The sequence below is a fragment of the Phaseolus vulgaris genome, chromosome 4, assembly GCF_000499845.2.
Source record: "Phaseolus vulgaris cultivar G19833 chromosome 4, P. vulgaris v2.0, whole genome shotgun sequence".
Taxonomy (NCBI): domain Eukaryota; kingdom Viridiplantae; phylum Streptophyta; class Magnoliopsida; order Fabales; family Fabaceae; genus Phaseolus; species Phaseolus vulgaris.
The window spans coordinates 15828211-15900299 of record NC_023756.2 but is presented as its reverse complement, the minus strand read 5'-3'; the positions used below and the strand labels follow the sequence as shown (position 1 = coordinate 15900299).

At 37.3% G+C, this 72089-nt stretch overlaps 5 protein-coding genes across 5 annotated transcripts; all 5 read left to right on the top strand.

The window, feature by feature from the left end:
* Positions 1–13057: 13057 nt before the first annotated feature.
* On the top strand, positions 13058–14686 carry LOC137838357 (uncharacterized). Its single transcript, XM_068647601.1, has 3 exons — positions 13058–14081; positions 14187–14241; positions 14419–14686. Exons 1-3 carry the CDS (start codon positions 13058–13060, stop codon positions 14684–14686), a joined length of 1347 nt encoding a protein of 448 aa, XP_068503702.1.
* Positions 14687–14834: 148 nt separating this feature from the next.
* On the top strand, positions 14835–16683 carry LOC137838356 (uncharacterized). Its single transcript, XM_068647600.1, has 4 exons — positions 14835–15322; positions 15405–15713; positions 15806–15911; positions 15991–16683. The coding sequence occupies exons 1-4, from the start codon at positions 14835–14837 to the stop codon at positions 16681–16683; spliced, it is 1596 nt and encodes a 531-aa protein (XP_068503701.1).
* Positions 16684–16714: 31 nt separating this feature from the next.
* On the top strand, positions 16715–18437 carry LOC137838355 (uncharacterized). The gene is made up of 7 exons (XM_068647599.1): positions 16715–16727; positions 16815–17312; positions 17400–17641; positions 17736–17998; positions 18042–18120; positions 18221–18322; positions 18411–18437. Exons 1-7 carry the CDS (start codon positions 16715–16717, stop codon positions 18435–18437), a joined length of 1224 nt encoding a protein of 407 aa, XP_068503700.1.
* A 706-nt stretch (positions 18438–19143) lies between these two features.
* Positions 19144–19788, top strand: LOC137836442 (uncharacterized). Its single transcript, XM_068645157.1, has 2 exons — positions 19144–19547; positions 19645–19788. The coding sequence occupies exons 1-2, from the start codon at positions 19206–19208 to the stop codon at positions 19717–19719; spliced, it is 417 nt and encodes a 138-aa protein (XP_068501258.1). The 5' UTR covers positions 19144–19205; the 3' UTR covers positions 19720–19788.
* A 31135-nt stretch (positions 19789–50923) lies between these two features.
* Positions 50924–52012, top strand: LOC137837360 (vacuolar iron transporter homolog 2-like). Its single transcript, XM_068646338.1, has one exon. It carries the CDS (start codon positions 51105–51107, stop codon positions 51777–51779), a length of 675 nt encoding a protein of 224 aa, XP_068502439.1. The 5' UTR covers positions 50924–51104; the 3' UTR covers positions 51780–52012.
* Positions 52013–72089: the final 20077 nt, after the last annotated feature.

Below are 72089 nucleotides of genomic sequence, written 5' to 3'. Positions count from 1 at the left end.
TTCTGGTGGACAGGTCGGACCTTTGGGTACATGGTGAGGCGGTGGCACGAGAAATCGGGGTCAATGCCAGGCATGTCTGAGGCTGACCATGCGAAAGCATCCATGTGTCGCGCTATGACCTCAGCGATCTGGTCCTGTTCTTCTTGGCCCAAAGATCTGCCAAGCTTGAACTTCTTACCCCCGGTATCCCTCTCTAGCACTTCCTCTGCAGGCTCAGGTTGTCACTTCCGGGCGATCTCGAGACAGGTGACCCCTTCTTCCCTTGGAGGTTGGGTGGTGACTGAGCACACTCCTCTCTTTGTCTTGAGGTTGTTCTCACAGCACCTCTTGGCCTCCTTTTGATCAGACTTCATGGTGATCACAGCTCCTTCAAGGGAAGGCAACTTCATCTTCATATGCCTCGACGAGGCTACTGCTCCAATCCTGTTCAAAGCAGGTATGCCTAAAAGAATGTTATAAGCTGAAGGAGCGTTAACGACAAGATACTTGATGTTGGAGTTGCTAACAGTTCAACCATTTGGAAAACAGTTTTCAATCTTTTCTTAAAACATCTAAGTATAAACAATCGGTTGTTTCGACAAAACAATCGGTTGTTTTAACTTAGTTTGAAAACATTTTACTTTCACAAAGATTGAGAATGACTATGATTTAGATTCGATCTAGGGGTGGATTACAACACTCAAACTACCCCAGAACTATACTAAACCAGCACAGCAACAACAAGCACAACCACGGCTTCAACATCCTTCAAAGGGTTTGGATTCTTCAAAGCTTGAACACCACTTGGTTCAACACTCATTGATTTCTATACAAATTATTTTATTTTAATCTCTTTAATTGCATCAATATTTTTTTAAGAAAGAATCAAAGACATTTTTTTTATAACCACTAAGATAAAACCGAAAAACTATATTTTCTCAATTAATCTAAACATAAAATTTTATTTTTAAACTTTTGAGCGAGTAATTTATAAGAAAAAAATAATCTATTAGAATTGATAATATCATAATCTGAAATAGAATTACTAAAGTAATGATAAGCTAACCTCATCTGCCATTTCAAATTTTTCTTTGAAAGCGGAATCCCTCGTTACCTTGCGTTCGCTGGTCTTTTAAAAGAAATATTCACTACAATAAAATTTGGTATTACATAAAACACAAATTTGTATGTAAGACAATAAATCTGTATGCAAAATATAGTTACATACGGACAAGAATTCGTATGTAAAATTTTCGTAGGTAACTGTTCCACACCGATTTTGGATTTGTATGTAATTACATACGGATATATCCATATGTAACTATACCGACCAGTCCTCGGACATCGTTGACTGCTAGTAAAGGTGGGCCACCTAAGTTGGGTCCCACAAGAAGCATGAGCCAGTGTCTCACAAGCGGCACGAGCCAGGGTACCGACTAGTGGTCGGGTGTCGATCACCAGAGTGAGGCCGATGTGTCCTCGACAATAGAGTGAGGTCGATGTGACATCGGGCATCGGCGATTCCACCAATTGAATTGGACCACAAAGGTGGGTCCCAGAAAACACCTAAGTTATTAGTAATACCATCTAGAGTTAAGGGGAAGTCCTAGGTCACAGAGAGTCCATGCGTGTGGTGTGAATAGCGGATTCAGGCGCAACACAAGTAAAGAACCACTGGAGGCGTTAAGGCCCATTAGGGTTGCGTTTTCCAGGGGCAGGCTGCATGCATGGCACGTGAACAACTAGGGCACCCTCAAGACGGATGGCCTCGAAGATTAGGTGCACAACCCAGGTGGCCATTCCGTTAGAGGTTGCACTCCAGTAAGGGAGATTTACGCTCTAGATTGCCCTAATATTGGGTGATAGCGGCGCTAAGGCATAGCCTTAAAAACCCTAAATGCGGGTAAGGGAAACTGCAGAAACCCTAGACTATATAAAGAGTAGTAAGAAAACCTACAAGGTACGCAATTCTTGAGACTAGAACGATTACACACTTTACTGTTTCTTTGCCCCAGTATTGACTTGAGCGACGGAGTGCAAACGGCCCCTAGGGCGCCCCTTTGTCTTCGCAGGTACAGAGTGTTTTGATCCAAGGAAGGCACGAACTAAGGCAGAGAGAATTGGGCGTGTGATCATCGTTAGAGGCACGAGGGCAATCGAGTCAACCAGCAAGAATAGTAACCGTGTGCAGGATTACATACAAATTTATCCGTATGTAAGTATGAGCAGGATCACATACAGATTTATCCGTATGTAACTGTGTTCAGATTTACATATGGATATATTCGTATGCAAGTATAATTTGTTTTTTTATATTTGAAAGCACTGGAATTCAGTTCCACACCTGCATATACTAAAAGTCATTCCAGTTTTCAATACAATTCATTCAAAGACAAATATTCATGAACATTCAAACCTGCCCATATATTGAAAAAGCGTGATAGAATACAATAGTATTTCCAAATATTCAAATGTATTTCATTCAAACAAAAAAAAAACATCTAATAAAAGGAAATTCAAGTTATTACAAAGTTTTTAAGAAGCTATTAAGTTTGTTTCTTCATCATGATTACTATCATGTTGCACTTCATCATTATCTTGCATTTGATTCTGTTGAGTATTTGGTTGCGGGGTATCTAGCTGCTGAAAAATATGTTGTGTTGCCGCTACTGCTTCAAGTGGTAGATATTGAATCATAAAATCTTGAAAGGATTGAAACCAAGAATTCATGTGTCGAATCTGCTCCTCACTTGTTGATAGTCCCTGCCTAAGTTCAACAATTTCTTCTAAATCAACTTTCTTACAAGAAGATGTTTGTGTTTCTTGTAGGTAGCGATCAACAAAATCATCCTGACGATCGACACGTCCAACCCCATACATTTGTCCCTTGTACCTTTCACCTACAACTTATAACCAACAACTGTTTCTTAATCTTTCCTCCTCATCAGGATCTAATGGAGTAGATATCAAGGTAGACACAGATTGTGATTGAGATTATGCTCGAGAGAATCTACTTTCAAAATCTTCCTATTAAAATGAAAAATATTTTTTATCATAGTAATTAATGTACATGAACATAAAAGTTGTAAAAGAGTTGAAAAAAAAAACTAACATGTGTCTGCCTCAATCTATCATCTACAAAATCCACAGTGCTCTTCTGTATATGTGTTTATTGAAACACTTCATCAAGATGGACCGAGTGGCCAAGATCCTCTTTCTATAAACAAAACATTTTATAAATTAAGGAGGTAATAATTAATCATAGATTAATACAAAATTTTATAGGGAAGTCATACAAAACGAATCGTGTGTTCATGCACGCTAATGGATCCTTTGGCGTGCAAACATCCACCTTTTTCGAAAAAACGATTCTTTTTAGTTGTATCTCATTTGGATCTATACACAGGCATGTTTCACTATTCCAGGAGGTTGTTCCAAACACTATTTTCAATCCATTCTGGTTGTTTACCTTCTTGACGAGCCATTTTAAACATTTGTGAAAGGGTGTGAGAAGCCTTCAAATGGAAATTTTTCTTAACTTTTTCCTCACCCTCAACCCTTCATCTGACCTTCCTCTGCAAAACAACAAGAATCATCAATCCAAATTGTAAAATATAAGCATTTTTTAAGGGAATAAAAAATAAGTACCTTAAAACGTTGAAAAAGTAGATCTCGATCAACCTTTGGGATTGTCCCCCATGTTAGCCATGACTCACTAAATTGTTGCTTAATGGTGGCAGTGATGGCCTTTGATGCAATTTTTTATGGATGAAACCTAAATACCAAAACAAAGTTAGTCAAAATTATAAGACAATAATAGTAAATTATATAAATTGAATTTTATTATATTCTTACCCTCCCCCAATAGGCTGAATCAGAGGGCGATCACCAGTTGAGAGAACCTCCTCCTTTATGTTTTTGGTTGCAGAAGCTGAATGCGTCTCTCCAAGATTTGTATATGGAGATGGTGTAATATTTAGGTTTTGGATTGATGCATTAGAACCAACACGTGGAGATGGTGTTGATGCAGTAGCATTTGCTACTGGTGGGGTGGATGTAGTAGCATCTGCTACTGATGGGGTAGATCAATAAGTTGAAGATAGAATAGGTGTAGTGAGTTGACTGGATGATGGATTTAGGTTGTTTAATCGTGATAACAATTTTTATCACATAATGTTTCTTTCCCTTTTTTTCTGTTGGCACTCGGTGATGGTTGATCATAACCTCCTGATGACATCTATATATATGGCATGAAATGATAATAAAGGTAATATAAGTTTATCAGGGGAGAAAAATATACAGCATATAGTTTATAGAAAATTTAAGATAAACATTCAAAAATTTCAACACCAAACATAAACCAAGAATATGACATCAGATTAACTAATGTAATAAAAAGTGTGTTAGCAACAACAATACAACACTAATTCCTACCATAGTTGCCTAAGTCTATTTAGAGCTAGAGATGTCAGAGTCATCTCCATATTCATCTTCATTTTCTCCCTCTTCATTGTATTCTCATTCATTTGTTTCTTCATCTATTTGATCTTCAAACGATGATACATTGTTTACGTCCACTTCTTCAAGCTCAGCCACTAAATCTTGTAATCCTAAAACTTGTTCAACTTCAATCACTTCATTAACATGTGACATTTCATAAACTTGATATGGCACTTCAACTTCTACATCATCAGAATCTATACGACCTCTAGGCTTCGTTTTGATTCCAACACACTAGCCACGTTTGTCTCTGTGTGATGTTGGATATGGTACATAATATACTTGTTGAACATTATGTGCAATGATAAAAGGATCAAATGGAACATATCTTCTATCCATTCAAATATCCACAATATCATATTTGGAATCCACTTGTGTACCTCTTGTTGATGGATCAAACCAATCACAGTAAAATAATACAACTTTCTTATCCAAGGTCAAAGAATTGTACTCCATCTCATACATGTATTCAATCACACCATTGAAATCATCCTTACCTCCTTCTGTAAGGCCCTTTACATGGACCCCACTATTTATTTTTTTCTTTCCCTCGGTCCATACATGAGCGTGGAATTTGTACTCATTCACAAAGAATGTGTGTCATTCTTTTACACACCTTAAAGGACCAAGTGATAAATCTCTTAGGTGTTGGTTTTTCACACTTAAAATGTCTTTATAAACCTATAAATATATCAATCTCATTAATTTTTTATGAAATGGTTCAAAAAGTCAATAAAAAGTAAATTATAGAATTTGTATATACATACTTGTGCCCTAAACCACAAAGGGAAATTTGCATGTATACAAGCCTAAACATGTTATTTATAAATTTCATTAGAATGTAAGAGTGGACAATATATAGGTGTCAATGCATTAGGTTAGCGATAACTTTATGAATGAACAACAATGTTTTATAAGAATATCTTGCACGAGGCTTACTAAAGCTATGTTTTTTATATATAAAAGTTTTCATGTTAGGCATCATTACACAACTTGACATCTCAGCTAGGCTGACACCTCAAGTAACAACAATCATTTACCATCACATGAAAAAAGTATTATTTAATAAAGAAAAAAAGAAAGAAAAAAAAAAAGAACATGGGGGGACTAGACCAAAACTCATATGTTAACAAAAACAATACATAGGTAAACTATACCTATTCATAAGGAATTCTAAGAACAAACTATATTGAAGCCGATTATACCAATGAAATGATTCTCTATGAATAAATCCTAAATTAGCCTATTATACTCAAGGTATGGTTTAAATTCATTACAGTTGATCAAAACATTAACATGAGTTGAGTTCAATTCTTCATCAGTTAACCAACGAGTGATTTCCCTCCCACAATGACATCCAGGTTGGTCAAAGACAGATAAGATTGATGGAATCCTTTCACTTTCAATGTCCACTTCATTTCTACTATGTTGTGGTCTTAACATGAAGTTGTTGGAATAGTGTGAACAAAAATGAGTTGTCTCACGATGCAAATAAGATGTGCAAATAGATCCTTCTACCCTAGCCTTATTCTTCACTGATCGTTTAACATATCCCATGAATCTAAAATCAAAGAACTATGTTATGATTGATAATTATACTTCACATTAAATAAAGACTAATAACTCTTATTATTATCTTTCAATTGGGTACATCTACCTATAATGAACAGGTCCACCAAGTCTGGCTTCATATGCTAGATGGACAGGGAGATGTTCCATAGAATAAAAAAATGTCGGGGAAATATTCTTTCCAACTTACAAAGAATTATTGGAATGTTTTGTTCCATCCTAGTAAGCTCATCCTCTTTTAGTGTCGAAGAACACAAATCTTTGAAAACATGACTTACCTCGATCATGGGATTTAGAACATGAGTTGGTAACGAACTAAATGCTATGAGAAGTAGGCATTCCCTGAATACATGACAATCATGGCTTTCATGTTAAGCACCCTTCCCTTGTTCACATCAGCACATCTAGCCAAGTTCGAAGAATATCCATCAAGCATCCTAAGATCTTTTAACCATTGACACACATGTTTAATTTCCTCTACAAGTGTGTAATTTTCTTTTGGCCTGAACATCTTTCCATTAGGATGGGACTTTAGTTCCAAGTCTCCTTGCCTACAATACAAACTTAAGTCCATTCGTGCTTTCTCATTGTCCTTTGTCTAACCATTTACATTCATGAAAATGTTAAAGATGTTATCGAAGATTTTTTTTTCCAATATACATAACATCAAGATTATGTCTTAATATATTGTCTTTCCAGTATGGAAGATCCTAAAAGATGCTTCATTTTCTCCAGTTATGCCACTCCCCATAACCATGTATTCTTTTCACACCACCTTTAGTTACTTTAGGATAAGTCTTGACTCTATTCCAAACTTGTCTAGGTGTGAACTTAGGTGGTGGAGGATCCATGTCAACTTCCCCCTTCTTGAACTCATTCATGTTCCTCCTAAATGTATGATCATTCGGTAAAAATCTACAATGCAAGTCAAACAAAGAATTCCCCTCCCCCCCCCATGATGTAATCTAAATTCCTTTGAATGCTCCATGTAATGTGGGCATGCTAATTTACCATGAGTTCCCCAGGCATACAACATATCGTAAGCAAGAAAATCATTACTAATCCACATTAACACTGCCCTCATCTTGAAGTTTTCTTTCATTGAAATATCGTATGTTGGGACACCACTCCACAATTTCTTCAAGTTGTCTATCAAGGACTGTAAAAATACATCAATACCAGCCTTTGGATTGAATGGGCCTGGTCTGAGACAACTCAAAAACATATAAGGTTTAGATATGCAGATTTTGGGAGGAAGATTATACGTGTCACAATTATTGGCCAACATGAATAGGGTGCATTTGATGCTTGCACATATGGATTAAAACCATGAGAGCATAAACCTAATCACATATTGCGTGCCTCCATAGAAAAATCGGGATATACTCAGTTTTAGTGTGGGTTTAATGTCTCTTTAGCCAACATTAAATTTTTTACATATTTTTTTTTTTGTAATATTAGTATCCACTTAGCCTACACTATTAGTGTCCATATTATGGCTCACTCATATTTATGGTAGCTAATCAATATTATTCTTATAGTGTTCACTAACTCAAAACTGTCATTTAACAAATTACTTATCAAGTTCCCAACCTCACAACAACGATAAGGGATTTAAAAGGGGATTTTGGGGAACAAGGTTAGGGATTTTGAGAGAGGAGCACGACTTGGAGAGCAGGAGCAGGAGCACGAGTTGTGGAGTTCTCTAGTGTGTGAGTAACTAATTTGAATAATTATGCCCCACAGAACTAGCTTTGTGAATGGAGTTTCAATTTCTGGCTTTCAATTTGCCTTTCAATTTCATAGTGGATTTGGTGAATTTGAGAGAGTAGGGGTTTGTGAATTTCAGAGAGCAGAGTTCATGTTTAACAAAACATGACATACTTTAAAAAAAAAAAACTTTATTTCTTTTAATTTTGTATGTAAAACTTTACATGCAAATATAACCCTTATGTAATTATTTTCGCCTTTTTTAAATCCATATGTAATTATTTTTTAATTAAATATGTAAAACCTTATATAAGGATAAAATCCATATATAACTATTTCTCTTTTTTTAATTAAATATGTAATACTTTATATACGGATAAAATCCGTATGTAACAATTTCTGCTTTTTTTTAATTAAAAATGTAATGTTGTTGTACCGACCCGTCCTCGGGCGTTGACTAAAGTCAACACATGGTGGGACCTGTCAAGGGCGCAATAAGGTGAACAAGGGAGTTGACCAGTCTTGGGCGTTGGCTGGGTTTGGACCAAGAATGTGCCTGTGCCTGAGCAGTGTCACCCCCGATACCCACGGGTAGGAACGACCGTGGAGGGGGCGGCACGGTAGGAGGCGACACAGTAGGAGGCGGCACGGTAGGGGCGTGGAGGCCTCGGGCCTCGGTACCCCAAACAGTGATAATAGACGAGAAAGGTGGTTTCCAAGCCACACCCCCAGTTCCAGCAGGGAGAGACCCAACTCATGAGGGATTTGTGCATGAGGCGTGGGGACGCGACAACACACGCCACCGTTAGAGACCCACTGGGACAGATACGACCCATGGGAGGGCCACGTCCCAGAGGGTGATCTGCATGCATGGTACGTGAGGAAGGTGAAAACACTCACAGGGCGAGTGACTAAGAGCTTGGGCGTATGAATTGGCACCCAAGCAGTCACCCCCCGCGCAAGATGCATTCCAAGAGGGGAACCTTACACGCTGGTATTCCCCTAAGTTTGGGCCACAGTGTCGTAAGGCTGCACCCACAGATAGGCTCAATGTTAGAGGAAGACACATGGCAGAAGCACATGAAAGGTATATAAGGTCTTGTTACTAACAGACTAAGGTACGTTTTTCACACTTTACACAGTTTTAGTGGTGTTTTGTGACGTAGGTGCAACAGTGTTTTCTACCACAACTGACTTGATCGTCGGAGTGCAAACGGCTGCGAGGGCGCCCATTTGTCTCTCTGTTTCAGGTATTCACGGCGGCGAAGGGTGAAGATTGGAACGAAAACAAAGGAGTCCTTGAAATGCAGCTCGTAGTTACGCACGAAGGTGATTGAGTCAACCGGCAGGAACAATTGTATATACAGATATAATCCGTATGTAACAAATTATATACGGGCATAATCTGTATGTAAATATTTCAATTTTTTAAATTAAATATGTAAAACCTTATAAACGGATAAAATTTGTATGTAATTATTTATCTTTTTTTAATTAATTATGTAATACTTGATATACTGATAAAATCCGTATGTAATGATTTCTACTTTTTATAATTAAAAATGTAATGTTGTAGATACATATATGATCTGTATGTAATTATTCCCGATTCATGGTGCCAAAATTACATACAGATTATGTTTGTATGTAATTAGTTTTGGTTTACATACGAAAAAAATCCATTTGTAATATGTATTTACATACTGAATTAAATCTGTATGTAAATATTTATATATAACACTCAATTTACACATGGATATGAATTCGTATGTAATAATTAGTATGTAAATGAATAATTTCTTGTAGTGGTTTAATGTAAAAAAACAAACTATAATTAATAAATAAATAATTTAAGTATAATTCTAATCTTTGGGATTCAATACTTCACACTACAAAAAAACTTGTATAATGCGGCGGTTTTAATATGGCGGTTATTAATAACCGCCACAATCTGCCGTATAATACGACATTTTAGTAACCGCCACAATGATCCTTTAGAATATGGCATTTTTAACCGCCATAATTATCCTCCAAAATAAAATTCCCGCTTTTGCTTTCCCTCCTATACCATTCCTCTTTATTTTCATTTAAAAAAAAAATTAAAAATTTGTTAAAAATTAATTTTGTTTTTGACCAGCCTTTGACCAGCCTTGTCTCCCACTCTTTGGACCAACCTTGTCTCCCACTTTGGAAACCAACTTCTTCTCCCTCGTGTCTTCAAGAAACCAGCAGCATTCTGTCTTCCTCTTCTTTGGAAACCAACATTGTCTCCCACTTTGGAAACCGTCTTGTAGTATCTTCATGAAACCTTCACCTTCTGTTCTCCTTCTCTGCTAACGCAACCTTCACGACCCACGAAACCCTCAGGCGAGCTTCACGAAACCCTCTGTCCGCCATTGCCGCTCCGCTCAAGGTTGTTCCTCTGACCTTCAAGAAACCCTGAGTCCGCCATTGTCGCCTTCACGCCAGGTTTTTCAGGTCTGTGCTCACGAAACCCTAAACCTCTGTCTTGGGAGTGTATTTTTTGAAATTGTTATAGGTTAAAATCGTTAGCAGATTTGGGATTCGTTGGTGGAAGGAATGCTCATTATCTCTCAATGAGATATTTTTCTTCTTTAGAAACCAATAACTTCGTTGGTTTGGATTTTGTGGTTCTGTTCAGCACAAGGATCTCTTAATTCACTTTGAGAGTTTCCATATCACTCATTTGAGAGTTAAACAGAGCAGGTGCTGGCTGAAGGTGCTGCTCCAAGGGTGATCGGGTTTGCTAGGTGGCTTCCAGGTAACTCTGATGCCAGACTTGGAGGTAGAAGCCGATTGGAGGTGTAAAAGGGAGGTTTGAAGTTGGTTGATGTTAGACAAAGAATGTTGGTGAGGTTTGTGCAGGTCAAGGTAGAGTGGCGGTAGCAGCATTTGGTTGATGTTAGACAAAGAATGCTGGTGTGGTTTGTGCAGGTCAAGGTAGAGTGGCGGTAGCAGCATTTGCAAGAAGCTTTAATTATGAGGTTTTGTGTGTGGAGCAGAGCAAGTGGTATGCACGATCACCTTGGGAGCTACATGGAGAAAGGATCTTGAATTTGGTTGCAGAAATTTTGTTTTAATCATTCAATTTGTTGGTGTGTATACGTTGGAATGTAGAAGTACACAAATCAAATTGTGGTCTGCTGCTGGAATGTAGAATATAGAAGAATGGAAACAGAATGGAAGTATGGTTGAAAGAATGGTAGCAAGGGTGTAGAGCGTTTGTGTTGGGTATGCAGATGAAATAAGGAATGGAACATTGTTAATGAACCCTGCAGGTGGCCATGTAAGGTATATTGGATGTCAACAACCGTTGCTGGTTCATGCAGGGTCATGGAAGATGAAGAATGTGAAGTCACTACATATCAGTAAACTAGAGTGTGGAAGGGAGGTTCAGCTTTGGATTCAAATTCTTAGACGTTGCCACCATCATTTTTATTATACTTGGTTTTACTGCACAAGTAACATAATGAGTGCTGAATTGTGGTATTGAGGGGACCTTAAACAATAGTTTCTTTACACCATATGTGTAGGTTATTGGGTTGGTAATGATCGGGGTAAAAGGAAGAGGCCCGTAATATTCCTGTGGAAGAATCAATCAGTTTTATGCTTTGATAAAAGTATATGCCCATCAAATGCTCCATCAAATAAATTTATGAATAAACTAGATGTAAACAACTTGGAAGCAATGACTTTTTTTCTGTGCATGTGATAAGTTGCTTCACGAGAATTTGCTTAAACAGTGACAGTGATCCATTGGTTTTTTTGTGTTGGGTTTGGTCCCAAAGCAGTATAGGAACATGAAGGGAACATGAATGTGAGTTATGGATTATTGATTGGATCCTTTAAGATAGAATTTGGGTGAAGAAAAGCTAAGAAAGTGAGAAAATACCAAGGTTGCTGCTAAAATTATGCAGAAAAAACCTGCACACAACGTTTTTGACAGCAGGCACAGGGTGATTGTGTGCTAGCACTTTTATTTCCCTGATCAAGGCTTTTCCTGTAAAAACCAGCATGCTCAAAAGATTATGACCACAAAAAAGAGAATAAACTTCCCATAAGTGTAGCTAGATATAACCACTAGTGATACTACTCCTGCCACCAACCCTTACCAAACTTACTCAACATTTCCACATAAGGATTAATCATCCACCAAGGGGAGAAATCTGCCAACAGAGAAGTCCAATGCTTAAAAAAGCAGCTGAAAACAAAAAACCACCCCATTAAGTACTAGTTATTACACTTGCTTCCTATTGTTTGAGCCTGAGCCGTAAGAGAACACCTCCCATTTATCCAATGCCCCTCATAACCATATGCACACCTCCAGGCCCTCCCACAACAGAAACCATTATAGCATTTGTTGTCTGCCATGCATAAGACCGGAAAAAAACTTACCAGGGCCCAGAGAAAAAACCCCTACCTGCAGATCCTCTTTGCCATTCACTACTTAAAAACCACACCCTTTGCTGCCTGTTGTAGCTTTAAGGAAGCAAAGAAACATCATCAAAAAAACTACTACCGTACCACCAAGAAAGCGAAACCTCAACCCCAGCTGTTTCAAATTATTCATAGCAGAAATTGTAGAGGCAGAATAGAAATTATTCATAGTATTTTATTTGGATCAATTGACACCATTGAACTCTATAAAATGAATTATCTCAACTTGTTCTTGTATGTCTGCATTGTTTAAAAATTATATCTTAAAGGTTATTTTTATGTATTTTCCAATGAGTAATGTGTTATTTTTTTTTGTTTTCTTGCAGGTCTATTTTATTTCTTACACCATACTGTTCCCGGATAATATTGCAAATTCAGGTTCAACCCCAGGAATTTATTACAGGTTTAGCCATTTATTTTTATTCTACTTAAGCATGAGTCGGTTTTTATATGAATGGTTAACTACAAAAAGCAAGGGTTCATGTCTTACTTCAACTTTTATTATATATTAGCCTTTACAGACTTAGTTTCATTAATTTGAAGATGACCTGCACGTACTTAAATTTTGATTGCATTGTGTTAGCTTATAGAATGATAATGGTTATTTGATAATGATTATTTATAGAATGATTAAGAAATTCATAGAGACAACAATTGATCCAAACCAACTTGCAAATTGGTTTTGAAGCGTATAGATTGGTTGTATAATTAAAATTTTGTTTGTGTGACCCATAAAATTTACCAAAAGCTAGTTTGGTAAATGTAGGTTCTGATTAACTATTTTATGTAGTTAACACATTTATGTAAGTAATTTTTTGTTATGGTGTTTTGTTTTGTAGTCATGCCAATTGATAAAAGTTGGATTTCTAAACCACGAAACACCATTGAATATGCAAATGGTTTGAATGAATTTTTGGAATTTGCATTTGGACATGCTAATGGTCTTGTCATAAAGTGTCCGTGTTCAAAGTGTGGTTTCAATAAGTGGCAAATAAGGGATGTAGTTCAAGAACACTTAACATGTAGCACTTTTCCTCAAAACTACCAAACTTGGTATATGCACGGTGAAGGACTAAGTGGAAATGAGTCTGTGGTTGTTCCAAGTGCGCATGTCATTGAAGATGTCATAGAATCTCATAATCCAATGGAAGACATGTTGAACGATGCATTTGGGTTTGTGGGGCACCACGATGATCACATTGATGAGGGTACTCAAGATGATGGTGTACAAGATGATATGTTGCATGGTGAAGGAAATACAAACTTTGATGCGTTGTTGAAGGACAATAATGAACCACTATATGAAGGTTGTACCAAGTATTCAAAGTTATCATTCATGTTGAAGTTGTATCATATAAAATGCATGTGTAGAATGAGTGATAAAGCAATGACCATGATTCTAAACTTGCTAAAGGACGCATTTGAACATGCTAAGTTTCCTAACTCATTTTATGAGGCCAAGAATGTGATTAACAAACTTGGTCTTAATTATGTCAAAATACCAGCTTGTCCAAAAGATTGCATGCTATATTGGGGTGAAGAGAATGAAAGCTTAGAAGAATGTAAACGGTGCAAAATGTCTAAGTGGAAAGATAAAGATAAGAAACAATATGCAAAGATCTTGCGTTACTTTCCATTGAAGTCAAGATTGCAACGATTGTTTATGAGTTCTAAGACAACTGAATCTATGACATGGCATGCATCAGAGGATAACCAGGATGGGTTGATGAGGCATCCTAGAGATTCCGAGGCTTGGAAAGCATTTGATGTATTACATCCAGAATTTGCAAATGATCCTCGAAATGTACGACTGGGCTTAGCTAGTGATGGCTTCAACCCTTTCGGAACCATGAGTACAAGCTATAGTATATGGCCAGTAGTCCTCATCCCATACAATCGTCCTCCTTGAGAGTGTATGAAGCAAACCTCTTTTATCCTATCCATGATAATTCCTGGAAAACAAATGACAGGAAACGACATTGATGTATACTTACAACCACTCATAAAAGAATTAAAGGAGCTCTGGTTCGATGGAGTGCAAACTTTTGATTATTCGAAAAAAGAAATGTTTACATTGTGAGCGGCTTTGTTGTGGACAATTAGTGACTTCCCTGGCCTAGGCAATTTATCTAGATGGAACACGCACACTGGTCTTGCTTGCCCAACTTGTAACTTTGACACTGAGTCTTCTTTGTTGTATAGGGGCAAATACAGCTTTATGGGACACCGTCGATTTTTACATAAAGAACATAGATTCAGATTGAGTCATTCTCTTTTTGACGGAAGAACTGAACTAAGGGAAGCACCAGAACATTTGTCAGGGTCAGACATATTTAAACAAGTTGAGGGTATCAATGTTACATTTGGAAAACCATTAGAACCTACTGATACAAGTAAAAGGGGTCGGGGAAAGAATGTTCTTGAAGTTGTTGGAGCAGAACAATGGAAAAAAGAGAAGTATATTTTTTGATCTTCCTTATTGGGAGACGAACTTGTTACACCATTGTCTAGATGTCATGCATATTGAAAAAAATGTTTGTGACAATGTTTTGTATACATTACTCAATGACCCTAAGAAATCAAAAGATAATTTAAAAGCCCGAAAGGTACTTAAAGAAATGGGTATAAGGAATGAACTTTGGCCAGATGAAAGAGGAAGATTTCGGCCAAGTGTGTTTTCATTGTCAAAACCAAAGAAAAAAACGTTTTTACAAACACTGAAAGATGTGAAAATGCCAGATGGATACTCGAGTAATATTTCAAGGTGTATTGATTTGAAAGCTGGAAAGATTTTTGGCCTTAAGAGTCATGATTGTCATATTCTTATGGAACATTTACTACCCATTGCCATACGTAATGTTTTACCAAACAATGTGACTACAGTGATAGTAGAACTATGTTCATTTTTTCGACAATTATGTGGCAAAAGTTTAAGCCAAACCGAACTTGATAAACTTCAGTCCCGCATCATTGAAACTCTTTTCCACATGGAAATGTTGTTCCCTCCTACCTTTTTTACAGTTATGGTGCACTTAACTTGTCACTTAGTTGGTGAGGCCAAACTTGGAGGCCCGGTTCATTATCGTTGGATGTATCCCATAGAAAGGTAAATGTTTTTGGCACACATAGATTTTGAAGTTTTTTTAAGCTTCATATCTGATTATCCTAATTGAAAAATTATTTTATAGGTATTTGGGACATTTAAAATCATATGTTCGAAACAAGGCACAACCTGAAGGTTCCATTGCCGAAGGATACCTAGCTGAAGAGGTTCTGACCTTTACCTCTGAATATATGGAAGGGGTTGAGACAAGAAGTAACAGGCCTTCACGTGTGGATGATTCTTGTAATACAAATATGCCACAATTGAGTACCATTTTCCCACCAATTGGTAGAGTAGTAAGTGCCTCTTCAACTTTTGAGTTGTCAACCATGCAAAGAACTCAAGCACATCGATATGTGTTATTTAATTGCCCTGAAGTTACCCCTTTCATTCAGTGAGTGTTAACACAACTATAAATTTAATTATATTCAAAATGTGTTCTTAATGGAATCATTAGTAACACATTGGTTATGATTATTTTCTTAGGGAATTTAAAAGTCATTTGCAAAGGAGGTTTAGAGGGAGAAGAATTTCAAATATAGAGATAGAAAGGATTGTTAATAAGGATTTCATGAATTGGTTTCCTCAAAGGGTACGTAGAAACTGTTTTTATATTTGTTTTTATTAAAGTTTGTAACATATGTTCACACATTTAATCCTTATTTTTGTAGATTAATAACCCAGACATTTCAAGTACAGTGTCAAATGATCTTAAGTATCTATCTCAAGGTTTGACTCCACATGCTAGAAGATTTTCTGCCTTCAATGTAAATGGATTCAAGTTTAGGACCGAAAGTCGAGAACATGGGTTAAAAACCCAAAATAGTGGAGTTTACTTAACTTCATCAACATCATGTGTTGCAAGTATGGCTGATCAAAACATTAGGGAAGCGGATTTGGCATACTATGGAAAATTAGAAGATATAATTGAGCTTAATTACTATGGTCGTTTTAAAGTGACATTGTTCAAATGTAAATGGGCTGACACCACAAGAGATAGGGGGCTTAGAAAGGATCCGTGGGGTTTTACTTCTATTAATTTTTCAAGATTAATTCACATGGGAGATCGTGAGGAGCATGATCCATATATTGAAGCTTCACAAGCTGAAATGGTATATTATGTTAATGATGAAGTTAACAAGGATTGGAAAATTGTCGTCCACTTGAAACCACGAGACTTGTATGATATGGGAGAAGGAGATAATGAAGTTTGTGAACTGGAACCATGTCCACAACAAGATTTAAACCATTTTTTCAGCGAGTCTGAACATTTGCCATTGTTTAGGGATGATGAAGATGATGAATTATTAAACGAGGACAACAATGATCACGAACTTCATGAAAATGACTCAATGTCAGAGTAATAATAAGCTTGGTCTGTTAATAAAACTGCACATGTATGGTTATTGTTAGTTGCACATCTATTTAATTATGTACTTTGATATGCATTGTTATATCTTGTTTTTGTATTTTATTCTTTCCTTTTTATGTGCAGATATGCCTAAACCTAAGAGGATTAAGAACTTGCTTAAGGCAATTGGTGGACATAGTTCAGACACATCTGTGAGGAACTATGTTCAACTTAATGACACGCCTCAAACTACACGTCAACAAATAACTAAATCTGGTCAACCACATATTGGATCTCCATTACCACAAGCATCTGGACATACACCACCACAAATCTCAAAATCTGCACAACCACGAGATTTACAACCTACTTTTGAATCAGCAGCGCTACCACAAACTGAGTCTACTCAACCACCAATCTCACAATCTGCACAACCTGAAGGCACATCTGAGTATGCACAACCACACACATCTGACTCTGCACTACCACATACATCTGAGTCTACACTGCCACATACATTCGAGTCTACACAACCACATACCCCTCAATCTGCACAACCGCATACATTAGAATCTGAAGCAGAAAGGGTGGCACCAAAAAAAGGCAGACATTCAAACCACTATTGGTTTGTTGATACTATAGGTAAACATATGTTAATTTTGTTGTTGTGTTTTTCTTTTTCATTTAATTACTTTCATTGCAGATACCTTAATGTATTATACTTTATAGATGAGCATGGAGTTACTCAGAAAACGAAGCTCAAGGTTAGGGATGCTCATAATTTGCCCATTGGAACACGTGTGGTTGTCAACTATGATGATAACTTTCAACCCATTGGAGAAGCATGTGGTTTGCTTGCTGGAGTTTGTGGACAGCTAGCAGCAAATCATATATTGTTGCCTATAAGTTTTGAAAGTTGGTCATCTGTGCCTGATACTTACAAGGATACTATATGGGAGAGTGCACTGAAGGTAATTGACCCTACATTCAATAAAACATTAAATATGTACATTCTTATTTCAGTTTTTGAATATATATGTGGACTAACAATTGTATTATTTGAAGAGTCGTTTTTGCTTCATGGTAAATGAAGATCTCGCTAAGAGAGATGTTATGTTCAAAATTGGCAAATTGTGGAGGGAGTATAGATGCAAGCTCTGGAATGAATTCTATGACCCAGTGTTAAGCAGAAATGACTTGATAAAGAATGTTCCAGATGGTCTTAACATGGAGCAGTGGGCTATATTTGTGGATTATCGTCTCAAGCCTTCCACAGTGGTACATACTTTTCATTTCATATATTTCTCACTCAACTTGATTTTAAATTTGCAAAAACTGATTTCATTTTATTGTGTAGAAACTGTGTAACAGGAATAGAGAGATAAGAAAGAAACAAACTATTCCTCACACTGGTGGAGCTATGGCATTGTCAAGAAGGAGGGATAATCTGGTATATTTACATATATGTAGCTTTGTGAATTTGGCATATATTTTGATTTATAATATATTATGTATTTTTGTAATTATATTATCCTTTTTGGAATGTATAGAAAATTGAGACTGGTAGGAACATTGGCCGAGCTGAGATGTGGAAGATCACACACAAGAGGAAGAATGACACGTATGTTAATGATGAAGCTATGGAGATTGGGGTAACTTCTAATTATATCAGTTTTGAACCTCTCATTTTCTTCTTTATGTTGAACAGAGTAATTGTTTTCTGTATATACTATTTTTTAGACATACTATTTTGGATTTGGATACTGATTTGGATATTGTTTTAGACTATTTTGGACTATTTTAGATACTGTCTTAGACTGTTTTGGGTTATTTTTGACACTGTCTTGGACTGTTTTAGGAACATATTGTCTCTACCATGGGTATATATTGTTTTGGACTGTTTTGGATTGTTTTGGGCTATTTTGGATACTGTCTTGAACTGTTTTGGGAACATATTGTGTCTGCCATGAGTATATACTATTTTGGACTGTTTTGAGCTATTTTGGATACTGTCTTGAATTGTTTTCGATTGTTTTGGGAACACTTTGTCTCTACCATGAGTATATATTGTTTTGGACTGTTTTGAATTGTTTTAGGCTATTTTGGATACTGTCTTGAACTATTTTGGATTGTTTTGGGAACATATTGTCTCTATTATGGCTATATATTGTTTTGGACTATTTTGGACTGTTTTGAGCTATTTTGGATACTGTCTTGAATTGTTTTCGATTGTTTTGGGAACACTTTGTCTCTACCATGAGTATATATTGTCTTGAACTGTTTTGGATTGTTTTGGGAACATATTGTCTCTATCATGGATATATATTGTTTTAGACTATTTTGGATTGTTTTGGCCTATTTTGGATACTTCCTTGGACTGTTTTGGGAACATATTGTCTCTACCATGGGTATATATTGTTTTGGACTGTTTTGGATTGTTTTGGGCTATTTTGGATACTGTCTTGGACTGTTTTGGGAAGACGAACATTAAAGTTGGTTGCTTCCATTTTTATGTAGGATAAAATTGATGAGTTAATGCTGGAAAATCCAGAAACTGCATCACATATATCTCCAAATGATCCTGTTGGTGTCATTTTTGGAAAGGAGCATCCAGGGAGGGTCAGAGGACTTTCATATGGAGCTTGTCCTACCCTTGCTTTCAAGAAATCCACAACAAGGGTAAGCAATATGAATAATGGTTCCTCTAGTGGTGGGTCTTCAACAAATGTTGAAGAAAAGGTAGAAAAGATGGCAACTGAACTTGCAGTTGTAAGGAGCCAAATGCATACTATGCTAGCCTACATTGCTTCTAGACCAGACGTGCCGGAACATTTTGCTGCAATGGCAGCAAATTTGGTACAAGCATCTATTAATGAGGTATAAATTACTATACTTAAAATTTTATTATAATATTGTTTTCATTTATTTTTTAAAAATTGTCAATTAATTTTAAACATATTTTAACTTATTCCAGGCACCGGATGTTGCTAGTGGTGCTCCATCACCAAACCAGAATATAAGATCAAGTGGAGGGAGTAAGACAAACTAGGATTGAGAATTTACTTGTAATATGTTTAGAAAATGAAACAATTTACATTTTGACAATTTAATTTACTTGTTGTTTGGATTAGTTTGACATTATCAACTTTGTTATTTCAATGAATGAATGAACTCATCTTTTGATTATTATATTTCTCAATTTTAAATATATTATGAAATTAGTTTATGTTATAACTTAATCATATATATTATGAAACATAATATCAAATTAATTAATATTATAAAATCAAATTATAAAATAGAATTAAATAAATTATTATAAGTATTAAAAATAAAATTAAAGTTTAATTATAATATCAAATTAAATAATATTATGAAATCAAATTATAAAATAGAATTAAATAAATTATTATAAATATTAAAAATAAAATTAAATATTTAATATTCGAATTATTACAGTTATAAAGTGGCGGTTAAAACTGCCACTATTTACGTAAGAATTGGTTTACCCAATTTTAAAATTACGACATTTATAACTGACGTCAATTGCACGCTTAAAACCGCCACATTATACAATGAATACTATGGCGTCTGCTACAACGGTTCTCATTTGACCGCCACATTAAACTTTGTGGCGGCAAGAATTCTGGCGGTACGCAATACCGCCACAGACGTATAATGCGGCGGTTAAAAACGCCAATTTTTACGAAAATAACCGCCGCATTATACACGTTTTTTTGTAGTGTCAACTTAAAAAATTCTTTTATTTATGAACTCGGTGTTGCTAAAAATTCATAAGAAAAGGACAGGATAATATATGTGTAGGTAATTACTCTCCTTTCTTATTGTTTTGTTATGCCTCCTCGTGCTAATATTTTATAGTTCAATAAAATTTGAAAAGAAGGTTATTAGAAATATAAAATAATAAAAAAAGGTTACTAGAAATGTGCTAATATTTTAAAGTTCTATAAAATTTGAAAACAAAGTTATTAGAAGTATAAAATAAAACAAAGTTACTATAAATATAAAATTTTCATAATGTATGAAATATTCAAGTATAGAAATGTGCTAATATTTTAAAGTTCTATAAAATTTGAAAACAAAGTTATTAGAAGTATAAAATAAAACAAAGTTACTATAAATATAAAATTTTCATAATGTATGAAATATTCAAGTATAGAAATGTGCATGAAAGAGTAAATGAGTTTTAAATTTAATTTAATTTTATAAAATTAGTTTATAAAATAAAGTTTCCATTTATTCATGTATTATTATCTCTAATTGAAATATAATATTTAAAATTTATGGTAAATCTGATTGAAGAAGGATTATTTTTTTTTCTTTTACCTTTTCCTCTGTATTATTTTGCTATTGATGTCCTCTTTTTAGCATATGTTAACTTTTCTTTTCTCTTTCTTTTATTTTTTTAGTTTGGTGATTGTAGATTTAGTTATAGTTAATTATATCTACATCAAAAGATCCGGATAAAGTATAACTTTATTTTCCAATCTTGCTATTAATATCACTTTCAATCATATTCTCGCCACTATTTTGGAGAAAGTATATATAGCTTTATTTTCTTTTTACTCGCTCTTTCTTTTTCGTGCCATTCAATAACCACTTTACACAACAACGCTTTTACGTTAAATGCATTAAATCCAATCATTCGTACGTAGAGGAGAATATCAGTACTTCCCCCGTTTATATTTATAAGAAATCATACTTTTTTTATTTTCAAATATAAATAATTATAATTATTTTTACTTTATTCAATATTTTTTTTAACATAGCTTAATTTTAATGAAATGTTGATGGCAGATGATTAACTTAAACATTTTATGATCTGTAATATATTAAATTCTCTTAACACTTTAATAGTTTGAACACTTTATATATATCAACACTTTCGTACTTTCTTATGCATAGTGATTTTGGGGATCTTTGCTAATGCATGCCTTACTCCTTAACTTATCTTAACCCACACCATATAGTGAGCTTTTGCTAGCTTTGAGTATCAAAATAATAACTTTCTTGCCTTATTGTAAATGCCTTTACACAACTATTATAATTACACATATGAATACCTCATTACTCATACTAATTCATCTCTACATCCTGGACATGAAGTAATAAGATAACGAAAATCTAACTTAGGCGAGGCTAAGTATGAAAAATCATAGAATTTCCACTTAACAGAGAACTAATCTTTCGATGAACCACAAACCCATAACTAAAATGGGCATATACTCAATCTGGACTTGCACAACTTTGCTTCACAAACTGGGCCAGAGGCTGCCTATCATGACTTTTATTAGCATTGTTGCGCAGAGCGCCTGCTCGGATAATCATACTTGCTCTAAGCTCAGCCGCCTTATTCACATATATAATCGAAGGATTCAACTACGTATCATTTAATCATTTCACAGAGCGCCTAAACTCAGGTGATCGTTCACACACCGAGTTAACCCGACTTACCATGTACCAAATCTAACAAACTCACCACTACAGGGCGTCTGCACGCAGACGACTTGACTTACTTCGAGCTAAGACGTCTTACCAGGTGTGAATGACTCTACTCATAACAAACCAAATCACAAAACGCCTATACTTGGGTAGTCGCTCTTACGCCGAGTTAGGTCGCCTTACCTTACATCGAATCAAACGATTTAGCCATAACAAATTAGTTTGCAGAGCGCTTGTACTCGGGTAGTCATTCTTACACCGAGTTAGGGTCTCTTACCTTGCCAAATACTTCCTTTACATCAATTTTACGCACATGGTGTCGATACTCGGGTATTTGTACTAACACTGAGCTAAGTTGTCTTACCTGACACTAGATAACCAATTTACGTGCAGGCACCCGTACTCAGGTAGTCGTACTGACATTGAGCTAGGTCATCTTACCTGACACTAGATAACCAATTTACACGCATGGCGCTTATACTCAGGTAGTTGTACTGACATCAAGCTAAGTCGTCTTACTTGACACTAGATAACCAATTTACGTGCAGGGCGCCTATACTCAGGTAGTCGTACTAACACCGAGCTAGGTTGTCTTACTTGAGACTTAGATCAAGGGAATCACTAGACAAACTAGTCTCATAGGGCGCTTATGCTCAGATAGTTGTACTGACACCGAGCTAGGGCGACATATCAGGTGCTAACTCAAATAAATCAACAGAACTAATGCACCATCTTTCAAGAACAAATTTATCACTGGATGACCTCATTAGAAAACCCCTTTAAGGGAAAAAAAAGCATCACCTTAATCATCACATTGTTAAAAAAGAAAGCATTAAAACAAAATATCTTAACTGAAGTAAAACTTGTAGTTTGCCACGATCCACGTTCGAGGAATGGCTCCCCCTCTAGGGTTTCCAGCCTATACGCTCCATTCCCGACCACCTCAACTATGCGAAATAGACCAATCCACTTTGGAGATAACTTGTTTTCTAACTAGTAGGGATGAGCCTTTCCCATCACCAAGTCGGCAACCTTGAATTGCCGAGGTCTCGTCTTGGTCTTTTGCCTCAGCTCCACCTTTCTCATTAAAGCCTCTGAGTTAATACGGGCATGTTCATGCACCTTGTTTAACAAGTCTAGGTTCACCTTCCTTCCTTTGTTAGATTCCTCAACAATGAAGCTTTGGAACCAAGGAGAGTTCTCTTGTATTTCTGCTGGTATCATGGCATCTGATCCATATACCAAACTGAAGGGTGTTTCTTTAGTTGTTGACTGAAGGGTGGTGTGATAGGCCCACAGAATTCTGGGAACTTCTTATGACCAAGTTCCCTTTGCCTTTTCTAGCCTCCTTTTCAACCCTCTCAGTAGGAATCTGTTAGTTGATTCAACCTGACCATTCGTCTGGGGGTGTTCTACCGAGACGTATATCTGCTTTATCCCGAGCTCCGAGCATAGCTTACCCAATTGTTGACTAGCAAATTGGGTTCCATTGTCGAACACTAGGTGCCTCGGAATCCCAAAAAGACACACAATGTTCTTCCACACAAAGTGTTGTACCTTGTGAGCAGTTATATGTGTCACTGGCTCAGCTTCAACCCACTTGGTGAAGTATTCAATGGCCACAATAAGATATTTCATCTGACGTATCGCCAAAGGGAAAGGACCTAAAATGTCTATTCCCCATGTATGGAAGGGTCATGGGCTATAAATGGACCGCAACTCCTCGGCTAACGCGTGGTGCGAATTAGTGTGCTTCTGAAATTGCTCGCAACGTTGTGCATATTTCACTCAATCCTCCTTCATGGTCGGCCAATAATACCCAGCTCGGATGGCCTTCAACGAGAGAGTTTGTCCTCCTATGTGACTACCGCAAATGCCCTCATGGAGCTCGACCATTATGCGGATCACTAATGTCCACTTACACATGTGAGGATTGGGTGGGTATAACCGTAACAGAAAAGATTTTCATCTATCAGGGTGTACCACCCTGCATTCCTCTTAACCATCTTGGCCTCCATAGACTCGACAGGAAATAACCCATCAGCAAGGTAACACTTGTAAGGTGTTATCCAAGTCTCTCTGGTGTCGACCTGCAAAACCTCAAGAAATTCATCCCCCAATAACCCGTAAGTTGTTATTCTTGGGACTTTCATGGTTTCCCGAGTCATCAACCGATGCCTTATCCCATTTCCTAAGTTGTCCCTAAGATCTCCACGTTGCCGACTTCGGTTAGTCCTCCTTCAACTCTCCTGGGCGACTTTGATGTCTCCTAGATTACTGACCTCCCTTCCCAGAACTAGCCAATTTAGACAGCAGGTCTGCTTAAGAGTTTTGCTCTCTGGGAACGTGAATGTAGAAAAGGCTGCTTTCAAGATCGTTACGTACCTGAGATATGAGGCTAGCTCGGATCATTGGCCTAATACTCACCCGTGACTTGCCCAGTGACAAGCTACAAGTCAATCTTCACCAACAAACTCTGAGCTCTCAATTCCTTGGCTGGCAACATTCCTGCTATCAAGGCCTCAAACTCAACTTTATTGTTGCTCGCCTTAAACGTGATCCTCAAGGTCTGCTCGATTAACAGCCCGTTTAGTCCCTCTAAAATGACCCCAGTTCCACTTCCCTCTTGGTTGGAGGATCCATTAACTGAAAGGACCCACATGAAGTCATTGGGATCAAACTGAGTGAGGTAAACCCATAAAGACTCCAAAAACAAGTCCAAAAGAAGATGACCAAGAATGCCAACTATGAAGGGTCATCTCAACAAGTAAAGGAAGACCTCATCAATAGGAGAAATGGACAAGGTCCAGAGCACTTGAAGTTCTTCCTATTAGCCTTCTTAAATATTTAGAAAATGTTGTAAATAAATTGGGCTCAAATGAGGGGTCCAAATGGTAGAAATAAGGTAGAAAAAAATTGGCTTGTTCCTACTCCATTTGGAGGCATTTTGACCTAGTTTCTAGAAGGATAAGCCTAGAATACAGGATTGACTTAGTCAAACCCTATGGCTGCCCACTTTTTTCCCTTATCCCATTTTACCCTCTTTTCTTCTTTTCCAAGTCTCCTAAATCTATAAATAGGGAGGCCTAACTCATGTATTCATATGTTGAATGTGTTGGGTCTATTAGTGTCTAAGTTCAAGAGGGGAGGGGTGAATTGAGCTTACAAAATTTTCGCAAGAACACACAATTTTCAGAATATCAGAGGCAAAAAGAACAGATTGTTTTTACATGAAATAGATTGATTCTTCAGAGCAGTCTAGCACAATTTGAATTTGTTCAAATTAAAATTGTGATCAACAGAGGGTTATAACAGAATCAAATTAGCTAGATATTATGAGTATGAAGGATACAACTATGTTTAGAAATCAAACAAATTCACTCAACACAAGGTTTTAAGGAGACTGACTCTTTCTCGGATTTTAATGAATAGATTGTTTGTTCACAGATCACTTACAACATCATATACAACTGCCTTGTTTGTGATTAGAGAGATTTAACAAATCAGGAAGAACAGCTTTTACTTAAACCCAGAATTAACAGATTCAATTTCAAAAGAACAGATTTAGTTCTTGACATAATTAAGTAAAACCAAAAATGAGCGCAGGGATGAGAAGAAAAAGCATACAAGTTTTTATACTGGTTCACTCATACAGAGCTACGTCCAGTTTCACCTTACCCCAAGGTGGAATCCACTAAAAACATTACCAATCACTTACAATCACAGCAGTTCTTGAACACTACAAGAACAATACAACCAATGCTGAAAAACCCTATTTCAGCACACCTTGCACTCCAAGAAACCCTATCAAGGAGTGACTAACACTTACAACTTTCCAAACCAGAATAAAGGAAAGATTACACCTGAAAAGAAGATGCAAGAACTCAAAACCAGTAGTTCAATTTCCTGCATAACTGCACCAGCACCTTCACCAAGATCAAAGGTTTCCTAGAAAAAGCACACTTGAAGATCGCTTTGGAAAACCTTTCAAAAATCCTTTTCAATCCTTCTTCTCACATAGAAAGTGTTTGATCTCTGTCAAAAACGTAATTGCTCAGCACCCTTTCATGTGAGAGAGGCTTTTCTTTTTATAGAAAACAGTTTCTAACTTCTTTTAAAAAAACAGTTGAAAAGCTGTTATGAAAACAACAGATTCAGTTTTGAACTTAACAGATTTATTTTGTGAAAACTGCCAACTCAGCTAACTAAAATAACTGTCTGAGTTGTACCTTTGGTGCCCTAACTAACTTGCAAAAAACCTTTCAGCTGACCAAAGAATAAACCTGTTCTTTCACAGAGAAACAGATTAAAAGATAACAAACAGGCCAACTCAGCTTAACTGAAATAACAAACTAAGCTTTACCTGTGATGTAACAGAATTTCAGAAAAGCCTTTTAACAGAGAAGAAATAAATCGATTCTTTCTCCATAAAACAGATTTATTTTTGTACTGATTTAAATCTTTTAAGAGCACTTTTAAAAGCTTTTCAAAAACCATTTGACCACATCATGTGCTTGATCTAGGCTTTGTTAGGCATCTAGGATAGATCATGTAGCAAAAGGCAACCTTTCACAATTACAAGCCTACATACAAGATCATCTAAACCTATTACAAACTTCAAAACAAACTAGCTATTTTCTACATCAAACACACACTAAAACTAGGTAGAGAAGAGGCTTCATCCATTTTCAACAATCTCCCCCTGTTTGATGGAGACAAATCCCCTTTGCACAACATAGTTTGATGATCACAATCTGTACTAGACTAATTGCCAAAACCTGCACAGAATTTTTAGACATAAAACCATAATAGAGTAGTTGTGACTTTTGTGCTACCTCCATGTACCATGTAGCATTCTCTGTGAGCTGTTCTTCTCCCCCTTTGGATTCATCAAACAGAAATAAACATGGGATAAAAACATACAAGCCATTCATCACAGTTCAAACTATAAATCCAGTATTAAGTACTATTACAAACCACAATAAAATCAACTAAAAAACAGTGCAGAATAAAGACAAACAAATTAAATTCAAATTGTCGTTGTAGTAAAGCTCAGCTAGCTGCCCTTGAACTCCTTCAAGTTGGTCATCCAAGTGTTGATACCTGGCGTAAGTCATTTCATAGTGTGCCTTCTGCTCATATGTGAGTGTGTCCAGCCTGCTTAGCACTTGTCTTTCAAACATAGACAGAGGTTCACCTCTGTACTCATGTGCCTCATATGCAACCATTGCATTTTGACTTGTAGCAGCAACATCTTCATGCCCAGCAGAGTGCACTGGTGATTCATCCATGTGTTGCACTCCATCAGCATTTTCTTCTTCTTCATTTGCTGGATCAGCTACCTCATTTTCAGCTCTGTTTGCAACATTCCTTCTAAATACCCAGCTGTCATCCTCCTTTTGAAAGCCCATCTTGAGGAGAGTGGAGTTGTCTATTTCACTTGCTGCCTTAATTGTGTCATTTCTCTCATTTGTAGTGTCAACTTCAAAGTAATCAATTAGCTTTGACACAAAAATAGCATATGGAAAACGATAGTCTGGTAACCTTGTGGATTTGAGCATATGCTCCACCATTGTACTCACCCAATTTACCTTGAGTTGGTTCATGATACAGTACAGCAGAATCAAGTCCTCTTCATGGAGAGTTGCATGATTGCTTCCTCTTGGAGTAAGCTGCCAAGCAATGATGTAAGCTAGGAGTCTTGGAATGATTGTGAGATTTCCAGCATGGAATCTAGCCACTGGTTCAGCAGGGTTTCTCACACAACTTCTGTAAAACTGCACCTTGTTGAATCCCTGAATTCCAACAGTGTTCCCTTTGCTAACCTTCATTCCTGAGTACTTGATTCCTCCCACATTGCTCCATATTTCCCTTGTAATCTTCAGTTTCACACCTTTCACATGGGAGACCAAATTTTTGCCATCTTGAACCAAGTTGTTGTAGAATACTTTCACCAAATCTGGATAGACATTTCCAGTCATCTGTAGGAAGTTCTTCAGCTTTTGATGCTTGAGCAAGGTTTTTGCTTCATTCAGATTTTCTTCTCTCAACCAAGAGAATTCCAGCACTTTGGGCGCATTGACTTGCTTCCTGCTTGTCTCATGGATGAACCTTGTCATTGCATCAGAATCTCCAGCAAACCATTTCTCCAAAATGCCTTGGTTGCTACTGGATTGCTCTTTGGATTTCTTCTTCCTGTGTGATGAGGATGCCATGCTCACTCTTTTTTTACCTGCACCAGTTTATTAATATCCAATTTCAGCTAGAGAAAAAAATTTGCAGTTCAGATTATCACTCAAAACAGAAACGAAACCTGAAGTGAAGCAAATGTGAATCTGGACAGCTTATAACACAGATGAGAAGGTGTGAGAGAAAAGCTGATTTGTGCTAGGTTTATATGGAGTTTTTAAACCAAATTTTGAAAATCACAAATTTTAAAGAAAGACAATTTGATCAGATTTCAAGAATTATGGGTTTTGAAGAAAAGTCAAATCTATTAGATATGCTACAGATTTTATTCCTATGGTGCAGCAGGTTCAGGTGTGGATTCACGTAAGAATATATTGGAACCAGATTTTGGCAAATCAAATCTGTTGCATCTACACAAAATCCAATCAGTTAGGATACCCACACATTAATTGGCATAGACCTGCTGGTCAATAACCGTAAAAGCAGTCAAAGATAAAGTGGGAGAGAGAAAAGTAAATCTTTCTCTTTCTTAGTCACAGCTGTGATTCTGAAACAGGGAAACAAAACATGTTAAAAAATAAAGAAACAGATTGAAATTTTTACTGCAGAGGACAATTTAAGCTAATGATACCCAATTCATTTAGAAGAAAATAAAACCTGTCTTTAGCAAGAGGTTTAGTGAATAGATCAGCCAATTGAAATTCAGTGCCAATGAATTTTATATCACACGTTCCATTAGCTATATGTTCTCTTAAAAAGTGATGTCTAATTTCAATGTGTTTAGTCCTTGAGTGCATGACAGGGTTCTTAGACAGATTTATGGCACTAGTATTATCACAATTTATAGGTATCTTGTTTAACAAAATTCCAAAATCACTTAGATGTTGTCTTAGCCATAAGGTTTGAGCACAACAACTTCCAGCAGCTATGTATTCTGCCTCTGCTGTGGAGAGAGCAACACAAGCTTGCTTCTTGCAATGCCAAGAGATTAGACTTGATCCAAGCATGTGACAAGTACCACTTGTGCTTTTCCTGTCAACCTTGCAACCTGCAAATTCAGAGTCTGAAAAACCGGTTAAGCTTAAAGATACATTGTTAGGATACCATAATCCAACATCCTTGGATCCTTGCAAGTATTTCAGAATTCTCTTTGTTGCATTGTAGTGTGATTCCTTTGGTGCAGATTGATATCTAGCACATAAGCACACAACAAACATAATGTCAGGCCTGCTGGCAGTTAAGTATAATAAGGAACCAATCAAACCCCTGTACTTAGTTTGATCCACTGATTTTCCTGCAGAATCTTGATCCAGCTGGCAGCTTGTTGAAATAGGAGTGTTGATTGCTTTGCATTGATCCATATCAAACCTCTTAAGCAACTCCTTGCAATACTTTGCTTGATTTATGAAGATTCCATCCTTGAGTTTTTTTACTTGTAGTCCAAGGAAGAAATTCATTTCCCCTAACATTGACATCTCAAATTCACTCTTCATTGCAGCAACAAAAGCTTCACACATTTCTTCATTTGTGGCCCCAAAGATGATATCATCCACATACACTTGTACAAGGATAATATCTTCTCTTTTCTTCTTTATGAATAGAGTTTTATCAGAATTGCCACGGTTATACCCTTGAGAGAGCAAAAACTCACTGAGTCTCTCATACCATTGCCTAGGTGCTTGCTTCAATCCATATAAGGCCTTCTTAAGCATGTACACATGTTCTGGATTTTTGTGATCTTCAAACCCTGGAGGCTAAGATACAAATACCTCTTCATTAATGTAACCATTTAGAAATGCACTCTTGACATCCATTTGAAACAGCTTGAACCCTTGTATGCTGGAAAATGCTAGAAGTAATCTGACAGCTTCAAGACGTGCTACTGGTGCATAAGTTTCACCAAAATCAATACCTTCTTCTTGGTTATAACCTTTAGCAACCAGCCTTGCTTTATTTCTAGTGATAGCTCCATGTTCATCCATCTTGTTCCTGTACACCCACTTGGTTCCTATGATATTCATCTCAAGCTTTCTTGGAACCAAGGTCCACACTTCATTGTATTCAAACTGGTCCAGCTCTTCCTGCATTGTTGTTATCCAATTGTTGTTTTGCAGTGCTTCTTCCATGCTTTTAGGCTCAATCTGTGACACAAAAGCCACTGTTCTGCAGAAGTTATTGAGTGAATTCCTTGTTGAGATTCCCTTCTCAATTTTACCAATTACATTGTCAAGAGTGAGATCCCTTGGAGTCTTCCATTCTTTAGGCAATCCTACATTCACAGTAGATTCTTTGATAGAATTTGAATTAGTTGCATCAAGCTCACTAGATTGATTCTTTTGCAGAATGGTTCTTAAATCATCCATACCAGATTCATCCAGAACAGATTTGGGCACAGAAAAATTTGTTTAATCAAACACAACATGTATAGATTCTTCAACTGCAAGCAACCTTTTGTTATACACTCTATAAGCATGACCATTTATAGCATAACCAATATGTATTCCTTCATCTGATTTAGGATCAAATTTCCCCAGATTATCTTTACCATTATTTAAAACAAAGCATTTGCAGCCAAATACCCTAAGATGACTAATGCTAGGCTTCCTTCCTTTATACAGTTCATAGGGAGTTTTCTTAAGAATTGGTTTAATCAATGTTCTGTTAAGCACATAAGAAGCAGTGTATACAGCATCAGCCCAAAAGTATTTAAGTAAACCATATTCATTTAGCATAGTCCTAGCTAACTCTTCTAGTGATCTATTCTTTCTTTCAACAACACCATTTTGTTGGGGTGTCTAGGAGCAGAATAATTATGTATGATCCCATGTTTTTCACAATATTTATCAAACTTTGCATTTTGAAATTCTCCTCCATGATCACTACGAATTTGTTTTATCCTATTTTCATTTTCATTATGCAGAACCTTAGCTAGTTTCTTAAAGGCTTTATATGCATCATTTTTAGAAGCAAGAAACAAGGTCCATGTATATCTTGAAAAGTCATCAACAATCACCAAAGCATAGTAATTTCCAGCTAAGCTAGCAGTCCTAGATGGTCCAAACAAGTCCATATGCAAAACATCCAAAGCTTTATTTGTAGAAACCATATCTTTTGATTTAAAGGTAGTTCTAATCTGTTTTCCCTTTACACAGGCATCACACAATCTGTTATTTTGAAATTTTATGTTTGGTAAACCAGAAACAAGTTCCTTAGATTTTAGCTTATTCAAGTGATTTGTGTGAATGTGAGCTAGCCTCCTATGCCACAGCCATGACTCATCATTTTTTGATAACAAACACTCATTTTCAGAACAACTCTTTATAATGTCTAGGAGATAGATGTTGTTTACCCTTTTTCCAGTGAACAACACCTTACCAGAAATTTCATTTGAAATTGTACAAGTGTTGGCTTCGAAATTGACCTTGTATCCCTTGTCACACAGCTGGCTAATGCTTAGAAGACTATGTTTTAGCCCTTCAACATACAATACATTCTCAATAGTGGTTGAGTCTTTGGTACCAACATCTCCTCTTCCAAGAATTTTTCCTCTATTGTTGTCCCCATATGTGACATGCCCTTCAGCTTTGAGTTTCAGATTTATGAACTGAGTCACATCACCAGTCATGTGCTTTGAGCAGCCACTGTCCAGGTACCACTAGTTTTTCCTGTTGTTTTTCTGCAACAAAACAGATTTAGCACATATGGTACCCCTTTAGTCTAGGGTCCAGCATGATTAATATCTTTCCTTAGGAAGCCATTTGGCCAATCCTTTAGGAACAAGGTACCTCCTAGCTTTACATGTTCTAGATACATGACCAGACTTCATACAATAAAAACATGTTGCAGTATGCATTGTTTTTGAATAACTAAAAGAGGAAAAACCTGTTTTGGAAGGAACAAAGAAACTAGATAACTTTTTCACATTACCTTTCATTTCAGGATTATATCCTAGACCATTTTTTATTGAAAATAGCATTCTGTGAACCTAATAAGGTTTCAAGATTTTCTCTTGCTTTAGTGAAATTTGAAAGTGTTTTTAACAAATATTCAACCTGTTTTTCCAGCTTCTTACAATTTTCACAAGTTTTAATTGATGCATGCAAACATGTTAATTCAAGGCTAACCAACTCAGTTTTAGCTTTGTGCAGTTCTTCTTCAAGAGCTTTGACCATAGGTTCAAGTACCCTATTTACTCTATTCAATCTGTTACACATTATAGCCAACCTGTTTGCTTCATCATGCGTTTCCTTAAAAGCTATTAACAGCTGATCATAGTTTTCAGAATCAGTGGAAAAATCACTTACTGAGTCAGAGTTGGACCCTTCATCATTCACCATGAAGCACATATTTGCTTCTTCACTTTCAGTTGAGGAATTACTATATGAGGATACATCATTTTCTTCCCATGAGATGTATGCTTTTCTACCTTTGCCTTTGTCACTCTTCTTGCTTGCTGATTTTTCTTTATTTTGATTGTTTGGACAATCAGCTTTTATGTGACCCGGTTTACCACATCCAAAGCACGTGTAATTAGAAGAATTTGAATCATTAGGTTGTTTGGAGTACCTCTTTCTTTGCTGAGTTCTGTCACGGTTTTTCTTTCTAAGAAACCTGCTGAATTTTCTGTTGAGCAGACTTACGGTCTCATCATGTTCAGGATCAACTTCTTCCTCACTTGTATCATGTTCCATGGTAGTTTTCAGAGCAATTCCTTTGGCCTTCTTCTCCACAGTTTCTTGTTCTTTCAATCTTTTCAGCTCTATTTCATGCTCTATCAGCTTTCCAAAAAGTGCAGCAGTGGACATCTTGGATAAATCTCTGGATTCTGAGATTGCTGTTACCTTAGGCTGCCAGCTCCTATCAAGACATTTTAGCACCTTTATGTTAAGCTCTTCCTTGTCTAAGACTTTACCAAGGCCAGTGAGGTGATTTACAATGTGTGTAAATCGTTTCTGCACATCTGCAATACTTTCTTCTGATTGCATTCTGAACAGCTCGTACTCCTGAATTAGTGAGTGCTTCCTTGCCCGTTTCACATCATCAGTCCCTTCATGAGTCACCTCTAGTACATCCCACATCTCTTTAGCTGAGTTACATTGAGAGACTCTAAAGAACTCATCCATGTTCAGTGCATAGGTGATGATATTCTTGGCTAAGGAGTCATATTGGGCCTTCTTCTTCTCGGTTTCTCACCATTCAGACCAAGGCTTCTTTATTGTTTCATTTTTCACAACCTGCATAGGTATAAAAGGTCCACTGACCACTGCATCCCAGATTCCCATGTCAATAGACTCCATAAAGATCTTCATCCTGATTTTCCAGAAAGCATAGTAAACACCACCAAACATAGGAGGTCTATTAATAGACGCACCTTCAGCAAAAGGCATTTTAAACTCAGACATCATGCACACACTTGAGCAAAATACAAGCCCTAGCTCTTGATACCAATTGTTGGGTCTATTAGTGTCTAAGTTCAAGAGGGGAGGGGTGAATTGAGCTTACAAAATTTTCGCAAGAACACACAATTTCCAGTATATCAGAGGCAAAAAGAACATATTGTTTTTACATGAAACAGATTGATTCTTCATAGCAGTCTAGCACAATTTGAATTTGTTCAAATTAAAATTGTGATCAACAGAGGGTTATAACATAATCAAATTAGCTGGATATTATGAGTATGAAGGATACAGCTATGTTTAGAAATCAAACAAATTCACTCAACACAAGGTTTCAAGGAGACTGACTCTTTCTCAAATTTTAATGAATAGACTGTTTGTTCACAGATCACTTACAAAATCATATACAACTGCCTTGTTTGTGATTAGAGAGATTTAACAAATCAGGAAGAACAGTTTTTACTTAAACCCAGAATTAACAGATTCAATTTCAAAAGAACAGATTTAGTTCTTGACAGAATTAAGTAAAACCATAAATGAGTGCAGGGATGAGAAGAAACAGCACACAAGTTTTTATACTGGTTCACTCATACAGAGCTACGTCCAGTTTCACCTTACCCCAAGGTGGAATCCACTAAAAACAGTACCAATCACTTACAATCACAACAGTTCTTGAACACTACAAGAACAATACAACCAATGCTGAAAAATCCTATTTCAGCACACATTGCACTCCAAGAAACCCTATCAAGGAGTGACTAACACTTACACCTTTCCAAACCAGAATAAAAGGAAAGATTACACCTGAAAAGAAGATGCAAGAACTCAAAACCAGTAGTTCAATTTGCTGCAGAACTGCACCAGCACCTTCACCAAGATCAAAGGTTTCCAAGAACAAGCACACTTGAAGATCCCTTTGGAAAACCTTTCAAAAATCCTTTTCAATCCTTCTTCTCACATAGAAAGTGTTTGATCTCTGTCAAAAACATAATTGCTCAGCACCCTTTCATGTGAGAGAGGCTTTTCTTTTTATAGAAAACAGTTTCTAACTTCTTTTCAAAAAACAGTTGAAAAGCTGTTATGAAAACAACAGATTCAGTTTTGAACTTAACAGATTTATTTTGTGAAAACTGCCAACTCAGCTAACTGAAATAACTGTCTGAGTTGTACCTTTGGTGCCCTAACTAACTTGCAAAAAACCTTTCAGCTAACCAAAGAAGAAACCTGTTCTTTCACAGAGAAACAGATTAAAAGATAACAAACAGGCCAACTCAGCTTAACTGAAATAACAAACTAAGCTTTACCTGTGATGTAACAGAATTTTAGAAAAGCCTTTTAACAGAGAAGAAATAAATCGATTCTTTCTCCATAAAACAGATTTATTTTTGTACTGATTTAAATCTTTTAAGAGCACTTTTAAAAGCTTTTCAAAAACCATTTGACCACATCATGTGCTTGTTCTAGGCTTGGTTAGGCATCTAGGATAGATCATGTAGCAAAAGGCAACCTTACACAATTACAAGCCTACATACAAGATCATCTAAACCTATTACAAACTTCAAAACAAACTAGCTATTTTCTACATCAAACACACACTAAAACTAGGTAGAGAAAAGGCTTCATCCATCTTCAACAGAATGAAGAGTAAAGTTACTATACACAAATTGTGTTAGAGTTTGTGAGCATTGTCTCTCTATACCTTGGTTTTATCTTGTGAGTGTTGTGAGCTTTCAAGTGGCGGCGTCTACACTTATCTTGGATTCAATTCACCATCCAAGTGGCATGCTCATTCACAATTCCCCCATCTCCTAAGTTTCCTTTCACTCATATTTTTCCATTCCTATTTTCAATTTCAAAAATGCCTTCTTATTGTTTTTGCTCTTTTTAATTTTCATGTTCTAGCACTTCTTGTGTTTGATTAAATTATGCACCTAGTTTGTCATTCATATTCACCTTTAATTGTGTTTTTCCTTTGGTCTTATGGAAATGAACCTTCACATCTACTTAACACTTGTTAAGTTAATGTTCAGTGGGAACCTTAGACTTATCACCTATAATTGTTCTAAAATCTAAATCTAAATAAAGTTTCATTAATCAAATGAACAATCCTAAAATCAACTCACATCATGTGGTATCAAGAGCTATGGTTGTGTTTGTCTTTTTGTGTTGATTTGGCACTTTACATTCAAGCAATTTACATTCTGACACCTTTAATTCTTGTCTTTAATTTCAAGTTCCTTTACTTTCTTGTTTTTAAATTCAAGTACCTTTACTTTCTTGTCATTATTTTCTTGCTATTAATTTTCCAGCACCTTAATTTCTTACAAAATTTTTTTTAAGCCTTTCTTATATTCTTAGCATTTTTCGTTTTTGAATATATTTTTGTGATGCCTTTTATTGATCTTACTTGTTACTTTGAGTCATATGTTCAATAGTGTTCTAGGTGTCCTTATTTTGATTCTTCTTACTTGCTTTTAATTGTGAAGTTTAAAAATTAATTAGAAACTTGTTTTAGTAGAGGTTGATTTAAAGTTCCAAACATATGATTTCAAGTGTTCAATAATATTGTGAAATTTTTTATCCTTTTGCTTTAGCACTTTTTTATTTACCAAGTTTCATAGTTAAAAGTCTAGTGAGTTTCTTAAAGTCTTCTTTTGTGCTTTTCTTGTTTGTCATCTTTTCAAAGTTTTGTCACATTCTTTTCCTTCAAATTTGATTTAGCCTTTTTCCTGTTTTAAGCTTTTCTTGTTTGTCTTTTCTTCTTTCCTCAAGTTTTGTGGTGAATTATCTTGACCAAATGTGGAGGCTTTGTCCTATTTCACTTAAGAGTTGTTCATACTACAAGAAAGACTTCGGTTAAGGGAAGAAACTTTTTCTTTGAGTGGTTGAGTGTTTTTACTTCATTTTTGCCACAAGCTTTATCTTGTTTTCTAACTTCTTTTCTTTAATTGTTTGTTACTTGTGTTTCTTGTTTGCTTGTTTGCTTGTTCTCATGGCTCCTTTTGCAAGTGATGCATCTTCCAAATTGCAATCTTTTCACAAAGCTCACATTTTAGGAGAACTTGTGGAGGTCAAGAAACAACTTGTCCACAAAGAGGAAAAACTTAGCCAATTTTCCAAAAGATTGCAAAGACTAGAAGAAGCTCAAGCAAGGCAAAATCAACAAGATGAGAACGAATGGAGTTTGCACAATTTCGCAAAAAGGCACCATCAACACCAACAACATTCTTTTAATTTTGTAAATTTACCTAATTTTAATGGGTCCAATGACCCTTCTTTGTATTTAGATTGGGAAGCTAAGGTTCAACATCTTTTTCATGTGTATAAGGTCACCGAGGACTAAAAGGTTAGGTTAGCTTCCTTAGTTTTCTTAGACTATGCCAACCAATGGTGGCACAAACTTGTAATGGACATTGGGTTAAACAAGAAGCCGATTGTGGTCTCTTGGTATGATTTAAAAGCATGTATGCGCGCGAGGTTTGTTCCTCCTCCTTATAGGAAGGAACACGTGTTGAAGTTCCAAAGGCTTCATCAAGGACATAGGACGGTAGATGAATACTTTAAAGATTTAGAAACAATCTTGGCTAGAATTAATATGCATGATAATGAAGAATCCAAGATAGCTAAGTTTGTAAGTGGTTTGAGAAGAGAAATTAAAGATTTTTTAGAATTACATGAGTATTCTTCTTTAAAGAAAGTGGTTCACCTAGCCATCAAGGTGGAATCACACCTTTTGAAAACAACAACTTTCAAACATACTCATGATGATGGTTTCTCCAACTCTTCTTGGAAGGACACACAGAAACCTTTTACAAAAACTTCTCTTTCCAATTTTTCAAACCTAACCACTTCTAAAACAAAAGTTTCTAAAAACAACCTTTCACCCTCTACCCCTAAGTCACCCACCAAAACTTCAAAAACAAAATGTTTTAAATGTTTAAGTTTTGGGCATATAGCTGCCAATTTCCAAAATAAAAGAACCATAATGTTACAAGTGATTAAACAAGACCAACTTAACATAAACAACAAAATAAAAAATGAAAGAGAAAAAGAAGGACAAGATACCATGGGTCTCATTCCTTCCCCTCCAAGGTGTTTTCCTTCCTTATCTTTTTCATTTCCTAAAATTTCTAAATACTTAATATTTTTGCTTAAGAAGTTTAGGGATGCTATTCCAAACCCTCCTAAAGATTCTCACCTTCTAAGAGGCTTTTTCACAAAACATTTCATCCCTAAAATTCTTTTTAAACATGTATTGTAACTAGAATTCCCACATGTCATCTCCCTAAAATTAATAACCATAAGTTTGCTTCACCCCTAACATATCCAACTCATGTGAACAAACTTACTGTGTTCTATGCAGGGTTACTAAATTTGTGGACGAATTCTTAAGCACCTGGGGAGCATGATGTAAACCCACAAAGACTCCAAAAAACAAGTCCAAAAGAAGATGACCAAGAATTCCAACTATGAAGGGTCATCTCAATAAGTAAAGGAAAACCTCATCAATACGAGGAATGGACAAGGTCCAACACACTTGAAGTTCTTCCTATTAGTCTTCTTAAATATTTAGAAAATGTTGTAAATAAATTGGGCTCAAATGAGGGGTCCAAATAGTAGAAATAAGGTAGAATAAAGTGTATTTAGCATAGTAGGATGTGTGGGTAGCATTCTAGCTTGTTCCTGGTCCATTTGGAGGCATTTTGACCTAGTTTCTAGAAGGATAAGCCTAGAATACGGGATTGACTTAGTCAAACCCTATGGCTGCCCACTTTTTTCCCTTTTCCCATTCTACCCTCTTTTCTTCTTTTCCAAGTCTCCTAAATCTATAAATAGGGAGGTCTACCTCATGTATTCATATGTTGAATGAATAATCAAATTGTGTTAGAGTTTGTGAGCATTGTCTCTCTAAACCTTGGTCTTATCTTGTGAGTGTTGTGAGCTTTCAAGTGGCGGCATCTACACTTATCTTGGATTCAATTCACCATCCAAGTGGCATGCTCATTCACAATTCCACCATCTCCTAAGTTTCCTTTCATTCATCTTTTTCCATTCCTATTTTCAATTCTAAAATATGTCTTGTTCTTGTTTTTGCTCTTTTTAATTTCAATTCGGTTCATGTTCTTGCACTCCTTGTGTTTGATTAAATTATGCACCTAGTTTGTCATTCATATTCACCTTTAATTGTGTTTTTCCTTTGGCCTTATGGAAATGAACATTCACATCTACTTAACACTTGTTAAGTTAATGTCCAGTGGGAATTTTCTTTAGGCTTCTCACCTATAATTGTTCTAAAATATAAATCTAAGTAAAGTGTCACTGATCAAATGAACAATCCTAAAATCATCTCACATCACTGAGGGTTCTCAAACGAAAGTTCTACCATGAAATCAGCATACACCTGACCCTTAATCGGCCCTTGAGGTTCATACTCTATGTCAAACTAGGATAACTCCACAGCCCAACGGACCATCCGACCTACTATATCGAGTTTTTGAAAGACATAAAAAAATGGGTAGATCGGTCATCACGATCACAGTGAATCTTTGAAAGTAGTGGCAAAGTCGCCAAGCTGTAAACACCACGGTTAAGTTGGCTTTCTCGATAGACTGGTACCGAGTTTCCGGTCCCTGTAGTACCTTACAAAGTATACTAGCTTCTTGATCTTGCAAAATGAACAAGATGATCTTCTAATATGTAATCACAAAATAAAGATGAATAGGGGTACCTGGGACTGGCTTACCAAGAACAAGGGAACTGGAAAAACACTATTTCAACTTGGTGAAGGCTTCCTCGCATTTATTGCTCCATACAAAATGCTTGTTCTTCTTAGGCATTGGAAATAAGGATACCCCTTATCGCCACTGGCTGACAGGTAACGAGACAGGGTGGCCATGCGCCCAGTTAACTTCTAGACCTCTTTCACATTGGCTAGGCTCCTCATTCCTATGATTGCAGCGCATTTGTCGGGGTTCACCTCTATGCCCCTTTCAGTTAGCAAGAAACCAAGGAATTTCCCTGCTTCTTCCCCAAACACACACTTATCTGGATTAACCTTCAAATTGTACTTTGCTTTTGTTATCAATAGCTCTTCAAATTTCCCTGCTCCTTCTTTTCTGACGTGACGACCATGTCGTCTACATACGCCTGTATGTTTTGCCCGAGCATTGGGGCGAGGATCCAGTCCATCAACCTTTGATAGGTGGCGCCAACATTCTTAAGGCCAAAGGGAATGACCTTGTAGCAGTAGCTGGTGAATCAACCATAAAGGTTGTCTTGCTTTTGTCCTTCCGATGCATACGAATCGACCATAAAGGACATGCCTTGTTTAGATCAGTGAAGTCGACACACATTCTCCACTTCTCGTTGGCCTTCTTCACCAACACAAGGTACACCAGACACTTAGGATATTTAATCTCCCTTTTGTGGACAACAACCAATAGCTTACGAGTCTCTTCTCGGATGATGAGGCATTTATCCTCATTGAACTTTCTTCTTCTCTGGGCGACGGGCTTGACCCTTTCATCCATGGTATGTCGATGACATAGAAAGTCAGGGTCTATTCCGAGCATCTCTGCGGATTACCATGTGAAAGCACCCTTGTTCTCCAATATCACATCAGTTATCTTATCTTTAAGCTCTTTTTCTAACGAGGTGTCGAGCTTAAACTTCTTCTCTTTTACCTCCCTTTCCCGAACCTCTCCAGCAAGTCCAGGTCGCCTTTCATTGATGGCTTCCACCTCCGCAATCCATCCTGGCTCTCCTGCCTGAATAGTGATTGCATAAGTCCCTCTTCTATTCTTCAGGCTACTCTTGTAGCATTTTCGTATCGTCTTCTGATCGGACTTTTTGGTAATCACTCCTCCCTCAGGAGAAGGCAACTTCATCTTCATATGGGTCGTTGAGGCTATCGCACCCAACCTATTCAGGGAAGGTCACCCCAAAAGCAAATTGTAAGAAGAGGACACGTTAACAACGATGTACCTGATGGTGATCGTCCTGGTCGTGATGTTGTTAGAGAAGGTCGTCCTTAGCTTAACGTACCCTCGTACTTCTACCTAATCTCTCGCAAAGCCGACCAAACATCCATTGTATGGTCTCAACTGGTCGGGAGACAACTGCAAATTGGTGAACGTTCCCCAAAACATTACGTCAGCCGAGCTCACTTGATCGATCAAGACTCTGTGCACCTTCCTTCCAACAGTGACGACATATATCACCATCGAATCATCCTCGTGGGGAACCATGTCTTCCAGGTCGGAACTCATGAAGCAAAGAGTGGGCTCCAGAGAGTGATCAGGTATCCTCATATCCAAGGACATCATCGCTCGTGCGTATCATTTACGTTTGGAAGCAGAGCTTCCTGCTTCGGAAAATTCTTCCGAGATGGTGTTCAACTCTCCATGGACTAGTGTCTCATGTGCATGGTCCCTGACAACAATCTCTCCCTTTGGCTCTTCCTGGTTTGCCTCAAGATACTTCTTCAGGAACCCTTCCTTCACCAGGCTAGTGAGATGGTAACCCAAGGTTATGCATCGTTTAAAATTGTGCCCAAATGCTTTGTGGAACTTGCACAAGGCATCTCTCCACGATCTCAAGTTCTGATCTGTCTTTTGGGAATGGTTTAGCTTGTCTACTACCCTTGGCATACTCAAGAGTTCTTTATAGGATACTCAGAACTTGGGCCGAGCTATTGACTCTTCCCTGGCCTTCATCTTGGGCTCATCATTCCTGACTACGTATTGTACATACCTCAAGTCTGTTCTCTTCTTGGAAGAGGTTTCATTGACCTGCAGGGGCCAAACTCGGTTCCTCTCCTTAGGCCTAGGTTTCCTTGTGTGTGAGTTGTCGTTCTTCCTAAGCACGACCTCTTATGCTTCAATGTGGGCGAAAACTCGCTCACGTACCTCAGAAAAGGTCTCTGCTAGATTCCTAATTAACAAATCAATAAACAATCCCGTCGCGATCTCCTACTCAAAAGCAATGATCATCATATATTCATCATGGGTTTGAACTCTTACCGCAATCGTGCATAACCTGTTTTGATAAATTTTCAACGACTTTCCCTCCCTTTGCTTCATGTTGAAAAGGTCGTACAACCTCGGGGTTTTGACCTTGTTGATCGAGAACTGTCAATACTACATAAATGCTGTAAGATGATTTTTAGGATCCTCTATTCATGTGAAAAAGGCAATTTTAGGTGTGATGTAATGAGCTGACACGGGCTCATCCATGATTTCCTGCAAGAATGGGTTGGGATTATCTCTCGCTGGCAAGTTTAGAGATCGTTCCCTGGTGGAACGTCGGGAACGTTGGTTCAGACTCTTGCATAATTCCTAATTGGTTTTGTGTAACTCCTCATTGGTTTGCACGTGCTCCTCCATGGCTATCCGGGAGGCCTCAATTTCTGCCATCAGACAATCTTGCAAAAGCTCTTGCTCAGTTTGTGCTTCCACTAGTAGCCTTTCCTGCTCGGCCTTGGATTCTTCTTGGATCCACTCTTGCTCTCGTCTCTGCTCCTCGTTCGCCTCTTGGAGGGGCTTTCATGGCATCCATGAGTTGCTGTAAGACGGGGGCATTGCTTCCTTTAAATCCCTACGGGCCTTGCCTTGTGTTTCTCATCACGTTAAAAGGCTCAATCACGAATGCGGATGGGATCAAGTTTTATCGAGCCCCACAGTGGGCGCCAAATGTTCTCACCGGTTGACCTCGGTTGGACTGAATGGAGAGCTCTGCTTCTAGTCTGTCTCCTTTTGGTGCACTGGAACAACGTTCTGCTGGGACAAAGGGGCCTCTACCTGTTCATCACGCTCCAACGATCAAGTCAGTGAAAGCATACAAAATAATAATCAGTTTCAGTCTCAAGTATTCAGAAACAACATACCTTTACCAGGGGTATCAAGCCCCTTTTATAGATTTCCTTTGACCAACTTCCACTAATGAGAACATAATCTCAATAACAAGCATATAATCATAACAGAAAAACCACTTGTTCACGTGCACCTCTTATCTTCGGGTGCTAACAACTTGAAAATATTTTGTCTACATGTGCACCATTATTCTCGGGTGTTAACAACATTATTCTCAACAACTTTTATTTGCATTTAATTAACATATGTGTTATAAACAAACAGAATATTCCTTCTATTTTAACTATCTTTTTCGAGTTGTCTTACTAGCGCTTGGGCCAAGCTCCTGGCCCACCCTTTAGGCCATGTTGACTTAAAAACCAAGCTAATCACAATTAAAATTGTTTAATATTTTTTTTATTTTCAATTTCAACGAAACATTAATAGGTGCTTTCTCGCGTCTTATTTGTAACAAAAAGAAAAATGATCCCCTATAAAACTCATCCAAAACTTTATACAAAGTATAATTATTTTAAAATACAACTTAAATATACTCTCTCTCTCTCTATCTATCTCTATCTCTCATATATATATGTTAGGTGCAAAGTAGCATGTAGAAGACAATAAATATTTTATTTTATTTTTTTTAAATTGGTATATATATATATAAAAAATAGGTCAAAACATAGATAACACATACAAGTGTAAGTTATTAAAACAAATTTCTAATATAATAAAATTTATTTAAAAGAAAAAAATATATTTTAATTAATAAATAATCCAATTTCAATCACACACTAAGATACAAAAATCACATAAACCACACATCGATTATCGCCTTCCGAAAGACTTGTATTAAGACTTAGATTCACAAACAAATCCAAGAATAATGGATCATGGTAAGTTCATTACAATCGAAGTAGTACATCTACGCATATCATTGTTGAAGATGGATGAAGGTTCTTCTCAACAAGTCTTAGTGTGTGTCATGTAGAAAATTGTATTATTTGCTTTGAAGTTAGTGGTGATGTTATTAGTGGTCATAGTAGGTTAGGGTGAGTTTAAGGTGGCCTTTTGCTTCATGACCTACTTCATATCCTTAACCAAGGTGGTAAGATCAAGCACAAAAGGTTTTTCAAAACTCTTTTATCAACTACCTTAAGTTTTCTCAAAATCAGGTTATTGCACAAAAATAAATCTGTTGATTTGTAAAACAATAGATTTATTTCTGAACTGGCTAATGTTTTTCAAAATTATGTTAGGGCACCAAACAATTTGTTGCAGCCCATTATTACCGTCAAGATGCGTTGGAAATGGTTTTAAAGTCATCCTTTGTTTTTCAGAAAAACAAACCGTTTATTTTAACTTCAACTTGCTTTTTTTATAACAACTTTCAACTGCTTTTTGAAAAATTGTTATAAATTGTTTTCTATATAAAGAGAGACACATCTCACATGAATAATAACTGAGTGATCGTGTTTTTGAACACAGAGCAAAGAGTTTTCATTGAGAGACAAAAGCTTTGAATGGTTCTCTTAAAGAAATTCAAGTGTGTTTGTTCATTGTGTGCCTTGGTCAAGGGTTGAGGTTTTGTCATTGCTGAACTGCAGGAAAGTGTTGTTATTTTAGGTGCTTTCTTTCCTTATTTATTCTTGTGTAAAGGTGGTTGTATAGACACTTCTTGATAGGGTTTCTTGGAGTGTTCTTGCTGCTGAAATAGAGTTTTTTAGCATTGTGTATGCCTTGTTCTTGAAGGGTTCAAGAACCACAAGGTCTTGTAATTGGTTTTGTATTGATTAGTGGATTCCACCTTGGTGTGAGGTGAGACTAGATGTAGCTCTTGATGAGTGAACCAATATAAACTGTGTATCCATCTTTCTTCTCAATCTCTACACTCGTTTTCTGTATAATTTGATAATCTGCCAGAAAATAAATCTGTTGAATCAAAATTAAATATGTTCTTTCTGGGTTTTTTCATACTATTCTTCAAAGATCCATAATAAGTTCTTAGTTGTTTGCAAATATCTGAATTTGTGTGTTGGCTGTTTAAAGAGAGTAATAAATCTTTAAACTAACTCTTTTCAATATTCATATTTTCTTCAAGATCACTTGTTAAAGATTCAAGGTTTAATTTTATGGGTGTAAATCTTGCTGCAGTAAAAGAACCTACACTGTTCTGGAAAAACTATCTTTTAATCTCAAGCTAATTAGATTAAGGTTATGGATTTGAAGAAGTAATCAGAAAATAAATTTGTTCTTTTCAAAATCAATTTGTTATTTTTATTATAATTAATGGAAAATAGTTTTTGTTTGTGAAATTTTTTTAAAAGCTCAATTCACCCCCTCTTGAACTTAGATACTAATAGACCCAACAATCATGACGTGTAAGAATTTCTCCTTCAGCTTCTCACTCATTGATATCTTAGTCTATATGACTTAAATCACGAGTGAAACAAGGGGAGTGTAACAACATATGTGTCAATACTTGCTACATAAAATTAACAATAATGTACACATCTTCCTAGATGTATAACTCCAAATTCGTACAAATTCAATCAATCTCATTAAGCATCACCATAAATATAACTCCTTTAAACAAAACCACAAACCAAAATATAAAAACCAATATTCATTTTTCATTTATCAAAACACAATTAAAGATATTAGAAGATATTTTTAACCTGAGAAAAAATCCACTCGATTGAGTGAAAACTTCTTCGTTTGAGCGAAATTTGAGTAAAAACTAGGATGAGTTGTAGTGTTGTTTTCGCTTGACCAAAAATATGGACAAAAACTGGACTTGAATTTTTGTTCTACTTTTGCTTGAGCGAAAATTGTTTGAGTGAAAATATATAAAAAAGAGTCTCAACATCATAATTAAACCAATTTCAGAGATCTTTTCTCAAAAACATTCTAATAATGCAACTTTTAAACAATTCAAAATTATCAATCCAAACCATGATTTGTTCAAATATCATCTTTCATCCATTTCAATTCAACTTTGGTCTTTCATACTCAAAGTATGTATATTCATATTCACATCAAACTTTTAAACTAACACATAAGGAAAGTTATAGAAATTAACTCTATTTATCTAAACCATATTCAAAAGTCAGTTTATTAAACAAAATTCAACAACATTCAAGTTCAAATATTCAAACAGTTTTCAGCCAACTACAATTCTTACATAGAAATCAAAATCTAGTGACCAAGTTACCTTCACATCTAGGTAATCTATCCTAAGGATATATACATAAATAATTCCTCATACATGTAATGTCTATCTTCAAAGCAAATTTTCAAATCCAAACAATAAAACTAGTTAAAATCTAGATATTTAGAGCTAAGATATCCAAACATAACAAAATTTTAGTATATGATTAATCAAGTTGAGATTATGAATTTTCTCAATTGTTCCTACCAAGATTGATGATAAAATCATAAAAAAAAAATATTTAAAACAAATAGAAACTTATTCTATTTAAAAATTTAATTAAATATTAATGATATTTGATTTCTTAGCTAATGCAAGATACAATGAAACTATGAAAAGAATAAAGTATGGATGAAAGCTTAGAGGAAAAGCTTGAAAGAGAGAAAAGGATATGCGAAGGACTTACATTATTTGTAAGATTCACATTAATTACCTAATTCATCAATCTCAAGGAAAGTGATCAAGTTAGTTAATCACAGTAAATTTATGTTAAATTTATTTTAAAACCTATCCATAACATTAATACTCTCCTCTTTATTCAAATAAATTTTCAGTACAATTTCCACTAGAAATAATCATAAAATAAAAACTAATTTTAGAAACAAAAAATATTTAGTTGTTATAATAACTAAATTAGAGACCATTTTAAAAACTAAAAAAAAACTTCTAAAATTAATTTATATTATTGTTAAATAGTTTCTAAATTGGTATCTAATTAGTTACTAATGTTTTAACTACCAATTATGATTCTAAATTTAGTAGATAATTAGATACCAATTTAGAAACCATTTAACAATAATAGAAACTAATTTAGAAATCAATTTTTTTTAATCTCTAAAATTGTCTCTAATTTAGTCATTATAACAACTAATTATTATTTTTTTTCTATAAAATTAATTTATATTTTATAATTTTCTCTATCTCTTTTCTTTTAGTTTGGTGTAATTTAATATAAAAATAATCAATACAAAAGATATTACAAATTGAGTCTTGTAACAAAAACGACAACGTACCAGTTATAATTTGAATACTATAAATAACAAAGGAAGAATATCTGTTATGCTGTAAATTTGCACAACTTCTATAAATCTAAGATCTCACTTACGGAATTTATGTAGTATTGACATACTCCAATAGTTTTATTATAGAATTTGATATGAAAAATTTATAAGAAAATTACAACTAATATTATTTAGTAGTCAGAATTCTATGCAAATAAAAATAAAAATACTGTGGTTGTCGTCTGAAACTCTGATTCCAAATTAGTTCCAAATTAAAAAAAAAAATAGAAATTGCAATTGCAGAATTTGAAGTCAAAAACATCGTCTGTCTGAAAAAGTGTATTTTAATGTGGTGGTCTGGTGCCACAGTATTTTCTTCAATGTATTTAGTCACTTTCATATATGAAATGAATAGGGTGGACCTTATTTCAAAATTATTCTATTTTTTTAATGGTGTTTTTCATGTATTTCATTAAATACCATGAAGGAATGTTGTTATTTTTAAGAGGAGTGTTTGATTTTTTATAAGGGTTTAAACATTTCTTAAGTGTTCTATTATTTAATTAATTTTTTCTGATAAAAAAAAATGCATTTGCTAACTTTATATTTTGGGAGTGACGTGACATATGTTACAATTATCTATATCTCTATATATATATATATAATCATACTATTTTAAATTTAATTATTTAGCATCTTTTATAATTTTAAACTGTGGATATTTTAATTTAGTTTTAAATAATTTTTTTAATTTTTTTTTTGTTATACTTTACATTCTTTTTATGTTTTCTAAGATATTATAGTTGAATGGTCAAATTAGTAAGAGAGTTAGCAACTCTTATATAAACATTTAAAATAAAGAAAAAACGAAAATAGTTATTTAAGCTTAAGCTGTTCAAAATTAGTTTCTTGAAGTCTATCTTTGAATAATAAAAAGGACATTGGATATTTTACGAGAGCTTAAACAATCCATTTAAAACTAACTTAATCCAAGAATGAAAAACAAAAATAAACAAGTTTTTGTAAGCTATGTATTTTTATCCTACTAAAGCATCTTTATTAAAATCTCATTAAACAAATAACGGGTTCTTCTCAAAGGAATTTTTTAGACCCTATCGATCTTTTTCTTTTTTTGAGTTTAAATGTAATTAAATATGTGTTGTTGATATTTTCTTTTTACTAAATTAATTATTTTTGATTATTTTTATTCTTTTATATTTCATGTTTGTGGTGTTCTAATTGAAAAAAAAAACAGAGCAATTATTATTTTATAATTTTAAGTGTAATTGAGAAAATCTTAAATTATGAACTGAAGAAAACAAACTATTTGTTTTTACGAATAAGATAAAGAAAATTGATCATCATTAGAATATTTTTCTTAATGTTACCTAATTCAAATGATCAATTGTGATATAAAAAAAACTTATAACTTGTAACTTTAACTGTTAAAGCTTTAATTAAATAAATTTGTGAATAAAAAATGTCATAATTGAATAGAAAGGAGTAATAATTACCTTTTAGGAAGTCTTATAAGTTAAGTTGCAAAAATATTATTCATTCAACGAAAACGTTGCTTCATTCAATTTACACTCATTATGCACACCAACTATTTTATTCATATTCTTTTACGCACTTTAAATCAACTTAGTAACTTTATTACTCTGATTCTCATAGTTTGAAAATAATATTTTATTTACTTATTATTAAACAAATATTTCGACGTACGATCTTATTTACTATTTTTTTTCTGTACTCCTAAGATTTTCATAGCATGCAACATGATAATATAATGTCCACACATCTTTAACTCCTAAATAATAGTGAACATATTCATATAACACTAAAAAAATTATTTAAAGATCAAAATAATTAATTATTATATTAATTAAATTAAAAATTATTTTATAAATTAAAAATAGTATTAATATGGAGTAATTTCTATTATTAATAAAAATTTATAATATAATTTTTAAATTAGTATACCTATCAAGATTTTAGTTATTAACTATATATTTTAAATTAATCTAAAATATTAGTACTTAAAATCTTCATATCTCAATTTATAAATTATTTTATAATTTTTTTAATAATAAAAATCACTTTAGATACTTATAAAATTTTAAAATAATATCTAAAATTTACTAAATATAATGATTAATTATTTTTTATTTAAAATTTAATTATTATTTAATGATTTTTTTATGTAAGTTATTTTATAGTTCAAAATTTTCAAGTATTTTCGTTTCAATTAGTCTCTTCATGATTTAATCAACTTAACTTAATTTTCAAAAATATTAATAAAACTCATTTATACAACTTTGTTGCAGCTTGTGTCTATCACAACATAATTATTGTTTTTTTTTTTCTCTTATTAAGCTTTCTTTATTGTAAGAAGTGGACACAATAATTATTTGAAATATCATTTTGGAATAATATTTGAGTTGTTATATAGGTGAAAATAGTCATGATTTTATAATAAATTATCATTTTTGATGTACACTTAAAAATAAGCAGTGAAGATAAAGGAAAATCACATGAGGCCAAGATTAAAAAATCTTGTTTTGGTAAGAGTTTCACCCTACTTTTTTTATAAAGATTTGAATATCTTTAAATGTCTATTTTATTTTCTTATAAGCTAACGTAAAAATAAGAATAAATTTAGAATATGCTAATAATTTCTTTCTTTCATATTTCTTTTATCTATTTTCAGGATAAAAAGTTGAATTAATTATATGTTAAAAGTGTTTGTTTTACACCTAAGAGTTTAACATACTAATATATTTATCATTACTCCCATGTTGAATCAACCGACTAAAGCTAGACTAATTAAAAAACCTAAAAACATGTGATAAATTCTGCATTATAAATGTGAGAATCTCTCGTACCTTATTTGTTAAATGTCTTTCCTTTTTTATTTCAATTTATTTTGTTGACTGTAACTGATAATTACATATAACTAAGTTACTCTAACCCGCGTATTCCATGAAGAATGAAATGAGGAACAAACAACCTTTAACATAATAAGCTCAAAGTCACGTGAATTTCCAAAGTTTCAAAACTCAACACTGTGCCAGTTTCTGAATTGAAATTGAAAGAACACGCTATATGCCTTTAAATAATATACTTTTGCCCTTATCTTCCCATTGAAAGAGATTCATTCATAAGGGTTAACAACACCTTTGTCCTTGCCTGAGTCACGCCATAATTGTGATTCATGTCATAAACTTCAGGTCAAGTGTAACTGCCAAAAACTAAAATTGCTTTTGGATCACTTCTTTTGGGGTAGAGATGATGTATATATATGAATCTATTTTCTTATTATTCATTCCTATTCTTACACATGTAAACAGCTTAAATTAGTTTGGCTTCCATTTACTTTGTTTTCTCACCAAATAATTCAACCAATTATCTTTATTTCATTTGCGTCTGGGATTCAATCATATACTATTAGTTGTTGGTGAAGAGAAACTTTTTATCTGATCAACAGTCTCCTCGCATATGTGTTTTGGAGCTTTATAAAGGTGAACTTTTTTTTTTCTTATGGAGAAAAGCAGTATGTGACATTACATTAATAACCAATTAATTTCTTCAGCCACTTGATTATACTTGTCTGCTGAATTTGCTGTTGTTAACAAGTTAATTTTGTTTAAGTGGGTGTCACTGTGGACAACTTCTTCGCAAACAGTATTAATCTGTTTTGTTTTTTCTAACCTTTAAAGTTTAAGGCTTCTAATTTATTTTGTTCTGGTTTTTTAATTGCTACCTCATATAAATTGCACACCCCAACTTTTAATATGGCCAAAAAAGTGTAGATTGTGGGTTTAAAGTGCAACCAAACAACTCATGTTCACATATTGTGCGTTCTAATGAATTTATAAGAAGAAAGGCTCAATTATTTGTGAAACCAAAAAACTTGCAACTCAAGTTTCAGTAAATATAATCTCAAAGTATAGTTAGTCCTACACATGCTTTTACTATATTTACAATTTGAGTGAACTTTCCTCTCCAATTATTCCCCTTTTATAATTTTAATGCAATCTTTAAGAAGTGAGACAAAATTTACCATACTTTTAAAAGCCAATACATAATTTTGTATGACATTTGGTGAATAAAATATCTTTTGTCTTTTAACCAGTGGGCTTGCCCCACTTTTGCCTCCAACAAAGGGGATTTTCATCCATAAATACCCGTGTTGGTAGCGTGTGTCCTCCACACTTTCTCCACATACCCTCTTCTTTTTTCTTATTATTATTCATTATCATCTTCTTCTTCATCCTCTGGTGCAGATTATTTTTCCTTCAATTGGCTCAAGCTTTCTCACCATGTCATCAAATCAAACATCCCTCAACCAAGCCAAGTTTTCCCTTCCAAACAATGACCTTGAGCAACATGCAACAACTCTTGAGTTTGAAGCTGAGGACAACTTTGACTACTCGAAAAGATCTCAATGGCTGCGTGCTGCTGTGTTGGGAGCCAACGATGGATTGGTCTCAACAGCATCACTCATGATGGGTGTGGGGGCGGTGAAGCAAGACGTGAAGGCCATGATCCTATCAGGGTTTGCAGGGCTGGTGGCAGGAGCTTGCAGCATGGCCATAGGTGAGTTTGTGTCTGTGTACTCACAACTTGACATAGAGGTTGCCCAAATGAAGAGAGAGAAGGAAAGGATGCATGGTAGTGGCAGAGAAGGAGAAGGTATCAATGAAGAGAAAGAAGGTTTGCCAAATCCTTTACAGGCTGCAGTAGCCTCAGCTTTAGCTTTCTCTGTTGGTGCAATGGTTCCATTGCTTGCAGCAGCCTTCATAAGGGAATACAAGGTGAGGATTGGGGCGGTTCTGGCTGCTGTCACCTTTGCTTTGGTGGTGTTTGGTTGGTTAGGGGCTGTGTTGGGTAAGGCTCCAGTGTTGAGGTCTTCTGCAAGGATCTTGTTTGGGGGTTGGATGGCCATGTCAATTACTTTTGGTCTAACCAAGTTGATTGGTTCAATTGGACTCTAGTATTGTTTCCTATCTTTCTTTTGTATGTCATGTTTTAGTTAACTGCGTTAACTATGCAGTTATATAGACTCTCTTTTCATTTTTGCTAAAATGATGAGATGAGACGTAGGTTAAAGAAAGTTGTTTTAATTGGTAATTAACACAAAAGGAGAGTAAGGTGTTTCAAAGTATTTGTAATTTGTACATGGAGTTCTCTTTATGTGTATGATGATTGATAAAGCTTGGAGTTTTTCCTGGGTTGATTTATTATAATATTTGAATTAACCAGTGAGCCATGGTGTGTTAGTCCATAGACCAAAGAAATAAATAACATGGATGATCATGAATATATTCTCAATTTACTAAACAATGAAACATAATTTTTTTAATTTCTAAAGTGCTTTTAATCGACACTATTTAATGTTGCAAAAAAAAAAAAAAAGAATCACCCAACAAGCATATAAGAAACTATAGAAAGTTTAATTCTTGAGTAAGTTGTATTATACAAGTTATTAAAAAATGTATTGAGTTAATAGCAAAGAAAATAGTGATGACCCATTTCTAGCAACAAAACAGAATTCATAAGAAAAGGGTTATGAGATTACCAAGAAATATCCTTCAATCTGTAAACCAACATATGGAAAACTGATCCTCCATAACTTGGAGTCATGAAGAGTGTCTTTTGTAATAATATTTAATGTCTTATATTCATATCACCCAACTGTGATTAGGTTGGACAGTTGATTCCTTGGTGTGAATCTACATTTTTTTAAATGTTATTAGAAATAATAGTTGAGTTGAACAAAAAAAAAAAATCTGAATTCAATTTTTTTACAATTTTTTCATTTTTTTAGATTTTTTTATTCAGTGAACCAACCCCACTAATCAACCCACCATTTTAATGGGTTGAGTCATGTTGGCATCTTTCCTTGGATATATAGATTTTGTTACTTTATAAAGTTGGATGTTGGTATTTGAATTTTTTATTTATTTAATTGGAGTTGAGTTTTTATATTTTTTTTGCGGTTAAATATATGAAAACGTTGAATTTACACAAATAAAATCTGGGATACAATATTATATTGACTGTTACTATTCTATAATAATACTTAGGTTCACTTAAATCATTTACCTAATAATTTTTTAAAAAAATATTTGTATATACTCTTTGGAAATTGTTTTATACATGGATTAGGAGATATTGCCAATAAAAAAAACATGGATTAGGAGAATAACTCTGTTAAAATTAGAAAAATAAAATGTTGTTAATCCTTCATATTATGATGTTTTTGCATTTTAATAAATTTTAAAAACTCAAATGGTATTTTATGTTTTTAAATATAGTTTATTTTTTCACTTTTAACCAAAATATTAAATGTTAACAAAATTAAATGATGTATTTATTAATATATTTAATGTTTTAATTAATCAAAGCAGACATTTAATATAAAGTACTCAAGTAAACAGTTTTATAAACCTAACCTATCAAATGGATGAAAATATTTTTTAAAAATAAAATGTCACGTTGGGACTTTTAAAATAATCTAAAAAATATAAAAAGTGGAAAATATATATAAAAGAAACATCTAATCCATTAAAAATCATCTTAAAACTTAAGATCTTAATGGTTAACAGTTAATTAATTAAGTTAAGTGTTGGAGAATACACCTCTTAAGTTAAGGAGATAGATCATTTTCTAGGTATGAGAACTAGGAGATGATTAACTTCAAGATCTTAATTATTTCCTTTATTCTTGAAAACATATGCAAAAACATGAAATACATATTAAATATTTGTACTTTTAATGCACAAAGATAAAATGCATTTAATATGTACTTGCACTTTTAATGAATTTATTCATAGTTAAACTTGTAAGTTGAATACTAAATAACAATTTCATGATTATTGGTAGATTGCTGTAACTTATTCAAAGAAAAACATATTAATATTTTATTTTCTTAAAATAAATTCTCTTATAATCTTATTTTTATAATAATTTATTTTATATTGTACTGGTTTGTATTTTTATCTGTTTTTCCATTTTTAAGTTATATATATATATATATATATATTATATTTATATATATTACAATACAATAAATTCATTAAATAGTAATCAAAATTAGAGACAAAAAGAGTTAGTCACTATACCAAATTAGATACTATTTTAAATACTAAAAAATTATTTGTATCTAATCTAAAGTGGTTTCTATTATTAATAAAAAATTTATAAAAGTATCAATAGATTTATAATAAAAAATCTAAAATGGTTTCTAAATTGATATTTAGGTTAGCTACCAACATCTTAACTACTAATATTTTAGATTTTAAATTGGTCTCAATTAGTCTTTTAGAAACTAATTTAAAATATAAATTATTATAGTACCTAAAAGTTTGGTAGCCTTATGGTTAAATACAAATTTATCAATTTTTATTAATAATAGAAACTATTTTAGATACCAATATTTTTTTTTCTAAAATGGTATCTAATTTAATTTAATAATAACTAATTATTTTGTTTTCCAAAATTAATTGTAATTTAATAATTATATATATATATATATATATATATATATATATATATATGCCTAAAATGGTATATTCCAAACTTAATTAGGAATCAACTCAACTTATTTTATTGTATAAAGGGGTTCTCTCCACTAATCAAGAAAACAAAATTCAGAATCTTACTTAATTTCTTTTTCTTTTTCTTCTCATCTTTAAAGAAAGAAAAAACGCTTGTCAAGTTATGATTAAAGAAAGTGCTTGATTTTATCACAAACGATCTGCAAGTATTTATATGGTGATGGACCAATCTTATTTCTTGGTATTTTTTTAGAATCTTTTTTCTATTTTTAAAAGAAGAGAACAAATTCTACCTAATCTTTTTGTGTCCAACAAACTATAAGAAAGGGAACAGAATCTCAATAAATTTGTTTCATCTACTTTTTTTAGAACCCCATGACATTATATGTACTTGATGATTCTTGGATTATTTTTCATTGAGCAAAGTTTTATTTTGGAAAGTTACAAAAGAAAAATAGCTTTATTCTATGTCCAAGATTTCGTTTATAAGAAAAATTTGAAAGTACCAACTTCTATATTCAACCATTTCACATGTGACAAAAACTAAATTTTGTAGATGTCCTTCACGACAATGATTTAGACATCATGAAAAGAAAAAAAAGATATTGTGTGGAAGGAAATAAAAACCATGCAAAACCTATATGTTCATTCACTCTTGCATAGTTATAGAAAAAAAGTTCATGACCATATTTATTTCTCTTTGTTGCGATACGCTTTACTTGAAATTATGTGACTTTGGTCTTGTGAGTGTGAAAAAGAACATACCTTTTTAAGGGACAATTCTTAAGTGCAAGAAAGAAATTCACACAAGCACATAATAATCCTTAGATAATTTAAACATCAAATAATTAATTTCGTATTAATATTATATAATTATTTTATTTTTTATCACAAAAAATTCAATTTTTCTTAATATAAAGGATGTCAAAACTTTTTTCTGAATCAATTTCCTATGGCAGAAGAAGATTAAATAGTTGGGTAGTAGCATAATATATTATTCCTTATTGAAAAAAATAAATTTTAATCTACTAAAAATGAAGTTAAAATTTATGTTCACTTTTTAATACTAAATTAGATTTCAAATAATAATATTAGTTTTAATTACTGTCGAAAAATTAAGTTTAGGGTTAGTCATATTTTTCGTGAAGAGAATGCGTGTGCTGATAAGTTGGCTAATTTAGAATTTATTCATAGAAAATCTTTTAATTGGTATAATATACTTCTATCTAATCTGTTATTAGAATTATTTATGAATAAATATAATCAACTTATGTATCGGTTTTGTTAACATATTGGTTTTGTTCTAGTCCCCCTATATTTTTGTAGTTTTTTTCTTTTTTCATTTTTTTAATAATAATTTTTCATGTGATAACAAATGGTTGTTGTTACTTGAGGGACCAGTCTAGCTGAGATCTCAAATTGCATATTATTTTCTAACATAAATGCTTTTATTTTAAAATAATAATAATAATATTAGTTAAAATATGACATTATTAAAGTTATTTAAGTCGAATCTAATCCAGAACAAAAGATTCTTTTTTTTAAAGTTAAAAAATACAAAATTATTTTTAAATTTAATATTATATTATATTATGTAAAATGTATATGTCGATTAAGTCAATGTTAACTACAAGAATAATAGTCAACTTAGTTAACATTAAGTAGATACTAAATTTCCAACTTAGTTAACATTAAGTAGATGCTAATTTTTTAATAAATAAAAGTATTTGTGTTAGTGCCAGAGTAGTATCATCTTAGCTCATTCTATAATGAAGTCTGTTTAGTGTTAGATATTATTAGAGTCAACTTAGCCAACTAGCGTTAACAATTTTTAAAATTTTCAAATAACTAAAAATATTTGTGCTAGTGTTAAATTAATTAGTGTCAACTTAGTCGATGTTAATTGAAATAAATAAACATTATTGTAGGCCTAGTTGACATTTATCTTATTTTTTTTAGTATTTATATTCATTGAAGTTAGCTTCAACTATACTGACACTAATTTTATTTATTTTATTATTTATTTAAATTAACATTGATTAAGTCAACGCTAATACAATATATTTTTTTATATTAATTTTGGAGTGAACTGAGCCAACACTAATTTAAATGTTATGAATTTGCACGTCTTCGTGATATCGAATAGTAATCGTATATTATTCGTAATCTAAAGTCTCAGATTTAAAGATGATAAATCTTCCTACCCATAATTCTTATCTTTCACTTTTCTATATAAATCTCCTCACACTCATTTCCTTCATCCACATTCATCTCCCTCCCATCTTCTTTATGCACACTCATCTCTTTCACTTACACTCATCTCCTTCATCCACTACAATATTTTTGCTTATTTTTTTGTTTGTATTTTATTTTTGTTGAAGATGGAATCATTGCATGGGGAAATTTTTTCTTTAAAATTACTTTCATTAGCGTCAACAACACCGATGAAAATTAAATTAATATTAAAACTAGATTTCATTTAACTTTGGAAAAATGTCTACTTGGTTGACACTAAATTGCTTTAATTAAAAATCATATGAAAATTAGTGATAAATTGATGTCAGCTTAGTTGACAGTACTTAAATTTTGTCTTCAAAAGCTGATACTAATGATATAGAATCGATGCACTACAAGAAAATCATGAAATAGAAACCAAATTTAGATGCCAAAAATAATTAGTTGTTATAGTGACTGATCCTGCCTGTTGACCGGAACGCTGGAGAATGCCTCGTCAAAGGATCGACGTGCGCACCGCTTATCACCTTCGTTCCTCTCCGGGATCTGCTTCAAGAACCTGCAAAGAAACGATACGGCGCCGCTGCGGCCGATCGCACTCCGACGCTCAAGTCAGTGACGGTATCACCAAATACTAAGAACAAGAACCGTGCAAATCCTCTCTCACAAACAGCTCTGTCACTCGCAAGCGTAAAGTGTATGAACTGAACGTGCGTACCTCAGAAAGTCTGTTAAGAACTCTTATATACCTGGTGGTTTTCTCTCTCCTGGCAGTTACAGACTTGGACACGTGGCTCGCATCCAACTGTACACGTGCCATCATCTGGAGGCTCCCTGACTTGGCGCTGCTTCTGCTCTCATTTTGGCTAAGTTACTTATGCATGGTACTGCCCAGTGCATAGCTAACTTGGGAGTGCGATCTCTACTGAAACTGGCGAGTTAGGGCCTTCATACACCTTCCCTGTGGTCTCGCCGGCCGCCTTCATAATCTGCTTCTCCTTCATCTTCGGCGATGTGCTTGTCCTGGCGATCTCCGACTGCTTGGTCGCCTGGGTCTACATCTGGCGACTTCATCTTCAACCTGGCGATCGCCTATTCTGGTGAACTGGAAATCGGAACACGCCAACTTAACAACTGGCGACTACACGTGCCTCCCGACTTCCTTCCCATCCGCCAACCTGGCGCCTTGTCAACACGCCTACACTGTAGCAGGATGCCACGTCATCACACCCGACCACCAGGGCGGTACACAAGCCCCCCAGTCTTAAGCGAAGACTTGTCTAGCGAAAAGACTGAAAGAGCCTTCGTTAACACCGATCTACGTGGCACTGACGCGGAATTCCAAGCGATTGTACTTTCTGCTGCTCTGACGCTCCACCAAACCCTTCACCCATCGTTCGACACGTGGCTTCATCAACGGCTCTCTTCATCTGCCGTTAGCGCTTCCTAACTTATTTCGAAAACCCTTAAACCCATTACGCTCCACTGTTCCATCACTTTCCTTCGTGCTTGCAAACGCTCTCACTTCTTTCTGCGAAAGCTCTCGACGTTCCTCGACGCTCTAGATCACCATCTCCCTTCACCGTTTTCCTGATCATCGAAAGGTAACTACTTTCCTTCATATGCTGGGTTTCCTTGCATTTTCACCGATTTGCATCATCCTGTAACTGCCTGGTGCATACGCTGTGGGTTGTTTTTCCATTTCTCCTTCTGCGTAACTTACGGCTTTGTCGATCGTCGCGACGAACATACATTCGTTCGTTTTTTTCACCTTCCTTCTGTGATTGAGTCAGCCTCTGTAATCCCCTGATCGTTTTTTCTTTCTTCTTCCTTTGCAGTTGCTATCATGACTCGCACAAAGATCACCCCGAACCCCCCTCCTTCAGCACGAAACCCTTCTTCACAAGCACACGACCCAACACAAGTTCGTGGTGCTTCCTCTTCGCAGGCTGAGAGGCCTGCATCTTCCCAAACTGCCCTGGCTCAGGCGACTCCATCTAACGCTGGAGGAGCCCCCGCCCCTCTGCCAGACTTCAAAACTCTATACCCCTGGGCTAACCCAACCCTTCTAAAGGAGACCTCGTCGGTGAACACTGCGGGAGCAGTTCTGCGGTTGACTAAGGGGGACGAGGCCTATCAATCGTTTCACAAGGAGCACGACGAGAGGATGATGGTGCTGCCTTGCCCCGCCGCTCTGCCGGTGTGTGCTGATGACAAAGTAAGCGCCGACGGGCCCTTCTGCTTTGTTTACACAACTTTCTTCAAGAAGGTCAAGCTCAGGTTTCCCCTCACCCGATTCGAGAGGGAACTTTTGACCGAGCTCAATATTGCTGCCGCCCAGCTTCACCCCAACAGCTGGGCGTTTGTTCGAGCCTTTCAAATAACGTGCGACCACCTGGGGTTGCCCGCGTCGGTGGACGTGTTTTTGTTTCTTTTTTAGGCCAAGCACCAGGCGACCGCCTGTGGGTCAACTTAAATGCAATTGCTGGGAGATCCATTTTTACCATCTTCCAGCAATCGTACAAAGACTGGAAGGGGAAGTTCATCCAAGTACGTGCAAACGATAAGGATACCTCCCTTCTTGATGGCTTCCCCTTGTACTGGGTGGACAAGGGGAAAAAGGAGTCCAAGAGCTGCTTCAGGAGGCCCAGAAGTCCTGATAGCATGGGAGCTTTGGACAGGGACCTCTGTCTATTTTGGAAGAGGGTGTCGGATGCCAACATAACATTCCTGACCCCCACCTTGATCTCCTTCGAATTCTTTGAGGACCAGCTAGAATTCCAAATAGGTTAGGACATCCAAACTGTTGCTTTGATATTGCTTCTGATACTGCTTCTGATACTGCTTCTGGGCGTCTTGTGCGATACGCACAAGACTTTGGTTTTACCTTTTCTTCATATACTACCTGTTTTGCTGTTTCATTACCTGATACACTTATCCTTTTCTTCTCTGAGCTAACTCATGCATTTTCGTTTCATGCAGACACCATGTTGGGAAAAAACATGCTCGCCGACTTAAAGGCGCTCGCCCGAAACCACGGGTTGGCGACCGGTTCCCAAACGGTGCCCAACTCGGCGGTCGAGAAGGCCATCGTTCATGGGCGATCACCGCCCAAGGAACCCACCCAGCGCAAGAAACTGGTCCTTAAGAGGCCTAAGCGAAAAGCCCCCCAAATCGTCCAAGAGGAGGAGGAAGAGGACGACGAGGTCACAGAGGATGGCCTTGTCACGAAAAGGAAGAGGGTGGCACCATCTTCTCCACCTGCTCCACCCCCTCTTCCAACCTCGACACCACCATCAACGCCTGCTCCTCCTCCCTTATCGCCAACACCACAAGCCCCTTCATCACCAGTCCAGGCGACTCCACTGGCCACTGCGCCACCAGCAGCTGAGGCTCAAGAGCCAAACTTTCTGGAGGACCCCCCAAGTGCCTCTACGCCACACATCTCAGCTGGAGGGGGCCCCCCTTCAAACACTTTAGCTGCAGAAAACGCTCCAATCGGGGATGAGGTTGCTCATACCTCTCCAATCCTAATTACCGAATCCCCGATCGCGTCGCCACGCCAGGAAGCAACCACTGAAAATATTGCTAAGGAAGGTGGCGGCGAGAACCCTCAACAAGCCTCCCTGGCGCCTCTCCAAGCAGCAAACCTTTCCCTCGAAGTTACAAGGATGTGGGAACCCCTAACCGCCAAGTTGAAAACCATTGCAGAGGATATTCCCGCGATCATAACGAGGGCTGTGGAGAGCTCCACCAGGAGGCTTCAAGATGATCTCTTCAACCTCAAGACCGAAAATAGCACTATGAAGGTTGAGGTGGAGAAGGTGTCATTCAGCCTGACGCTCGCGGAAATGGAACACTCCCGAGTGGAGGATGCCCTGAGTACCGAGCTCAGACTGGCGCGCAAGGAAGCTGCTGACCTTCGCCGCAAAATTCATGATCTTGCCCAAGAGAAAGTCGAGCTAGAAAGCAAGATCGTGCCTCTCCGCACCAAGGCGAGCGACCTGGAGGCTCACATTCAAGCTGATGCCGCCAAGTTGCAAAAACTGGAGCAGAGGTCGGTCGAACGCGAGAAGCTACTTGGGCAAGTAGAGAAAGCGAGGGACGACGCCATGGCTGATCTCGCCGAGGCAAACAAGGAGAAAGGGAAGATGGCTGGCGAGTTGGCCCATGCCCAAACGGAATCCAAGAGGGTCACTGACGACCTTCTCCATGCTCAAGAAACCAACGAACAACTCCGAAAACAGGTTGAAGAGCTGGAGCAGCGGAACAAGGAGCTCAAGAAACAGGTTGAAGAACTTCAAGGGCAAATTGAAGAACTTAAGCTAAGCTCTGCTCAGATTCTGGTTGCTGGATTCGAAGCCGCTCGGGAACAATTCGCATGCCTATTCCCTGATCTCGACCTCAGCATGGTGTCGTTAAACAACGAAGTAGTAGATGGAAAGGTCGTTCCTGCCGAAGACTCAACCAATTCCACCTCATCTGCTACTTTATAATTTTGCTTGTATATACCTTGTAACAAAAACTCGTGCATATGTGTTTTGAACAGATACTTATTTCAATCACAAAACTTGGATATTCTCTCCCCTGACTCCTTTTGAGCGCTTTAGCCTTCTTTGCATGTTTAACTTTGTCGGATTTAGCTTAGTGATTTTGCAAACGCGACTTTTGACGTAACCGCCTCGAGCCAATTCAAACTTAAGCAATAATCACTTTAAACAACTTGTATTCTTAAGGCAACTAACCTTATCGCAAGAATACCCTTCGAACAACGAACTGTAACTCAATCATTGGCTCAAACAACGTCCCACTCGACCTGCTTTATCAAACAAGTCTTTCAACCTTCTCACCGTGTTTGAACTTTTCCCGATCGCCAAGACCCCTTGGTAACATCAGCTTTTTCTAGCCTCATGTTTTGGCAATCGTTTCTTTATCTGGGATAGAAGCGCCCTTTGGAATCTTCCTTTGCCCTCCTGAACTTCAGAGCAAAAGACCGGCTGGCTAGGCGTTCTCTTCGAACCTACCTTAGCCGCCTTTCAAGCTTCTTCCACCCTCTTCGCCATACCTGAACTCGTTCGAGACGAGAAGGATTTTATCTTGCCTATGCTCGCACGTAAGCGAGAAGGTCTTTTAACTCGCCTGAACTCGCTCAACGGCGAGAAGGACTTTATCTGGTGCCTCAACTTGCCCAGGGTGTACATCTCCTCCCCCCTGGATGCACTGAGGACCTTTTCTTTCTCTCGCCTGCACTCGCTCGGCGGCGAGGAGGTCTTTAACTGGCCTTAGCTCGCACAACGGCGATAAGGACTTTATCTGGTGCCTCAACTTGCCCAGGGTGTACATCTCCTCCCCCCTGGATGCACTGAGGACCTTTTCTTTCTCTCGCCTGCACTCGCTCGACGGCGAGGAGGTCTTTAACTTGCCTCGACATTGCCCAGGAGTTACATCTTCTCGCTCCCAGAAACACGGAGGACTTTTTCTCTTTCTCGCCTGCGCTCGCTCAACGGCGAGGAGGTCTTTTAACTTGCCTCGACATTGCCCCAGGAGTTACATCTTCTCGCTCCCAGAAACACGGAGGACTTTTTCTCTTTCTCGCCTGCACTCGCTCGACGGCGAGGAGGTCTTTTACTTGCCTTAGGACGCGCGAGAGCGTTGAGGTCTTTCATCTGGTGCCTCCGATTGCCGAAGGACGATGAGGACTTTGAAAACTTAACTGGTGCCTCCAATCGCCGAAAAACGATGAGGACTTAAAACTTAACTGGTGCCTCCAATCGCCGAAAAACGATGAGGACTTAAAACTTAACTGGTGCCTCCAATCGCCGAAAAACGATGAGGACTTAAAACTTAACTGGTGCCTCTAATCGCCGAAAAACGATGAGGACTTAAAACTTTTTAGAAAGCACGCGATATATCTTTTCTTGCCTTACATCATGTACAAATGACAAGGTCTTTCTTCAAAACTTTCGAAAATAGCACACATGCAATCTGAAAACACCTTATTCTTCGAAAACTCTTCTTTTATTGGGTGGCCTCATTAAAAACCCTCCTTAGGGAAAAAAGAGTGCCCCCTTGAAACTGTTTTAACAGAGACATTGTAATATAACATTGTGTTTGTCTTTACTTACAAAGCTCTTAACTATAGTACAACTTCAAGTGTGTGGCGTTCCAGGTGCGAGGGATCGCCCCTCCTTCCAGCGTCTCTAAGCGGTAGGCCCCGTTCCCGAGCGCCTCGGTTATTCTGAACGGTCCAGTCCACTTGGGTGACAATTTATTCTCCATCTCGTACTGGTGGGCCTTCCTCATCACCAAGTCGCCCTCTCTAAACTGCCTTGGCATCACCTTCGAGTTGTATCTTCGCTCGACCCTCCTCTTCACCGCCTCAGCCTTCAGCCTCGCTTCTTCCCTGACTTCATCCAGCAGATCCAGGTTCAGCCTTCTCTCTTCATTCGAGTCTTCCTCTACAAAGTTTTGGAATCTCGGCGAGCTCTCCTGGATCTCCACTGGAATCATGGCGTCACACCCATAGACCAAGCTAAACGGGGTCTCATGGGTTCCTGACTGCTCGGTGGTGTGTTACGCCCAGACTATACGGGGCACCTCTTCAGCCCAACTTCCCTTGGCTTTCTCAAGCCTTCTCTTCAAACCTCTCAACAACACCCGATTAGCTGATTCCACCTGGCCATTTGTTTGAGGGTACTCGACGGATGCAAACACTTGTTGAATTCCAACCCCTTCACAAAGCTTCTTCAACAGGTGGCTTGCAAACTGAGTCCCATTATCCGACACCAGGCGCTTAGGCACTCCAAACCGGCACACAATGTTCTTCCACACAAAACCTTCGATCTTGTGTGCGGTGATCTGGGCCACTGGTTCTGCTTCAATCCACTTGGTGAAATACTCAATCGCCACCACCAAGTACTTCATTTGCCTGATCGCCAGCGGGAAAGGTCCCAGGATGTCGATTCCCCAAGTATGAAACGGCCAAGGGCTATAGATCGACTTCAACTCCTCGGGAGGTGCCTTATGCCAATCGGCGTGCTGCTGGCATTGTTTACAACATTGGGCATATTTCTTGCAATCTTCTCTCATGGATGGCCAGTAGTAGCCTGCATGGAGAGTCCTCGCGGCCAGAGCTCGACCCCCGACGTGGCTTCCACATATACCTTCGTGGAGCTCTGCCATAATTCTCGTGCACTTCTCGCCGTGTATACATTCCAGGAGTGGGTGAGTGAACCCAAACCTGTACAGATCGCCATCAATCAATGTATACTTGCTGGAATTTTTCTTTACCTTCCTAGCTTCTGTTGGATCTAGCGGGAGGAGGCCATCTGCCAAGCACCGCTTGTACTGTGTTATCCATGTGTCTGGCTCATGGGCGGCGCAGACCTGCATCACGTCCACCTTCTCTCCTCGACATGCTCTAATTCTCGGCGATCTCAGAGTTTCTTGCGTCAAAGACTTATGGCTTCTCGCTGCTCTCTCCGTCGACTTGCTTATCTGAAGGACCAGGTGATCTGCCACAAATGCCCTCGGCGTCTTCAGAGTTTCTTGAATCATCGTCCTCTGCCTACCCCCCTTGCCTGAACTGGCGAGCTTAGCAAGCAAGTCAGCTCGGGCATTCTGTTCTCGGGGCACATGTACTACTTCAAAAGAGGCAAAGGAACTCTTCAATTCCTGCACATACGCCAAGTAAGCTGCCATTTGTGGATCTTTAGCCTGGAACTCGCCTGTTACTTGCCCTGTGACTAGCAGCGAGTCACTCTTAGCCATCAGCACCCTAGCTCCCATCTCCTTGGCCAGCAGAATCCCGGCGATCAGCGCCTCGTACTCTGCTTGATTGTTGCTGGCTTTGAAGGCAAACCTCAAGGACTGTTCGATCAGCACGCCGTTGGGTCCTTCCAATATGACTCCAGCACCGCTGCCCTGCTGGTTCGATGATCCATCCACCGAGAGTACCCAACGGAAATCGTCTCCTTCAACCCGCGTCGCCTCTGATGAGAGCTCAACCACAAAATCTGCAAAGATTTGCCCCTTGATCGGGCCTCGGGGCTCATATTTAATGTCAAACTCTGACAACTCCACTGCCCACTTCACCATTCTCCCCGCAACGTCAGGTTTCTTCAAGACCTTCTGGATGGGCAGGTCAGTCATCACCAGTATTGTGAAACTGTGGAAGTAGTGGCGCAACCTCCTCGCCGAAAACACCACAGCCAGCGCAGCCTTCTCCAGGGCCTGATATCTCGTTTCTGGGCCCTGCAACACCTTGCTCACAAAATAAATAGGCTTCTGAGCCTGATCCTGATCCTGGGCGAGCACCGCACTCACCGCCCTCTCAGTCACAGCGAAATACAACCTGAGAGGGATTCCCGCCAGCGGTTTGCACAGAACCGGCGGGCTCGCCAGATACTCTTTTAGCTTGACGAAAGCTTCCTCGCATTCTTTCGTCCAAGCGAACTTGTTATTGCGCCGTAGACATTGAAAATAGGGATGCCCCTTTTCTCCACTAGCTGACACGAAGCGAGATAGGGCTGTCATCCGACCTGTCAGCTGCTGGACTTCTTTCACTGTAGCCGGGCTTCTCATCGCCAAGATGGCGGCGCACTTGTCTGGGTTGGCTTCTATCCCCCTTTCAGTCAAGAGAAAACCCAAGAACTTTCCAGCCTCCACGCCGAAAATGCATTTCTCCGGGTTGAGCTTTAACTTGAACTTGGCGATCGTCGTGAACAATTCTTCCAAGTCTGCAACGTGCTTGCTTTTCTCCTGCGAGGTCACGACCATGTCATCGACGTAGGCTTGCACATTCCTTCCCAGCATTGGTGCAAGTACTCGATCCATCAACCTCTGGTACGTGGCCCCCGCGTTCTTCAGCCCAAACGACATCACCTTATAGCAGTAGCACGACCTCTCCGTCATGAAGGCTGTTTTTTCTTCATCCATGGGATGCATCTTGATCTGATTATAGCCCGAGAAGGCATCCAGGAAACTCAGCAGCTTGCACCCTGCAGCACTATCAACCAGGGCATCAATGCTTGGTAAAGGATACGAATCCTTTGGGCAAGCTTTGTTCAGATCGGTGAAATCGACGCACATGCGCCATTTCCCGTTACTCTTCTTCACCAGTACGACATTTGCCAACCATTCAGGGTACTGGACTTCCCTGATGTGGCCTGCAGCGAGGAGTTTCTGTGTTTCGTCCCTAATCGCCTGCCTCCTCTCTTCATTGAATTTTCTTCTCCTTTGTCGCACCGGTCTCACCATGTTGTCCATCGCCAGATGATGGCACAAGAAGTCGGGATCGATCCCGGGCATGTCCGAAGCGGACCAAGCAAACGCGTCCAGATGCCGCTCAATCACCTTGGCGATCTGGTCCTGGAGATCGACCTCCAGAGATCTTCCGAGCTTGAAGATTTTCCCTCCGATCTCCTTTTCGAGCCACTGTTCAACGGGTTTGGGCCTGGATTCTCTGGCGATCACCGCCTTGGCGATTCCCAGTTCTCTCGCTTCCTCGGGGCGATTCCGCGCCTCTTCCTCCTCCAGGCCAGCATTTCTCTCCCCTAGCTCAGCGTCTATCATCTCTACATCCCTTCCGGCGGCCTCCTCTGATACCGGCGGTCTGGGCTTCACGCCGGGAGGTGGGGTGGTTGTTACATAACTCACTGATCTTTTGTTTTTCAGGCTATTCTCATAGCACTTTTTCGCTTCTTTTTTATCAGACTTTATCGTGATCACCACCCCTTCCATGGATGGCAACTTCACCTTCATGTGCCGAGTCGACGGAATGGCACCTATCCTGTTAAGAGTGGGCCTTCCCAACAGGATGTTATACGCTGAGGGGGCGTTTACGATGAGGTACTTGATTTTCTCCGTCCTCGACCCAGCCTCATCTGTAAACGTGGTTCTCAGCTCGATGTACCCCCTGACCTCCACCTGGTCGCCAGCGAACCCATATAAGCACCCTCCATAGGGCCTTAGCTGGTCAAGGGGCAATTCCAGCTGCGTGAAAGTCGGCCAGAACATCACGTCTGCCGAGCTTCCTTGGTCCACCAGAACTCTGTGGACCTTCCTTCCCGCCGTGATCAACGAAATAACTATGGGATCGTTGTCATGAGGCACAACGTCCCGAAGATCCTGCTTTGTGAACGTGATGTCCACTTCCGGCGAGTGATCTTCAAACATGTCCACTGCCATCACCGATCGCGCGTACTTTTTCCTCTGCGATGCGGTGCATCCACCACCTGAGAAACCCCCTGCAATGGTGTGGATCTCCCCATGGATAGGCATCTCGTGTTGCTGGGCTTCTCCACCTGCTGGCTGGGAACTCGACGCTCCCCCCGTCCTTCTATCCAGCAGATAGTCATTTAGGAACCCGCTCTTAACCAGATCGTCGAGCTGGTATCCTAAAGACAGACACGAGTCCAGGTTGTGGCCAAAACACTGGTGGAACTCGCACCAGGCGTCCGGCTTTGACCCCAGCACCTTGTCGCCCACCTTCTCAGGTGCCTTCAACCTAGCAGATATGTTAGGGATAGCGATCAGGTCCGCTAGTCCCATAACAAACTTGTGCTTAGGCGGGCGATTGTACTCCCGGCGTGCTGGCTGCTGGCGTGCTGGTTGTTGGCGCGCTTGGCTTCTTCCCTTATTTCTCCTATCGTAAGGATAGCGAGTCCTTTGGTCTTTTCTGGCCGCCGCCGCTGTTTCCAGCACCCTCTGCGGTTGGATCCTGGTCTGGGCGCGTGGCCTGGCGGGAGCCACGCTGCCTCTCTTCTCGGCGACTTCACTCTCGTCGGCGATGTGGGCCACCGCAAGTCGCCTGACTTCAGCAAACGTCGCTGGATGAGCCCTGATCAAGGCCTCGCAGAATGGCCCTGGCTGCACGCCCTTCTTGAAGGCATAGACCAGCATCTCTTCATCCTTGGCTGGCGATCTGACCATCTGCGCTCCGAAGCGATTGAGGTAGTCTCTGAGGGACTCCTCATGGTACTGCCTTATATCAAACAGATCATAGGACACCCTGGGCGGTGCCTTATTCACAATGTACTGCTCGACAAAGATTTTCGAGAATTGTTGAAAATTGGTTATATGGCCGTTAGGCAGGCTCACAAACCACTCCATCGCCGTTCCCTGGAGCGTACTCACGAACATCTTGCAGTAGACGGCGTCTGACCCTCCCGACAGCATCATCTGCGTGTGGAACGTGGTCAGATGAGCCTCTGGATCCTCCACGCCGGTAAAGATAGCCTTAACCGGAACCACGCTCGTGGGAATTGGCGTGTCGGTAATCGCCTGAACAAAAGGCATTGGGAAAACACGAGGTGGCGTCGACGGTGCCACCTCTTCAGCGGAAGAACGTCCCTGCTGCTCCTGAAGAGCTCGACGCAGCTCCTCAGTTACCTTGCTGAGCTTCTCGTTCCTGGCGCGAGAGGCGACCAGGTCTTCATGTATCCTTGCCTGCTCTACGCGCGAGGCTTCCACGGTTGCCTGCAACGAGCGCATCATTTCTGCCATCTGCGCCATGGTCATGGCGGCGTCGCCTTCAGCAGCGACAGGTGCCACGGGACTGGAACGATTGCTTCTCATTTTTCTCATTAACTTCAGCGAACCACAGAAATACAGCAAACAACACTTCAACCACGATCGAATCGGCGATCAATCGGAGAAAACTCAAGAAACCGCGCAAGAACCCAAGAACACCGCAAACCTTTGAAGAAAACCACAGCTTCACCAAAAACCACCGTTTCCCCGTGAACAACCAAACAAACGAAAGAACTCGAATCCACCGATCGAAAAGCCAATCGAACGGTTCAAAACGCAAACTTCACCGAACGAAACTCAAAGAAACTGCGAACGACGGTTGCACCAGCACACAACCACGCCGAAACCTCGAAAACTTCCACGAACTCACGCTGTGGATGGGAGCAAGTTTTACACGGCACCACGGTGGGCGCCTGATGATCCTGCCTGTTGACCGGAACGCTGGAGAATGCCTCGTCAAAGGATCGACGTGCGCACCGCTTATCACCTTCGTTCCTCTCCGGGATCTGCTTCAAGAACCTGCAAAGAAACGATACGGCGCCGCTGCGGCCGATCGCACTCCGACGCTCAAGTCAGTGACGGTATCACCAAATACTAAGAACAAGAACCGTGCAAATCCTCTCTCACAAACAGCTCTGTCACTCGCAAGCGTAAAGTGTATGAACTGAACGTGCGTACCTCAGAAAGTCTGTTAAGAACTCTTATATACCTGGTGGTTTTCTCTCTCCTGGCAGTTACAGACTTGGACACGTGGCTCGCATCCAACTGTACACGTGCCATCATCTGGAGGCTCCCTGACTTGGCGCTGCTTCTGCTCTCATTTTGGCTAAGTTACTTATGCATGGTACTGCCCAGTGCATAGCTAACTTGGGAGTGCGATCTCTACTGAAACTGGCGAGTTAGGGCCTTCATACACCTTCCCTGTGGTCTCGCCGGCCGCCTTCATAATCTGCTTCTCCTTCATCTTCGGCGATGTGCTTGTCCTGGCGATCTCCGACTGCTTGGTCGCCTGGGTCTACATCTGGCGACTTCATCTTCAACCTGGCGATCGCCTATTCTGGTGAACTGGAAATCGGAACACGCCAACTTAACAACTGGCGACTACACGTACCTCCCGACTTCCTTCCCATCCGCCAACCTGGCGCCTTGTCAACACGCCTACACTGTAGCAGGATGCCACGTCATCACACCCGACCACCAGGGCAGTACAGTGACTAAATTATATACTAGTTTAGAAACTAAAAATTTTTTGATTTCTAAATTAGTTTCTATTATCGTTAAATGGTTTCTAAATTGGTATCTAATTAGCAACCAAGGTTTTTACTACCAAATTTATGTTGATCATGTGTGATCAAGTGCTTTGAAGAATCCAAATCCAAGGTGTTTGATGAAAGATTGGTGTTGTTGTTGTGTTTGGGTGGGATCTGGGTAGAATAAAGTGTGATCCGCTCTTTTGTTGAATCTAAAACTGATGTGAATTAAAACCTTTTTGAAATGAAGTGTTTTTCCAACTAAGTGAAAAACAACCTGTTGTTTTTTCGAATCAACCGGTTGTTTTACTCTTAGGAGTTTTTGAAAAAGGTTGAAAGGTGTTTGGTTTGGTTGACTTAACTGTCAAGCCAAAACAATCGGTTGATTCGTGATTTCAACCGATTGTTTCTTTGAAAATCCTAATAGAATTCAGTTTTGAATGGTGAATCTGTTTTAAATGTTTTCTAACTGAATACGCTCCTTCATTAAATGCTTTGAAAAATCTTTGGAAAATATAAATGGTTTGTTTATGTTTTCAAACAAGTAAGAAACAACTTTGAGAATTTCAGTTTCACAGATTTGATTGTAAGATTTCAAGATTCACATCAAGCTTTGGATTTTCAAGAGAGAGTGGAATAAGATTGCAATTGTATTCAATTCAGATTGTATTATGATCAGGTGTAATCCTTTCTAAACCTACTATATTTTTGGTGTTATGTTGCCAAGGAGTATTGTGTGTTCTTGAGGTGTTCAAGATCAATACTCTTGGTGTGGTTTGCCAAAGGTAGTGTGTTTCTTGAAGGGTTCAAGGTCACTACTTTGGTGGTTTGTGTTTTGTAATATGGTTTGATTGCTTAGTGGATTACCAGTGATATTCTGGGGACTGGATGTAGCTCTTGGCTTAAGAGTGAACCAATATAAGCTGTTTGTGTGATTCTCTCTTACCCTGAAGTCATTTTAATTATGTTTTTAGCTTACTTGCTATAAACAATCGATTGTTTCAAAGAAACAACCGATTGTTTTTCTGTGTATTGCTGCATAACTACTTGAGTTCTTGGCTAACGTGATTCCTGTTTTGGATTTATACAAAGAATTTCATTAAACGTGAAAAAGTTTTCAAAAACCCCCTTTAAACAATTCACCCTCCCCCTCTTGTTAAAGGCCATATATTCTAACAATTGGTATCAGAGTTTGGTACTTGTAAATTATTCAAGTTTGATCCCAAAATCTTTTATCTATGGCTGAAAAACTACCTTTTGGGGAGGGTGCCTCAATTAACAGGCCACCTTTGTTTTGTGGTTTGAATTATCAGTTTTGGAAGGTTAGAATGAAAATCTTTGTTGAATCTCTTGATAAAGGAATTTGGGATGCAATTAAAAATGACCCTTTTATTCCTAAATTTGAAAAGGATGGATCTTCTATTAAAAAACCATGGTCCCAATTGATGTGAGTTGAATCAAGCATAGAAACTTTAATACACTTGAACACAACATTATATGTGAATGAAGACAACAATTAGGTAACAAATGAATGCTAAAACAGAATTGAACTCAAGGAAGCTTAAAGAATCATCAATGGAGACAAAGCCTTCCAAAATGATGATCCAAACTCAAATACGAGTGCTATCTCCTTGTGAACAACAATTAAATCAATAATACCGAATAGAAATAGAATATATACACCTTAAACCGAACAAAATTGAACAAAGATACAAGCTACCGAATGAAATCACAAATGGAACAAGTTTGACCGATTAAAATTGAAGAACAATGCATAGGAAACAAAACTACCGATTGAAATTGAAGAAACAAAGTGAAGGAAGATGACTTATGTGGTTATAGCTTGGTTGGGAAATGGACACACCACTTGGTTGATGAAAGGTCCAAGATAAGTGCAGATTTTCCGCCACTTGAATGCTTCCAATGCATCACAAGATGAGACAAGGAAGAGGAGAACAAGTCTCTAAACAATCACTCACAAATTGAGCATAGTAACTTTTCTCTATTTTTCAACTTTCAAAATTCAAAATTCCCTTCTAATTCTAATTCAAATTTGGAGCCAATCTTGAGTCACATGGGAGGTGTGACCTTTTTCTACTTTGGTACCTCCTAAAAACTACACCTACACCTACTCTTTATGTCACATGGAAGGTGTGACCTGTCTTTATACATTGGCAACCCTTATTTTAATATCTACACCTTCCTTTAATGTTCTACTAAAAAACTATACAAAAGGAAATTACAAATAGAGTCATCCAATGATGCTCATTTATTTAATGCTTGTGCCCTTGCTCTTATTATCTTCTGAGGCATGATGGATGTTCATGTGTTGGCTTGGGCCTTAGTGTGGGCTTGGGATTTAGGCTTTGACCTCCGTATTAAGAACACTAATAGGAAGAACTTCAAATATTGTGGTCCTTGACCATTCCTCCTATTGATGGCCTCTTTATTTTCTTGTTGAGATGACCCTTCAAGTATAGCATACTTGGTCATGTTTATGTATTTTTGATTCTCATCACCAATGGACTGATGCTGAAAATAAAAAGGCCAAGTTTGATTGCATTGTCAAGAATATCATAACCTCTGCTTTGAACTCTGATGAATTTTTCAGGATCTCACAATGTGTATCTGCTAAGGAAATGTGGGATACTCTATAGGTCACCCATGAAGGAACAAATGATGTGAAGAGAGCAAGGAAACATACTCTAATACAAGAGTATGAGATGTT

Excerpts from the sequence above, each read along its gene's own strand:
- LOC137838355 (XM_068647599.1), top strand. Across the intron at positions 17,642-17,735 it reads TATGGGAGAGTGCACTGAAG|AGTCGTTTTTGCTTCATGGT; the intron begins GTAATTGACCCT and ends TATTATTTGAAG. Across the intron at positions 18,323-18,410 it reads ATGAAGCTATGGAGATTGGG|ACATACTATTTTGGATTTGG; the intron begins GTAACTTCTAAT and ends ACTATTTTTTAG.
- LOC137838356 (XM_068647600.1), top strand. The coding sequence starts at position 14,835 with ATGGGTATAAGGAATGAACTTTGGCCAGATGAAAGAGGAAGATTTCGG. Across the intron at positions 15,323-15,404 it reads TGGATGTATCCCATAGAAAG|GTATTTGGGACATTTAAAAT; the intron begins GTAAATGTTTTT and ends ATTATTTTATAG. Across the intron at positions 15,714-15,805 it reads GAAGTTACCCCTTTCATTCA|GGAATTTAAAAGTCATTTGC; the intron begins GTGAGTGTTAAC and ends TTATTTTCTTAG.
- LOC137836442 (XM_068645157.1), top strand. The coding sequence starts at position 19,206 with ATGCTGGAAAATCCAGAAACTGCATCACATATATCTCCAAATGATCCT. Across the intron at positions 19,548-19,644 it reads TACAAGCATCTATTAATGAG|GCACCGGATGTTGCTAGTGG; the intron begins GTATAAATTACT and ends AACTTATTCCAG.
- LOC137837360 (XM_068646338.1), top strand. The coding sequence starts at position 51,105 with ATGTCATCAAATCAAACATCCCTCAACCAAGCCAAGTTTTCCCTTCCA.
- LOC137838357 (XM_068647601.1), top strand. The coding sequence starts at position 13,058 with ATGCCAATTGATAAAAGTTGGATTTCTAAACCACGAAACACCATTGAA. Across the intron at positions 14,082-14,186 it reads AACCATGAGTACAAGCTATA|GAAACGACATTGATGTATAC; the intron begins GTATATGGCCAG and ends AACAAATGACAG. Across the intron at positions 14,242-14,418 it reads AAAGAATTAAAGGAGCTCTG|GGGCAAATACAGCTTTATGG; the intron begins GTTCGATGGAGT and ends TTTGTTGTATAG.